The sequence below is a fragment of the Zea mays genome, chromosome 2, assembly GCF_902167145.1.
Source record: "Zea mays cultivar B73 chromosome 2, Zm-B73-REFERENCE-NAM-5.0, whole genome shotgun sequence".
NCBI lineage: Eukaryota > Viridiplantae > Streptophyta > Magnoliopsida > Poales > Poaceae > Zea > Zea mays.
Genome location: NC_050097.1, coordinates 238,684,795 through 238,755,473, shown reverse-complemented (window position 1 = coordinate 238,755,473; position 70,679 = coordinate 238,684,795). Strand labels below are relative to the sequence as shown.

Genomic DNA, 70,679 nt, shown 5'->3' with positions numbered 1-70,679 from the left:
CCGTAAGGCTAATTGAAGGTTTACTGTTGTACACGTACAGCCAGTCCGGTCCGTTGTTTTAGAAAAAAAAAACGACGATGTCTGATCAAACTTAGGGCATGTTTAGAAGCACCTAGTTTTTAAGAAATTGGTTTATAAAAACTAGGGTGGTTCCAAACATATCAGTTTATAGAAACTAGATTATCAGGTTCTTAAAAATCAAAAAGAAACCAGTTTATAAAAAACTGAGGTAGTTCTAAATACCATAAACTAGTTTTTTTATATAAACCACTTTTTAAAAACTAGACATAAAAACTGAATTCTTAAAAAACTAGATTGCTTTCAAACAAGATCTTAGAAGATGATTCCAGGCTTCCAGCTGGTTTCTGGTTTTCTATATTCCAGAAACACAACGTAGAAGTGTATTGGATTGGCTGCATATTATATTTTTGAGTTTTTTAAGCTGGTGTCTTCAGTTTTACCCTTAGGGTTAGTTTGAGAACTCCATTTCCTATGGGATTTCTATTTTTCTAAGGGAAAATAAACTAATTTTCATTGGAAAAATATAAATCCCTTGCGAAAATGTGGTTCCAAAACTAGCCCTTAGTTATGTTTTTTCTCAGTTTTGTCCTTATAGTGTTATAGAGCAGAAGGACAAAATTGAGAAAAAAACACGACTAAAGGTACAAAATGAGGACACCAGTAAAACTGAGTGCACCATCTTTTTTTAAAGAAATGAGACGTGATAATGAGCAACCCAAACGAACAGATCTGTTTAAGAATTTCAACAGTGTAGTGTAGGTACAACCGAGGGACTGTAAGTTGGGTCCATGGGCACCAAAACGTTTTGTAGCATACTGCGTATGCCATTTCCCATGATATAGCATGGAAATGAAGCTAGTTTAACAAACCTTGCTGGGTTATTCATGACGTTCTAAGATTTACATTACAAGCCCCTCAAGGTGTTCTAGGTGCATTCAGAAGAGGAGAGAGGGGGGACCTAACCTAGCACTCATGAAAAGTCATGTCCCGGTTGCCCCTTCAGCTAATCCAAGCTTGACTGCAGAAACACGCAGTCCATTGGTTGCTTGGCTGGTTTCAGTCTCGGCAGGTTCCGTAGCCTGTGTTGCTAAAGCTCCTTCACTGCCAGAAGGTTCTCCCGACTTGCTTTTCTCGCGATCTCCACTGTCCTGAACTACACAAACCTCTTCATCGTTAGCAGAAGCTTCTCCTGGCCTCCTACCTTCACAAGCCCGACTGCCCTCTTCCGTGGAGGCCTCTCCATCGTCCCCGGAAGCTTCCTTCTCCTGACTTGCATTTCTTGCGAGCCAGACTGTCCTGATATACGGAAACATCTTCGCTTGCCAGTCGGAGCGTTCCCCGACTTTCTTCTCTTGCCAGTCGCAACGTCATGATCCTCGTCGTCACCAGCACCGGGCTGGGACTGGCTTGCGCACACGCCATTCTCAGAGTCGGCTTCCTCGATTCCAGCTTCTCTTGGCCTACTCGTTGGTTGTGGATCCTGGAAAGCTGGCGTGATCGAAGAACTTCCATTAACAGCGTGTAACACCGCAATCTAACTGCGTTTTGACAGAAACCGCCACAGCCATTGCATGGTCACCAATCGAAGTGTCACTGGGTGGACAGTGGACGAGATTCGCCAGTGCCTGGTAATAGCGGAACATGGCCAACGACGGCAGTGCCGATCCCCCCTGTCACGGCAGACCTTCGCTGACTTCAGTACATGCTTGCAAAGGTTCCCCTCCATTGACCAGCCACAGTCGCACAAGGCAAACTCAGAGCATGGGTCCAGTACGGCATGGGACTTCTCCTTAGTCGTCTGGCTGACCACGCTGGCATGATTGCCTTCGATGACAACGTCGGAATCTGGAATCTGCGTTCCCTGGCTCCATGGGTTTGGGCCACTGCTCCACTCGCTCCTCCAGTAACGTGAAAAGCTGTTCTTTCCTGAGAATTCATCCAGCCAGTAGTAAGAATGGACCTTCGTACCCAACTTATCGACCAACCAATCAGCACGCCAGTAGACACTTTCATCTGCCTCATTCAGCAGCCGCAGTTTTAGCAGGTGATGGTAACTCTCTATTGCTGAAGCTACCTGTGCACTAGCCAGCGGCGTGGTATTTAAGACAGTTATCCATGCCCCTGGAAGATATTTAACAGTCAGTAGTAGAGGATCTGACAGCAACCAAGAACCCTTTGGCAAGTACAGTAAAATCCAGAGATGGAAAAGCAAAATATGATACAGGAAAGGTACATGAACTGACTGAATCTTGGAAGCCATATAGCTTTGAAGTACTCTAGAAACCCAGCACAGTCAACAAAATCTTGCAGAAAGGCTTCAAATAATCCAACACCACCACTTCCTCTGCATATAATAATAGACATTGCGTCTCCAAGGACGTTTGGCCATTGCCGAACGCTTCTCAATGTCTGAACATTTGTTAACCAAATTTTTACGCCAAGCGTGCCGGATACGCCATAAACTGATCAGCACAGGGCAATGGAAGACTTCCCCTATTAAACATGTTATGTCGTCAGGCAATGCAGCACCAGGAAAAAGTAAAATGAAGTTAAAGAAAAACTATTCACTACCTTATTGTGCGAACTTTTGCCAAGGGATCATCAATAACAATAATAAAGCCATCCAACTGCCAAGTAGGATCTTTTGTATGCGCTCGATCATAAAGAGCACCCATCCATTTATATATTTCACCATGTGCAAAACTGGGGGTTATAATCCACGCAACAGGAATTGCATTTTTGTGCTGATCGAAAACAAGGATGCTGTGTACAGGATACTGCAAAATGCTGAATGGGAATGCTACAATGAAATGAGTAAATTTTAAACTACTACTGGAACAAATATCAACAAAAGAGCCATTGACAAACCTTTAGCTTGTTTGTTCCAAACTTTGAATCAGAAGCCATTAAAGTGTGGCTGCCAAACTGAATCATTTGCTGTAGCTGCCAATCTGTCTGGATGCCCAAGACAAAGGTGTCTGTATCTGAAAAATCTTCATAGAAGAACACACAATCCTGGTTGTTTTCAACCCATAAGTCAATACTAATAGCGTCATCATCATCAAGCTCATAAACAGACCGGCGTATTTTCCTTTCCATCAGTATCCTAACATATCTATGAGTAAGAAGATCGTCTCTATTTGATGGACCTCCTTGCTTTTCAACCATTCCAGTATGCCTCTGCATTATGGTCTCCACTGGAATACCAACATAGAGCACAGACATGACTTGAAGACGCAACACATCAGATATGTATGGTGCAAACATTGCCTTTGTCCCTACAGCCATCTTGTCCATAGAACCATGGCATGGCATGTCTTTCTTATCTACATGCTTGTTATGGTTATATATCACAAGAGCCACAGAAGGTTCAACAATCAAGCGCTTCACAATAAAATGACACACACACACCCTCTTTGTATTAGGGCGGCCAGCAGGTGTTTTTCTCTTTTCTGAGATGGGCCTGCTAGGCCGTACATTACCACCCTTCCTATAATCGTCTGGACCAAAAGAACACCAATACCTGCATGGAATGATGCCATAGTGTTCAAAATTGCACTCTGAATTTTAACATCTGCCTCTGGTTGGCGATAAGGAATAAGTGTTGGACTGCTGATAGACTAAGGAGGAGAGGGCTGCAACACCCGGTTGTTTGTGTTCTTTGTGACCAAGAGCAGGAAACAGTGCAACATCTTCTGTGTACTTGCAGTTTTGCCAGGCAATTTTGGCATGCTATTCTTGTTCCCTTGTGTCTTGGGGATCTCATTCCTGCTGTTGATGAAATCTCATTTGCTGATTGGTGGAGGAAGGCGCTTAAGAAGGTGCCCAAAATCAGAAAGAAAGGCTTCAACAGTCTCATTATTTTGGGGTCTTGGTGCCTATGGCTGACTAGAAACAAAGCTGTTTTTGATGGGGTAAACCCTTCCCTGTGTTTTGTTAAAAGCTTATTTCCGAATGAGCTAAGTTGTTGGGAGAGGGCTGGGGCTAAGCAGCTAGCAAGTTTTGGTCTTCCTGTTATTATGAGTAGGGTCTAGATTGTGGTCAAGTGTTCTGTTTGCCCTACGGGCATTGTATTTTGGTCCTCTTGGACCTTTTCCTCTCTTAATATAATGACGTGCAGTCCTCCTGCGCGTTCGAGAAAATTTTAACATCTGGAACAAGGAACTGCACTAATATATTCATTTGAAGAGGTGAGACAACTAAACAACCTAAAGCATGGGATCATGTCTGATGAAAAACGCAGGTAATGCTTCAAATTGCTTACAGAATATACTCAAGTATCCCATCAACTTAATCAGCACGAGCCTATCCATAGAATCCCTCCAGCCCTCCACCATTGACCATGAGATATCTGCTGCTGAGAACTCCAATGATGGTGGGTTCTGCAACTGGAAGAGTCAAAATTTCATCCCACCTAGTCATCTGCATGCATGTACAGCGGTCAACCTCATCACAGACAAGGACAAGTAGTGGTAAAAAAAAAATTAAATAGCCAATCAATTACAATACCACCAGTACCCCCAGTTTATCGTCTATACACCCATTTTCTAGTAACTCATCATTATGCCACTTTGGAAAGACTGTAGGACTATGTAGATGATGCCAGAAACTCACCACGAAAGCACCAAAGTCTTACTAACTTTCCCCTAGACCCAACTATTCTGTCGATTGTGTGCAACTTGATTAAACTAGGGCTTCAAACAGGGCGGAGCAGAGCACATGTAATCTCGACCCCCTGCCTCGTCAGCACAAAGCACACGTTGAGAACTACTTCGTTGACGTTGATCCAGAGGCGTGAGCTAAACTCATTCAACTCACAAGTCCTCCTCCCATGTCGGCGACGTCCTATTCCAATCGCGCTCCTCAGCGCGCACACACGATGTGGCAACCTCACCGCGACGCTCACGCTCTCTGATGCCATGCCTAGTTGCAACTTTAACTCATCGCCGCGCTCTGTCTCTTCCGCTGCTGGCTCGCGCTCTCTGTGACATGCTCCTGGAAGGCCACCCACTTGTGAGTTGAATGAGTTTAGTTTTAGTGACTAGATATTAGCATTGTGATGTGAGTTTAGTTTTTAGGGGAATTTCTTTTTTCAGCCGTCCCTAATATGATGTTTCGGAGAATATTTTTTTTAGGAAGCTCTTGGGTCTGCTCTTAGACCTTGGTGGACTTGGCATCCCAAATATGCAATTAATGGAATGGGCCTTGCAGATAAGATGACTTTGGCTATAGAAAACATCTAGTATTCGTCCACCAGTCGTTTCTCAGGTCTGAGCAATATTTCAGGCTGGACCGACAGATGTAAGTGGGGTGAGCAGCGGGTTTTAAGCCCAAGTAGAGGAAAGGCTTTCTCTTTTTTTCCCTTTTTGTTTTCTTATTTCTGATTCCTTTTCCAATTCAAAATACTAATTCGATTCTGTTTGAATTTCAAATTCCAACTTGAATGCTCAAACAAAAAATACATGCATGTATGCAAATATTTTGAACATATTTATTAATTGTTTTATTGTTTTGTTAGGCAAATGTTTAAATATCTTAAAAGGTGAGGAATCGGTGTTTAAGAGATATTTTAAATTATAAATCTTTTGAAGAAACATGTACATCACTTTTATTTAATAGGGTGCATGCTCCACAAGTAGAACATAGACTTAAGATAAATCTTTAAATACCATATTGCAAAAGTGGTCTAGTTTTGTTCATAAAAATCTTAGTAACATAAATATGGATTCAGTTTATTGATTAAATCTTTTAATTATACGATATAAAAGAGGGACAATTGTGCGAGTGCCTCTGTTTTGAAATATAACGCAAATCTGGTTGCAGTTGTGAATATGGTTGTAGGTGGACTATTCGATCCGAATCCGATGTGCCCTGAGATAAAAAGGTGGAAGAATAAAAGAAAGAATAAAGCCAAATATACGTGGGTAAGTTTGTCAGATACCAGTTTAACTACTAGCGCTCGCAGTACCAGCGCTTTCCGCGTCCCAAATTACTCCTCAACAAGTTAAAAGGCACTCACACTACCATCGCTTTCCGCGTCCGCCGTTTTAACAATCGCATTGTCAGATCTACTTCGATCTCACTTCTGGTTAACTGAGGGCGTTCCTCGATCGGATCTCCTGCTCCGGCTCCGGCTCCTGCTCCAGGTACGGTCGGTGCTGCTACATTTGGATCTTGCTGCTGCTCCGTATCATCGCCGCGTACGTTGCTTGCACTGGGCTTACCTTCTGGATGAAAACCTCCTCCCATCATAAGCTCTCTGATTGCTACCTTATGACGAGGTGCTGAATGAATTAAAGGGAGCTAGGCGTCCTATAATTTGCTCATTTTGCTTGTATGTATGTATCCTGTTTTCTAATCTGGTGTATCATACACCTTGTAATGCAAAGTGTACATGTTTTTTTTTATTTGTTGCTCACGCTGAAAGGGGTCGGGTTTTATTTGTACCAGCTGAATGGATAACATGCTAGGCGACTTGTACAAGCCAGATGACGGCGACGACTTCTACAGCAAAAAATACCGCGACGAGCTAGAGAATGTGTCATTCCAACTATTAGAAGAAATTACAGATGGTTTCTCTGAGAGTCGAGAGCTCGGCCGAGGATCCTTTGGAGTGGTTTACAGGGTAAGTATGATTTTATTGGCATGCATGATCAGTTTCAATAAACGAAGTTATGTACGGTCTGACCAACACACTGGGCTGCTTCCAATCATACGCATACACATGATCTTACCGCACTGCCATAAATATAGTATCTGCATTTTTCTGGTTTTTTCAGTTATCAAAATGATAAGTAGTCACTACATACATAGAAAAGTGGAAGTTAATGTTTGTTTAGTACTGACAACATATCCTCAACAGGGATTGACTAAAAATGGTGATTACGTTGCTGTGAAGAAGCTTCATGCTAATGTCACTGATCTTAACCATAAGCAGTTTCAAAATGAGTTATATAACCTTGCAAAACTTAAGCATGAAAACATTGTACGGATTTATGGCTATTGCTATGAAATTAAGAAAACATTTATGGAGCACGATAGAAGAAAAATTCTTGTCGAAGAGCCGCGTATAGCGCTCTGCCTTGAGTATTTACACAATGGAAGCCTTCAAGATCATATTTCGGGTATGCTTCTGGGCCATCTTAACTGAGTTGTTGAAGGAAATTGATCTCTCTCTCTCTCTCTCTCTCTCTCTCTCTCTCTCTCTTTCTTTTTCTCTCTGTCTGTCTGTGTCTGTATGTGTATTTTATTAATAATCCATTTGTAATACTACTGCAGATGAGTTTTCTGGTCTTGACTGGGACACACGCTACAGGATTATGGAAGGGGTCTGTCGTGGTTTATATCATATCCATAGGAATCTAAAGAAACCTCTTTATCATTTGGACCTAAAACCTGCCAACATATTACTAAGTAAAACCATGCAACCAAAGCTTGCAGATTTTGGGTTATCTAGGATCTTTCGGAATGAAGAACTAACACGAACGACTAAAAGTCCTCTAGGAACTCTGTAAGTTGAATGCCACAGGTGACTTATCCTTTTCTCTAACAAATCAAAATTTGTGTTTCAAATTCATTGAATGTCATGCAATGCAGTGGGTACCAGCCACCAGAATACATTGAAAGAGGTGAAGTCTCAGAAAAATTCGACATATTCAGCTTAGGTGTCGTAATGATACACCTGGTTTCGGGACGTGGAGGCTTCGAAAGATATGCATGCATGCATAGTGAAGAATTTATCAATCAGGTGAGGAATGATCTTTCTCTTTAACAAGATTGATTTTTTTTTTCAATCTAACACTATCACATTTACATCTGAATAGTACAAGTCCAACTTGACAATTTGATTTCTTAGGTAAAAACAAACTGGAGGAAAAGATTTAAGCAATTACAGAGGAATTCCTTACGTAAAGTCAAAGTGTACTGCCACGAGGTAGAGACATGCACTCGGATAGCACTGAATTGTGTGGAGAAAGACACACAGAAAAGGCCTGATATAGATATGGTCATCAATAATCTAAAGGACCGTAAGACCCATAGATTCAAGGTAATTAATATTGTTATTTAGTTTTGAGTAAAACACTACTCTCTTGTAAAGGCATATATTGAGACATTTATTCAGTATATCCTTTAACTACATTTGCAAACTAGTTCTCCATTTATTTTACAATATTCTTTAGTTGGTTTTGGTTAGGAATTTTTACTTTTTAGGTTTCAAGGAAGTAATAATGAATTGCATTTCTCTCTCTCTAAATTGAATACTTCTTGTGCAGAAAATATTGTCTGATGGCTAGAAATATTAACCCAATTATTGTGGAAAAAATTCTTTTATATGCAATAAAAAGGGTCACATCTTCATACTAGAGTTTGATACTTTGATAATAGGTACACAAAACAACAATTCAGGACTAATTCCTTAAAAACTAAATTGACGATTTGGCCGAAAGCTGTTTGTTTTAGCTAGAAGCGGCTGCGTCTGTCATGTGTTGCAGCTCAACCTACAGTAACATTGCATTAAAAAATACAGCCACAGCCACAGCCATAGTTGCAGCGAACAGTTTTATTTTTGCTAATTTGTAGTTCTTTGCATACAGTAAAAATTATGTTTTTAATTCCTGTGCGCTAACCATACATGATACATCTACATTTTAAACCCATGCTGCCTTAGATAATAATTATATTGTATGTGCCTTTATGCTCACCGATGGTAGAAATGATTAATACCCTCAGTGGGCTAAATGTGATGGTATTGTGATGATGTGAACTGAGAGTACACGGGCATTCTCCAATGGTCTCCAATCCAAAAAATGTAATTTGTTTTAATTAAAGTTTGTTAAATTGCTCTTCTAATTTATAAGGAATTATAGGATGTAATGGCATAATGCCATTCTATACGGTCCATCAAGAAATGAATTTATGATTTCAAATTATTTCATCAAATCGAATTATTATTTTTTGTACAAATTGTTAGTGGAAGTATCACCTTGTCGACAATGTATGTCATAAGTGATGATAATTTGTAATCATCGAAATTTCTAATGGATTGAAAATCAATAATGTCTTGCAGAGTACTTGGACAAGTAGTTTTCGGCAGGATGGAAGAATGTATGGAAGCTATATGCCATATTCAAACAGATATTTAAACAAATTGATGTCAGGCTCTATTTGCACCGAAACAAAATTTTATCGAAGAGAAAAATTACCGAATGTTGGAGAAGAATTCATTATAGGGAGAAAAGAAGAGAAACAGAAAATAGTGGCATCTTTACTACAGAGCATGACACAACACATCACTATCCTTCCTATCTATGGCATTGGAGGAATTGGCAAGACAACCATTGCAAAGTTGATTTACTATGATACAAATTTCAATAGTTACTCTCGAGTATGGGTCTATGTTTCACCGAAATTTGACTTGAAGAAAGTTGGAAACACTGTAATTTCACAACTCTCTAGTGAGGAGAGCCAAATTAATGAAACACAAATGATACATAGTTGCCTGATGAAATTACTTTCTGGTAAAAAGGTTCTGATTGTTTTAGATGACTTGTGGGAGGATAGTTTATTTCAACTGAATAATTTGAAGGATATGCTAAGTTATGGTGATAGCATCAATGTAATAGTTATAGTAACCACACGCAGTAAACATGTTGCAGAGAATGTTAGCACTAATGTTGAGCCACACAAGATAGAACCCTTGACAGATAGCATGTGCTGGGATATAATGAAACAAAGAAGCAACTTTGAAGCTAAAAATCACAAAGAACATTTGGCACATATAGGAATGGAGATCGCTGTAAAGTGTGGAGGTGTGGCTTTGGCAGCTCAATCCCTTGGGTTCATGTTGAAGCCCATGGAATTATGTGATGAATGGATTGAAGTCAGAGACAGTGACATCTGGAATAAATCTATTTCGAAGGATGCCAATTCACCAAACCATGTGCTTGCATCCTTGATGTTAAGTTGTACCAAAATGGATCGATGCTTGATATTATGCTTTATCTACTGTGCAATCTTTCCAAAAGGTCATCATATAGTCAAAGAAGAACTAATACAACAATGGATTTCTTTGGGTTTCATCCAGCCAACAAAATTACACTCCAATATGCAGATATGTGAGAAGTATATTTTGCAGCTCATAGGATTGTCTTTCATTCAAGATACAATGTCACCAAAGGTGAGTTATTTATGCACACTACTACCAGCATTGAGTATTTAATTAATACTGCTTTTGCATAGTCATGATGTTAATAGACTTCAACTCACAATGAGCTCCTAGAATAAAATCATAGTGACCCAAAACAATGGGATGGGTTGCCATTGTTTGGATGCCATCATACCTGATGATAGAATATATGATAGTCCTAAATATTTGTGTACCATCCAAATGACTAGATTGCAAAATGCAAGGTTGTCGTGGTTTTTAAAACCGGGGGACAATAGATTTGTGTTCGGCGGGGATGCAAGCGCGGACTCAATGGTGGATCACGGGGATCCGAACAAGGAACTGAGACACTGGGGTTATATTGGTTCAGGCTTTCGTCCTAGTCCAGTGTAGTGCTGATCGTAGTATAGCTTTGAGGCGTGTTACAACAGGTGTGCTTGTGTGCGTACCAGGGCAGAGGGACTCCCTTTTTATACTTCAAGGACGTTCCTTACATGAGAGAGAGGGAGAGTTCTTTAGCTAATGGCCTTAGCTACAGTGCGTAGTGGGCCCCTCTAGGGTCAATCTTGGGGCGTGCCTGCGCGCGACATGACTCCTTCTGATAGGTATTGTGCTGCGGTGCTGTCGTATTCCTCGCACGACGTTTTGTCTCATCCATCTATCGTGCGAGTCCCTGTAGCTTGCTCTACGCCCGTGTCGCCGTACCACATGGGTCCCGTCTAATGTGTTCTCGATAAGGTTGAGGTTCGTGTACAATACGACTTCGTCTTCTATCAATGACTTCATGTCACCCTTCATCATGTGCGAGCACACGCTTAGTGTGTCGTCCTGTCCTTTCTGGTACGTGGGTGGAGACTTTGTTGTCGTGACCCCTTGGTACTTGTCAGGTATCATAATTAAGGGTACCCGGATTATGCCCCTAAGCATGGCTAACACCTGAGTACAAAGAGATCAAACCTGAAAAACGCGCTCCCCGAGGTCACGAAGGGTCGAATCACGATTCGCACGAGGCCCCGCTCTATGGCTGCTCAAAACTACGCCTCGCCTGAGCCCAGCCTCGGACGAAGGCTGCGCCCGTGTTGATTCTTGACTCGCCCGATGGGCCCCCTTTAACGGATAGTAATTTCCGCCTCGCCCGAGGGCATCTCGGATGAAGGCCAGCCTCGAAATCGGCCTCAGCCAAAAGTTCTCGAGAACTATGAAGATGTGTGCATTAAATGCAACGATACAAATATTTGCTCCATGTGACACCGCAGTCAACAGAGGACGATGGGACCGCAGTCCCATCTACTTTTATTGACTACGATGACGCACGCTCGTGAATACCGGGCACTACTCCCCCGCTCCGGCCACTGTTCTCAACAAACTCCGGATGGGACACGTGACATCTAGGCACAGTCGCAGCCTCGAGGAGAACTCCGCCTCGCCCGAAGTCGGCCCCAGCCTCGGGAGGAAACTCTGCCTCGCTCGAGCTCGGTCTCGGCCAACTGCCTTGGAATCCCGTAGGAGATCACTCCGACTACTGTTCTGACCACTCCCTACACGACTGTGTGCCTAGGCGCATATCCGGTCTCGGTCTAGGGATAAATCTCTGTGTCGCCCGAGCATGGCCTCGGCCAAACAACAGCGATAGAAGGACGCCCGACGCCACCGACCCTTCCACAAAGATCGTCGGCAACGGGATGGCTACAAAAACTACATGACTAGTGTCAAGTCCACTTTATGCCATACGGGACTGATTACCATGCACTTTTCACCATACCCATCGTTGTTTCAACAACTATGACTCAGACGTCTCGTCCACAAGATGGCCTCGGGTACGCGTCCGAGCCCCGATCATGGCCTCGGCTCTCTGTTTGGTCAAGATATGGGCTATAGGGGCCAAACATCCTCAAAGATAACAAGCCAGGATAGGGACCATTCTGGTGGCCATACTGCTACAGGGGCTCGGGCTCGCATCCTCTCCACATTACGACAACCCTGGTACTCCTGGGTTTCCTCCTTGAGGCTATAAAAGGAGGAGTCCAGGGCTTCCAAGGGAGAGATGGCAACACTTCAGCGATTGCCCTCCACGATTGATATTGGCACTTGCCTCAATCATCCGCAGAGACTTGGGATCCACTCCCTCTCAACCAGCTTGTACCCCCTACTACAAACACTTAGGTGCAAGATAATATAAGTCTCATTCCCCCTCTGCTGGAAGTAAGGCCTTCTATTGCCCGAACCAGGATAAATGTTGTGTCTTCTTCCATCACCCATCCGGACCGGGACATGTAGCACAAATTCACCAGTTGGTTAGGACCCTCGGGTCAAAACACCGATAGTACTGTACGCATGGCGTGGACATGGGTTGGCGGCAACGTGTCATGTTACAGTCATCGTGGACCAACAACGTCGTCCTAGGCTCCCTCCTTGCGGGTCTGTTTGATCTTTTGCTCCACCTCGCAGAGTTGCTCGGTCATCATCTGTGGTCGACACCTGCTTGCCACCTCTCAAAACTCGAAGTATGTAGGCTCCGAGGCAGACGATGATCTGGGTCCTAGCCTAGACTTCTCCGGGCTTCGTGATCCCGGGGCCATGCGGCATTTCTTGTCCGCATGTGACTACTACCTCTCCGACAGTTCCAACGACTACAGCTCCGACGATGAGGGTTACGACTCGACTCGGGAGTGCTTCCATATCGAGCACGAGGAACACGGAGAGGGAAACCAGCTTGGCTTGCCTCGGGAGGCCAACGCCCCAGCACCAGCACTAGCACCACACGTCGGAAATCCAAGGGAACAAGGTGCGGTTCAGATCCCCGCGGGGAGTCAGATCGCGCAGCTTGAACAACTTCGCGAACTACACGCCAAGCTTGGAGAAGAACATGAACCGTTATAGCACTACGACACGTTCTCGAGCAGGAAGCAGCAGGCCGAGCCTTCGACCGAGGGGAGAGGGCACACGCCAATTCACGCGACGTTCACCGTCGTATCATGGAAGGCGTAGGGGCCGACCCCCCTCCAGCCTTTCACAAGGCCAGCCAGAACCTCGCTGCGGCGGCAATCTTGCTTCGAACAATGCCGGAACCATCAACCACTGAAGGGCGCCGAATCCACGGCGAGATCAGGGGTCTCCTAGAGTGCGCTGCAGTCCAGTAGGCCGAGAGCTCTGCCTCGGCTTTAGGAGCCCGCCTTGGAACGCCGAGCGGGGCTCTCTCGCCAAGAGAGGGAGGCCCCAGTCCATCCTGAGCCCACAAAGGACAAAGCCCCCACGGTTCGAGATCGGCTCCTCGGCAATCACCAAAACCGTGATGTCCATGACCGCCTTGGCGAGCGGCTGCACCACAACAACCGCCGTCATGCCACGCACAGCTACCACCCTTGGCGGGGTGGACGCTACGATAATGGGGAAGATCGAAGCCCCTCGCCCGAGCCCCCAGGTCCTTAGGTCTTCAGCAGAAGCCATACGCAGGGCACCATTCCCAGCTCGGTTCCGAGCCCCGACTGTCACACCCAGATTTAAGGGCAAACCCGGGCGCGAATCAAATGTGTGCTAGGATCAAGTCTCATACATATGATGACTCATGGTACAGAAAATAATGTCACATCTTTATTATATAATAGAGTTTCTGTACAAAATAGCTAAATAATTACATCATATGACGATAACGATCCCTCGCAACCATAGTTGACTGGGAGACGACGACAAAGACCTCTCAAACTCATCACGGCATCCTTCATGCTCCTCAATTTGGCGGTACCTGTTCTTGACCTGGGAGGGGTGAGTACAGCAAGAGTGAGCTCACATATGTTCGTCGCTCAACAAGTTGTCGAGAATAATGTGCATGAGCTTGCTTATGGCGCGGGCTCATGTGAAGTGTAAGGCTTATCAACAAATGAGGGTTAAGGCTGAACATTGCTTTTAACAAGTTGGTCAAAATTTTATTAATAGTTACTAAGTACAAGTAGATATCTACCCAATTAAATAAGATATCACAATTAATAAATCCCACAATGCAATGCATATGACAGATTAAGTTTAATTCCATAAGTTACTCATGTGAGGGTCCGAGCCGCTCTTGACCGTGAGTACGACTGATATACCAGTTTTACACTCTGCAGAGGTCGCACATCTTTATCCACTAGGCGTGTTTCCCTTTTAACTAGGGTTTGCAAGACCCTTAGACACTTCCAAGGTGAATGGCTAGGGATCCACTGCGAGCCCTTTACAAAGTTCCACTAGATGAGAGAACCCGCTACGAATTCCGGGCCGAAGGCGATATAGGAATCCCTCGCCCGAAAAGCTTTACAGACAGTCCGACCGAGGACCTCCCTATACCTTCACTCCTCCACTCCTCTTGCCCCTTTCGGGAAAGGATTAAGTCACACTAGCTTTCCTAATTATTTTAGCCAAGGGCGTCCCATTTCACCCTTGTGGTAGCACTGTTTTTCCGGGTGGTCGCTTAATGTTCCAATTAACATAATAATCTTATCATGAACAATAATTAAACCAACAATAATAATGGAACATGATCATATCAAATATCACATTAATCCCAAAACCAGGTAGAGCAACATCAAGTCTACCCAATAGTTCATTTGTTTGCAAGGTGTGGAGTGAACAAAACTAGTGAAACCTATTAGGTCCCATAAAATTAAACTGAGCATGTCACAATGATTAACAATAACATTATTAGGTAAAGAAGAGTGATCAAGGGCACAACTTGTCTTATACTTGCGATAACTTTGTAGTCCAGATGTTGACACAAAAGTTGGGCATCAGGTTCCTCGTCACGTCATCTCTACTCGTAGCAATACATACAATCAAGCAAATAATGGATATGGTAACATTACACCAAAGCATAAGAACAAACTGTGTAAGAATATTCTACGCACCGCTACGAGATCGTAGGTTTGAGAACCACTAAAATCAGAGTTACAACTAAAAAGATATGGTTTTCTAAAGTTTTAGGTGCTTTAAACAATAAAACTATATTATCCTGTTTAATATAAAATTTGTGAGAAAATATATTACCAATAAACAACTAATTCAACTTTAATCTAAGTTATAACTTGATTATAGATTTTATTTTAGTTAGTTCATAATTATGGACAAATCTATCTTTGATTAGTAGGATTAATCTACTAAATATAGGTTAAAATAAATCTCTAATAAAAGTGTGTGATATGTTACAAATAATAGTGTTACCGTGTAAACAATATTATTATGAAGCTAACGCAACTGGAAAAGAGCAAAACAGAGTTACAACGAGAAAGATATGGATTTTACAATTTTCTGGAATTATTTTTATACTAGAAATTCAATTTCAGTTATTTTATATAGATTATATCCCCTAATGGATGGCGACTCAATTTGGGAGAAGATCAGAGTCTCTTTTATGAAATTCGGGACCTGACTGTAACGATCTTATAACCTGAGTGGATGGCGGGTTCAATCTGTGAAACGACAAGGGCTTTTTTAACAAAATAGCCACAGTGAAGGGTTATCCCCGAATTTCAATCGTTGGATCCTATCCGGACGACCCAGATTATATTCATCTCATGTCGAACCGATATGCGCCCACAACCCTTCGATTTCGAACCTACGACCGACCGATGACCATGCCTTACCCTTTTTTTTCGTGAACGCGCAGGAGAGCTGCGCATCATTAAATTAAGAGAAGAAAACAGTCTAAAATGGACCAAAGTACAATGCCAAAAAAGGCAGAACATGATACCACCAAACTCTTGCTGCGCATAGAACTGCAACCTTCTTCTGCGCATGAAAACAACAGGACACAAAATGAGACAAACAGCAAAAAGTGCCAGTAGGCCCCACACACACAACTGCTCTTCACTAATCACCCAGAAGATCCCTGGACCTAATAATGGCAGCACCAAGGCCCAAGGCCTCAAGACGCCTGGCACCGACAAGACTCCAACAATCTAACTCATCCAAAAAAACTCTCCTTATTCCGTTTATGGAAGGTCTGACACCATAAAAAACCGCCTTATTACGATGAAGCCATAAACACCAAGCCCCCAAGATGATGATACTGTTAAAGCCTCTTCTTTTGGATTTGTGCACTTGCTTACACACCTTCCTCCACCACTCAGCAAAAGAGGACTCATTAGAAGCAGGAGAAAGATTAGCAAGCCCCAACGAGGAAAGAATGTAGTGCCAAAATTGCCGAGCAAAAATGCAAGTGCAAAGGAGGTGTTGGATAGTCTCCGGCTCTTGATCACATAATGGACAAACCTCAGGATGATCCAACCCTCTTTTCTGCAGTCTATCAATTGTCCAACATTTATTCCTTATTGCCAACCAAAGGAAAAATTTGCATTTGGGTGGAGCCCAAGTCTTCCATAACCTCTTCCATTGTTCAAAAGTAACCGAACCTATGAAGAAAGCCTTATAACACGATTTAGAAGAGAACTGCCCAAAGGAAGAATGAATCCGCACATGTCTATCAGCCTCCCCTTAAAGCGTCCCAAAGGTGTAGGTATTGCTGCAGCCCAGACAATTTAAGAGGGGTCTCAATGTCGCTGACCCACTGCCAGTTCTCAAGAGCATGGGCCACCGTTCTGGAAGAAATAGTCTGTTTCCCAACATTAGCCACTATAGCTGGGGCAAAATCCTAGATACAAGACCCATCCAACCACCTATCTGTCCAAAATAAAGTATTAGACCCATCACCAACCAGGGTAACAACTGAAGAAGCAAAGAATCTCTTGACATGTTGCTGAATAGGAAATTTCAGCCCAAACCACGGCTTGTTAGGATCTGTTTTTTCCAACCATAATCATTTAGTTTGCAGTGCCCAACTTTGGTAATGCAGGTTAGAAATCCCAAGCCCACCAAGATTTAAAGGCCTTGTGACAATTTCCCAAGAAACAAGGCAACTACCACCATTTACCTCCTTTCCAAATAAATCCTCTTCGAATCTTGTCAATAGATTTAATCACCCCCTTGGGGACGTTCATGGCAATGAGAAGGTAGGCCGGGATGGCTGAAAGCACAAAGCGCACCATAGCTGTCCTGCCACCAAGACTAAGCAACCGAGCCTTCCAATTAGGAAGGTGGTCGGCAACTTTCTCGACCCAAACCATGAGATCATTCTTTCTGAGCTTCTTGTCTGAAATTGGCAGACCCAAATAGGTGCAAGGGAACCCTAATCTGAACCTTTTAATCACCGATCACCAGTTAGGATTGAATATCCCAAAGCGGTACGGTGAAAACCTAATCTCAGCCGTCGGCTGAGAATCTGATGGTCCCCTATCCTCCTCCCCAACACTGACGGTGCCAGACGGTGGTGGGCCCTATCCACAGTGGCGCCATCACCGGACCGCACTAGAACCCGACTCTGCGCACAACACTCCGAATAAAAGGGGCGCTTCACGTATAGCAGTTGATGGCGAACCCATGGGAGGGCAACTTACTGGTGATTGACGAGGTGCAGGGATCCATCCACGATCGGAGGCAGATCCGCGGCGGCGGAATTGCTCCAGTGAGTAATTCCCGAGGCATCACTAGCTAATCCCACCAGGAGAGACCACGGAACCCCCCGTCACTTGGTGAAGCTCCCGAGGCTAACACGGAGGCCTCGACGTTGGTCCTTGTGCGAGTTCCACGGTGAGTTGCGGCTCCGCCGTGGCTGAGTCGCACCGAGGAATCAATTTGGCGCCACCGAAGGCTCCAGCGCCCAGATGCTCCCCCGGGCACAATCCTTGCATGCACGTGATACATCCTGATTCCTTACACGACCTCCTATCGGTCGCGCAGGCGAGGGCTACGACAGCATGCTCCCTGTGCCATTCTCTCTGTTCGATGTCACCACGTGGTGCACGATAAGGACTTGGTTTTGGCGACGATGCAGGCACTGGGTTTGAGGGATCGAAGGGGTGTCCCTGCCCACCCATATATACCCGAGAGGTGGCCACATCGGCCAAGGGGATGCGTTTGTTACGGACACCGAGTTTGTTATCGGGAAAGCAGGGGGAGAAGATGGAGTTGACGAGGCGGGGCTCGCGCGTCATACACACTGGGAAAAGGAAAGAAGGCGAGGGAATAATGGGTCGGCTGGGAAGCAATTCGAGGCTGGGTCGAGTGGCTGCAGATAAGTTGGGCCGAACAATTTGCTTCTTTTTTTTTCTTTTATTTTTTATTTCGGTTTTCTTTTTCTTTCTCCTTTTTCCTATTTTGTTTTCAGTTTTCGAATCCAAATGAAATTCAAACTTCCAATTTGAGTTCAAATGCCTCAATCAAGGAAATACCCAACATGATATGCAAGATTTTATATGGGTTAAAATAAAATCTTCTATAAACCTAGGGCATTCAAAAGAAACCTTTATTTCAATCTAAAAATCCAGATATAATTTTGAGCACTCGAAATTTAATGTTTACCATTCATTTATTATCTCTAAGCAGAAAAATAATGCTTTTAAATATGAAATGCACACACACATGATTCAGAGTGTTGGGCTGTGGGGCTCATTCGGTCGGGCATTGCTATGCCGACCTTCTTGCCGTGACCGATTGATAATGTTGATCGGCATGTGATCGTATGGTGCGCTGTGGTTTAAATATGTAGGGGACATAACGTATTGCTGTTGTGGTGTGTAATAATTTGGTGCATAGTGTACAACAGTAGGTTCTGCATATGCGTATCCGGTCTGTCCGGTGGTAAATCCGAATTGCTCGGTTGTGTTCGCTATTATTGGGGCGCCACGCGGTGGTCCTGGTGCGGCCCCGGACTGTCCGACAGGGAAAGCTGGACGGTCCGCATAAGGGCCAAACTGTCCGGGCCAAAGCTTGGACGGTCCGACCGTGTCTAGGGGCACTGATCTGCCAAGCAGGGACGGCGGTGGTGGTATTTGCCCTGGATATGAGTTTATCGGCATACCATATAATGGCTGTGGTTGCGAATCCCCATTTGTTGCTGATCTATTAAACATAGATATCCTATTACTAGTTTCATATGATGGAAAATTAGGAGCAACAAATTTCTCCAACACGTGTTAATTTTCTAATTGATTCTTCTAACCCTCCAATCTGTTGTTTCATTTGATCTTGCTGCTGATCTACATAGTGTTTAATAGATTGGATGTCGTCGGGTTTACTTACGTTGGGGACTTGAAGCGAAGATAGAAGAGATGCGACATCGGTCTCTCCATGTTTGACAACCTTTTGGTGGCGATCCACCGTGTATTGTGACAAGACTGTCTCCTTCGCTTGACGCATGTAGTATTCGTATTGCTGTTGCCCCTCGGCCGTCAGACTTTCAACAGCCGGCTTGAGGATATTGTCCGGGGAGATATCAGTGTGATCTTTAGAACCGGCCATTTGAGGGCCTGATTTTCAGTAGATCTAGACACCCGTTCCCCAGCGGTGTCGCCAAAAAGTGTGTTGGCGCCGATCTGGACGCCAAACACTGGAAAGGACTGCCTGACAGTGCTCTATGTGGAGGCGCGGACGGTTCGCGGCAAAGGGCCGGACAATCCGTGACCTGGCGAAAGAGCGGCTCCTCCTCTGCGTACGTCCGGACGGTCTGCGATGGCGCATGGCACTGTTCTTAAGGCGTCGCCTAGGCGTCCAGGCGGTGGTCTAACGCCTAGGCGCCTTGCCCGCCTACCTCGCCTAGGCGTTGTCTAGGCGCCGCCTAGGCGTCCAAGCGGTGGTCCAACGCCTTGGACCGCCTTACCGCTTTAAAAATCATGGCGCAGGGGGTCTTTTTCTTCGCAGCAGACCTAGATTTCGTCTCCCGGGAGGGACCCCGTCGTGGAGGAGAGATCCTAGGGTGTGTCTTGGCGTCGGCAGGCCACCCAAGACGCCTCTAGTCGACGTAGAGCCGAAGAGAGGGGAAGATTTGAAGTAGAGGTAGGCTAAACTAGAACTACTCCTAATGCATAACGTAAAAACGATAAGTAAATTTGATTTGGTCGATTGTGAGGGGTTCAATCGGCCGTAACCCTTCATCTATATAAAGGGAGGAGGTCTGGACCCGTTACAAGTCGGTCCCCGAGTTAGCCCGCAAGTTTAGCTAACAAATCTTGCAAGAAATCTGGAACCCTAACTGATTCAGCGCACGCGCAGACAGTCCGCGCCGCTATGGTGGACCGCCCGGCCTGCCTATTTCAGGGCTCAACAATATGCTAGAAAAACTATCTGTAATGACAGTTCTTGAGAAATCAGTATATTATTTACTACTGCATATCTGCATCTCCTGAACTTTATTACTTCCCAAGAGCCATACTATGCTAAGGTAAAAATACAACTGCCACTTGAATAACTAAAATGTAAGTTTGGGTATTAGATGATTGGTAAAATACACAAATGCTAACCATGCTAAATTACTTGATAAAATCCATAAAATTGCTAATGGACACTGCTACAATGCCAAAACAATTTGTCATTACTCATAACAGATGTATGAGTTGAGAAGGCACCATGCTAATGTTTAGTTGCTAAGAGAGAAGCGTATATAACGTCTATTTAAGAGCAAAGGCCAAAAGTCCACAACTACATACCTCTATGGAAATCTCGAGTTAAAATGCAACATTCAGGGAATTTAAATAACTTTTTAGAAAATAACTTTCACTCATTAAACTTGGAGTAGTTTTCTTGTGCTCATTTAGTGTTGATGGAAAACTTAAAATACCGGGAAAGCATCTTGTGCGTCTGTGAAGGATGTTTGCTCTTTCTTGAACCGAGGAACCTAACACTAGGATCTACTTTGGTTGCAGTATTCTCAAGCATACAAAAAAGGCCTCACATTGTTCACCATGCACGATCTCGTGCATGATTTGGCAAGATTACTAACGGCTGGTGAAATTCTGGATGCTTCCAATATTGGGACTATGGATGCGAGGCATGTTGCCCGCGAGCCTGCAACTAGGTCATTATTTCATGGGTACATGCATGCTAAGTCAAACTTTCGTAGCTTCATACGTACCAATTCAAATATATACACATACCGGCGACGGCGAGAGCCAGAAGGTAGCGGACAGCAATACAAATATGCATTGCTCACTAATTGTCACAAGCCCCTAGAGGTATTGACGGATTCGCCCAATATGATAAGGGCACTGCATTTTCGGGATTGTCATGGCTCGAAAGGACTAAAAGATTATGCATTTTTGCCTGCAAAGTTGTCCCTAAAAGTTCTGGATTTAAGTGGGTGCAACATAGCCTACCTGCCAGCTTCTATCGGTGAATTGGCTGTATTGAGGTATCTCAATGCTCCAGAGATTAAAAATGAAATGCTCCCAGACTCTCTGAGCAAACTGTCAAAATTAATATACCTCAACCTAAGTGGGTCCAATATTTCAGCACTGCCTGATTCAATTGGTGATATCGAAGGTCTAATGCATCTTGATATATCAAATTGTGTGCTTTTGTGTGAGCTCCCAGAATCATTTGTGGACCTAAAAAATCTGGTATATCTAGATTTATCACATTGCCAGATCAAAATTACAGCAAGAGTTTTTAGTGGTCTCACCAATATCCAGCATTTGAATTTATCAAAAAGTCTTATTCATGGAGGTGACGGGTTGGAGGGGCTGCAGGAAGCCGTTGGTGGTCTCACCGAACTTCGGTATTTAAATCTATCAGGGTGCTTTGAAAATCTGAGGCCAGATGAGGTATTAAGTTTTGTTGACCGTATTTGTAGGCTTACAAATCTGGTGCACTTGGATTTGTCTTTCAATTTGGGTCTTGTCAGTGTGCCTGAAAGTATTGGCAGCCTCAGGAAGCTGCACACCCTGGATCTCTTGTGCTGCCGAAACCTAGTGACGCTTCCAAAATGTATGTTCAACATGGATAGCATGAAGATGTTAAATGTTACCTGCTGTCCTCATCTAGATCAGTCTACGCTCCCCCGATACAGGTATTTTACCTTGCCGTACTTTGAGGTCCATGCTGATGATGGCGAATCTACCAGCAATATTGGTTTGCTTCGGTATGTGAATCCTACTCATGAGTTGTACATAAGTGGGCTTGATAACACAATATCTGCAGAAGAGGTTGACAGTATAAACCTAAGCCAAAAACAGGGGATCCAGTCGTTGAGTCTTTCATGGACTAGAGATGCTCAGAGATCTGTGGAGGACATGGAAGTCCTGGGAAAGCTAGTGCCACCTGATACTTTAAAATGCTTTGAGCTAAGAGGTTATGATAGTATGAGCTTTCCAACATGGGTTATGGGCATCACGCTCTATCTTCCTCGCCTTACCAAGGTTGTATTGTGGGAGCTGCGTAAATGCAATAGTCTACCACCACTGGGCCAGTTACCAACACTACAAAAGCTAGTTATAGGAGGAATGGACAGCACTTTGACAGTTGATGAGGGTTTCTGCTGCGCCGGCCCGGGAGCCTTTCCTCTATTACAGGAACTTCAACTATGCCAAATGGAGAACCTGGAAGTGTGGAACACAACATACTCCTGTGGCCAGAGCAATGAGGATGTGCAGGAATTCATGTTCCCAAACCTTAGGGAACTGTTAATTCGTGATTGCCCCAAGTTGAGACTGAAACCATGCCCACCTAAAACTGTGGGATGGAAGATAGAGAACAGCGACAATGTACTGTCGTCATGGGATGAGGAGGGAGAGATCGACCTTGCAGCATTGTTCCCATCAAGGAAAGAGTTTAAGAAACTTTGGGAAGGGAAAACAAAAGTGCCAGCAGCTTGTAGCGCACAATTTGAAAAATGCAGAAAACCTGGAGCTTCCTACAATGCTTGTCCTGAACGCGTGGAGGTGAAATCGAGCAAGCTGCCTTTGGGAAAATGGAGGCTGTTCCGGCACCTCCTTCCCACCTATGATTTAAGGATCTCGTGCTGCACTTATGCGACAAGCGGCTCGTCACAAGAGATCATCCAAGGCCTCGCCTTCATCGAATCATTATGCCTAGAAGACGATGCTCAGTCTGAGCTTCCGAATTGGTTGGGTGAGCTCACTTCTCTTGAAACGTTGGAGATATCGAAGTACCCAGGGCTAGAGGCACCACTGGATGGCATGAAGCAACTCGCCCACCTCCGGAAGCTGTCGCTGATAAATTGTAGAAGCATGTCAGCACTACCGCAATGGTTGGGAGAACTCATCTCTCTCAAAGAACTGATCATCTCAGAGTGGCCAAACCTGAGCGATTTTCCGGAGAGTATGCAGCTCCTCACCTCCCTCAAGATGCTACGTTTGGAGCGGTGTCCCAGAATTACTGCCCTTCCAGGATGGCTGGGCGACCTCGCTTCTCTCAAAATACTAGTCATCAGCAATTGCAAGGGCATCGTGTCTCTGCCAGACAGCATACAGAAGATCACCAGGCTTGTACGAGTATAAATTGGGGGAGCCTGAAACATGCTATCTGCTTTGCAACTCATTTACAGGTTTTTTTTTCTCTTCATATCCATCCTTTAATGCCTATATTACCTTGTACGTTAGTATAGTGATTCCTATATTCACTTTGAATAGCAACCCGTTTTTCAATACATAAAAACAGCAATACTTTTAAACATGACCTGCAGGGTGCACTCTCTGTAGGTGCTGCAGTAGCCTGGAAGTGATGACAGACATATATGGAGGCTTTCTTCTACTGGTGTTTGCACAGCCAAGTCAGCTTATGGGGGTTTCTTCATTGGAGCCACGGTTTTTGGTCCTTCGGATCTAATCTGGAAATCGTGGGCCCCAAAGAAATGTCGTTTTTTCCCCTATGGCTGGTTGCTCTTGACAAATGTTGGAGTGCCGACCGTCTAGCCAGACGGGGTTTACAGGCAGCACCCTATGTGTTGTTTGTTTTGTGACCAAGATGAGGAAACCATCAACCATCTTCTGGTTTCTTGCTCCTTCTCTCGGCAATTTTGGTTCGTGCTGTTACAAATGGTGGGTCTTCAACGCCTATCTCCACAGCCAGACACGTCCTTCTTCCTAGAATGGTGGTCAGGTTCTGCTGCAGTGGTGGATGAGCAATTTCAGCAGGGTTTCTACTACATCATCCTGCTTGGTGCTTGGCTCCTTTGGAAGCACCGTAACCGATGTGTCTTCGATGGGATTGGGATCAAACCCGATGTGCAGCATGTGTTGTCCTTAGCCACAGAGGAAATGAGACTTTGGGGGCTAGCTGGTGCGAAGGGAATTAGGATGTTGACTTGTTGGCGAGTAATCCTCTAGCTTGATCCAGGTCATGTTTCTTTGTTCTGGTCGAGATTTGTGAGTGTGTTGTTTTTCTATTCTTTTTCTTTTTTCTTTGTAATCTGTTTTGGGGTTCTCAGTTCTCTATCCCTTTTCATCTTCTTAATACAAAGATACACAGTTGTCCTGCGTGTTTGAAAAAAAAATACTTTTAAACATAGTTAATGAACTAGTACATCAACATTCAAAATTTAGTTGATGTTCTTCAATATCTCTCATTTATTCATGTTCTAACATAATACTAATATAATTACTTTTTAACCTTTATCTACCTACGATGGATCATAGTTAACACTATTGTTTTTGGTAGTTTATAACATACATTAGCACTCTCTGTATTTCTTTAATTTTCTACATTAGTATATATTTATGATTTAAGTGTAGATTTGGGAATATATATTTCTATTTTAATAGTTACAAAGGTGTGTGGTTTGCATGCAAACTTAAATAGTTATACAGATTAGCTGTTACAAAGACAATTATAAGTAATTTAGGTTCAAAATTTTAGATATTATATTATATTATTTTTCATAATGCTACTTAGTATTTTTACTATATATTATTACTGGAAGAATTGGTTTTTTTAATGTAGATTTAAGGAGATATTTTATTTACTTTTGATAACGATGAGGTTTAGTAATTCCAGGATGGCTTGGCGACCATGCTTCTGTCAAAATACTAATCATCAACAACTGCGTGAGCAACCTGTCTCTGCCAGAAAGCATACAGAAGCTCACCAGGCTTGTACGAGTATATATTTATCTCGTTTGCCTTTTCTTTGTTTTAACCTCTCAATATTTATACATAGAAACGTTTTTAAGCCAACTTTGGACATTTAAATATAAATTGTGCATTAATGGTAATTTATTTTAGATGATTACCTTGCATGTCTTTTTATAATTGCATAGTGGATAACTTATACGAAAATCTAGTCATTTACTTTAAATCAGCTTTTATGCATAGTGGGTAATTTATATAGACTAGTCTAATACACCCGTAGCTAGGCTTGAGTCAATTCGCATTTTACTTGCCTATGCTACTTACCATGGCTTTAAGCTTTACCAAATGGACGTGAAAAGTGTCTTCCTCAATGGACCAATCAAGGAAGAGGTCTATGTTGAGCAACCTCCCGGCTTTGAAGATAGTGAGTACCCTAACCATGTATATAAACTCTCTAAGGCGCTTTATGGGCTCAAGCAAGCCTCAAGAGCATGGTATGAATGCCTAAGAGATTTCCTTATCACTAATGGCTTCAAAGTCGGAAAGGCCGATCCTACTTTATTTACTAAAACACTTGCAAATGATTTATTTGTATGCCAAATTTATGTTGATGATATTATATTTGGGTCTACTAATGAATCTACATGTGAGGAATTTAATAGGATCATGACACAAAAATTCGAGATGTCTATGATGGGAGAGTTGAAGTACTTCTTAGGATTTCAAGTGAAGCAACTCCAAGAAGGCACCTTCATTAGTCAAACGAAGTATACTCAAGACATTCTAAACAAGTTTGGGATGAAGGATGACAAGCCCATCAAGACACTCATGGGAACCAATGGACATCTCGACCTCGACACGGGAGGTAAATCCGTCGATCAAAAGGTATACCGGTCGATGATAGGCTCTTTACTCTATTTATGTGCATCTCGACCGGACATAATGCTTTCTGTATGCATGTGTGCAAGATTCCAAGCCGACCCTAAGGAAGCTCACCTTACGGTCGTAAAACGAACCTTGAGATATTTAGTTCATACTCCTAAGTTTGGGCTTTGGTACCCTCGGGGATCCACATTTGATTTGATTGGTTATTCGGATGCCGATTGGGCGGGGTGTAAAATTAATAGAAAGAGAACATCGGGGACTTGCCAGTTCTTGGGACGATCCCTGGTGTCTTGGGCTTCAAAGAAGCAAAATTCCGTAGCTCTTTCTACCGCCGAAGCCGAGTATATTGCCGCAGGCCATTGTTGCGCGCAATTACTTTAGATGAGGCAAACCCTTAGTGACTATGGTTACAAATTAACCAAAGTTCCTCTTCTATGTGATAATGAGAGTGCAATCCGTATGGCGTATAATCCCGTTGAGCATAGCCGCACTAAACACATAGCCATTCGGTATCATTTTCTAAGGGATCACCAACAAAAGGGAGATATCGAGATTGCATATATTAACACTAAGGAACAATTAGCCGATATCTTTACCAAGCCACTAGATGAACAAACATTTAACAAACTTAGGCATGAGCTAAATATTCTTGATTCTCGGAATTTCTTTTGATGTTTTGCACACATAGCTCATTCATATACCTTTGATCATGTCTCTTTTATATGCTATGACTAAATGTGTTTTCAAGTATATTTCAAAACAAGTCATAGATTGAAAGGGAATTGGAGTCTTCGGCGAAAACAAAGGCTTCCACTCCACTCCATCGAATCATTCACCCTTCGCCGTCGCTCCGAGCAACTCTCCAACTTTGGTATAATCTTCACTCATATGTTATTTATCAAAGGGGGAGAAATTAGTTATAAGGGCTTATATTTCACTCAAGTATCCGTTTTTGGCGATTCATGCCAAAGGGGGAGAAAATATTAGCCCAAAGCAAAAGGACCGCACCACCACCAATTTTTCAAAATTGAAGCTAAGAAAAAGTTTTCAAATGATGAATTTCTAAATTGATATATTATTGTATTCAAAAGGGGGAGAAAGTAGTATTTTCAAAATTGGTATCTTAAAACCCTCTTGAACACTAAGAGGAGGATTTTATTGAGGGTGAGTTTTGTTTAGTCAAAGGAAAAAAACATTTGAAACAGGGGGAGAAAATTTCAAATCTTAAAAAATGCTTCTCAAAATCTTATTCATTTATCTTTGACTATTTACAAAAGGACTTTGAAAAGAATTTACAAAAGAATTTGCAAAAACAAAACATGTGGTGCAAGTGTGGTCCAAAATGTTAAAGATAAAGAAACAATCCATGCATATCCTATGAGAATTTATATTGGCTCAATTCTAAGTAACCTTTGCACTTACAATTATGCAAACTAGTTCAATTATGCACTTCTATATTTGCTTTGGTTTGTGTTGGCATCAATCACCAAAAAGGGGGAGATTGAAAAAGAATTAGGCTTACACCTATTTCCTAATTGATTTTGGTGGTTGAATTGCCCAACACAAATAATTGGACTAACTAGTTTGCTCTAGTCTATAAGTTCTACAGGTGCCAAAGGTTCACAATAAGCCAATAAAAAGACCAAGAAATGGTTCAAACAAAGAAAGCAAAAGACATCCCAAAAGGCACCCTGGTCTAGCGCACCGGACTTTCCGGTGCACCAGGGCACTCGAGGCTGAACTTGCCACCTTCGGGAAAATGGGAGGTCGCTCCGCTATAATTTACCGGACTGTCCGGTGAAGCACCGGATAGTGTCCGGTGTGCCAGCGGAGCAACGGCTACTTCGCGCGCAACGGTCGACTGCAACACATTAAATGCGCGCCTGCGCTCGCAGAGGACAGATGACGCACAATTGGCGCACCGGACAGGTCTACAGGACCTGTCCGGTGCACCACCGGACAGCCCAGAGGCCCCACAAGTCAGAGCTCCAACGGTCGAACCCCAACGGTCTGCTGACGTGGCTGGCGCACCAAACAGTGTCCGGTGGCGCACCGGACTGTCCGGTGCGCCATGCGACAGCAGCCTTCCAACGACCATATTTTGGTGGTTGGAGGCTATAAATACCCCAACCACCCCACATTCAATGGCATCAAAGTTTTCCATCTTCAACACATTACAAGAGCTATAGCATTCAATTCTAGACACAACCAGAGAGATCAAATCCTCTCCCAAGTCCGAAATCACTCCAAATCAAATAGTGACTAGAGAGAGTGACATTTGTGTTCATTTGAGCTCTTGCGCTTGGATTGCTTCTTTTCTTTCTCATTCTTCTTGTGATCAAACTCATTTGTAATCGAGGCAAGAGACACCAATTGTGTGGTGGTCCTTGCGGGAACTTTGTGTTCCGATTGATTGAGAAGAGAAGCTCACTCGGTCTAAGTGACCGTTTGAGAGAGGGAAAGGGTTGAAAGAGACCTGGTCTTTGTGACCACCTCAACGGGGAGTAGGTTTGCAAGAACCGAACCTCGGTAAAACAAATCATCGTGTCTCGCTCTTTATTTGCTCACGATTTGTTTTGCGCCCTTTCTCTCGGACTCGTTTATATTTCTAACGCTAATCCGGCTTGTAGTTGTGCTTAAGTTTATAAATTTCAGATTTGCTCTATTCACCCTCCCTCTAGGCGACTTTCACAAATACATGGTTATCTCCCACTAATCCTCGCATCCTCCCCCTAATCCTCGCCTCCTCCCCCTAATCCCCCACCTAGCCTATAAATAGAGGGGCAAGGGCCTCCTCTCAAGCCACCCCAAGCCATTTCATGGCAACTCTCTTTCCCCCCACACACGTCCACTCCATCTCCCACACAAGCACACACTAGCACAAGGATCGTTCGGTCGTTCTTCGATCGTTCATCCACACGTTCTTAGTTTGTTCGTTCATTCGTCCTATTGTTCGATCGTTCATGGTTCGTTCGTCCGTTCGTTCGTCTAAATAATCTTTGTTCAGTCGTTATGTTGCCGAAATTCCGATCGTTCGTTCGTCCGATCATTCGATCGTTCGTCCGTTCATTCATAGTTCCTATTCATCGTTCATCGTTCGTTCATAGTCCCTATTCATCGTTCGTCCGTCCGTTCGTCCAAATAATCTTTGTTCAATCGTTATGCTGCTGAAATTCCGATCGTTCATTCGTCCGTTCGTTCATAGTTCCTATTCATCGTTCATCGTTCGTTCATAGTTCCTATTCATTGTTCATCATTCGTTAATAGTCACTATTCATCGTTCATCGTTCGTTCATATGAACTATTCACCATTACTATCCACCATTACTATTTATTGTTACTATTCGTCATCATTACTATTTATCGTTACTATTCATCATTGTTACTATTCACCGTTACTGTTCATCATCATTACTATTCGTCGATCGTCCAATCACCCCAAATTTCAACTGCTCATCCATCATGCTGTCTAGTTCACCTAAGACCTGCCAGACCAATATTTCAGTCATACGAACTCCGGTGACTGTGATTTTCCTTCCAGTAAGAACTTCCCATCTGGTCACCCATCCCAGATTTCTCCAAGTTGAGCACGCTTAACTTTGGGATTCTTTGAGCCAGGTTTTCAAACTCAGATTCCAATAATCCTTGTTTCTGAATTCTTATCAAATTATTCCCTATCCAACCATGTCATCCCTTAAGCATGGTTCATATTCCAGAAAACTCTCAAAATACTCTTGTCCCATATTCTGCCTGTAATTTCCCTGTTCAGACTAAGTCAGACGATTCACTTGTCACTATTCTCACCAACAGTGAACCCTACTGTACTACACCACATACACCCAGCTATAAATACACTCAGCTACCCTCTCCCTCTCCACACACTCAACACCCTTAGCTAAGGCAAACACCCCCACCCACTCAGTTACTTCGCTCCGTCGGCTACGCGCATAGTGTCGCTTCGCCTCCAATCCACCCTCCTGGTAAGCACCTCCGCTCCACCACCAGTAATATCACAACACCACATGACACAGATTCTGCTCAAGACTCTACCCATCCATATATCGTCATTCTGACCATTATACTAAAAATTTGATGATATACTTACTGGTTTGTATGTTTGCTTGTTCATATTGTATAGTTATCGGAGCGTTCGTGTCGTCTCATGAAGGCCAGATCTGCAAGTCTACGCTAGACGGTGGAGCCAGAAGCCAGTTCTGCGAGCTCTCACCCTTTCGCCGGTTAAGCAACGACAAGCTCACTCGATCCCTTTGATGCATAAATTACCTATGTTTTTTCAACCACAACCCTCAGCCTGTTATTTTATGTATGATATGATTTTGAGACAAGTTATTATGACCATCCAGCCTCAGAACTTTGCCGCAATTAATCTTTATACTCCTTGACATATTTGTTACAAATGATTTGAGAAAAAGATGTGCAAGGAAGTCGAGTAGCTGTTTTTGAAAATGAAAACCAGTGGGAAACTGCTGAGATACCTGGATGGTTTAGTCCAGGGATTTTGTTCTATATTGACAAACTTCCTGCTCCTTTGGGAGAGGATGTGCTTTGAAAAATATAAAATGTTTTACAAAATAACCCTGCATCAAATATTGCTCTTTCTGCAAAATATCCTGAGCTCCACATATTCCATGCATTATATTTGATTTCCTCATTCCGTGGGTGAAGGTGGGCTGCTGAGTACGTAAGTACTCACCCTTGTTTATTTGTTGTTTTTTGGAGAAGGAGATCGCTGATCGGGTAAGAGTTACGCCTGTTCCCAACCTTGCATGTGGCTGTTGGACCGCTGATTTGCTTCACTGCATATATTAGGCTGCTTCAGCCCCACTCTGATGATATGTCCCGAGTTGTGGACCAACTCTTAAAGTTGATCGCCACCTTTATAGGTTTGTCTCGTTTAAACAGATTTGGAATCATCTGATGTATAAATGTGTCTATTAGCCTACTGGGACTAGTAATTGTATCACATTTGAGTCCCAGAGGATTGGGGCGCTTCAGTGGAGTATTGCCTCAATGCTATTGAGTCCCTCTTTCAACGCCATTGACTCGGTGGCCTGACTTGCGCTTCTGGCCCCTCTCTAGATTGGCTTTATGCTCCACCTTTAATTTACCTTACCCTTCTAAGATGAGGATATATTTTATCACACTTTCTCGCTCATGGCATATTTGTCGGCCACCTAGAAGGGGAAGATAGAGTTGTTGGATCCTTACAAATGAGATTCTAGGAGAGATCTCAATCCCTGATACCCTTGTGGAACACGTAGATGATAGTCTCCTTAAACATGCTTGACATGTCAACCTTCATGTTGCGCCATCTCTTAATATAGTTGCATAGAGTTTCATCTCCTTCTACATGACTTGTTTGAGATCATATTGTGTTTTCTCATGTTCATAGGTCATGCGGAAGTTATTGACAAATAAACGCTTTAGCTCCTCCCATGAATCAACAGAGTTGGCTAGGAGGCCAAACAACCACTTCCTGATATTGGACCCTAGAAACATTAGCAATTAATTCGCTATGATTGAGGTGTCTCCTCTATCTATTGCGATGGAGAGTAGATAAACTCCAAGACACTTGGTTCTTTTGTCTTCTCGCCACCTAGTCGTTGTTATTGCCACCATGGTTAGAAGATTGACTAGTCTAGTACCCAGAGTCTGCCTGAACATGAATTGATCTCCCGAGTAGTAGGAGTCTAAGTTTAAGTTTGAGCCAGGGTCAGAATCCGAGTTGGAGCGAGGTACGAGTTCAGGCTATTATCGATGTAGAATTTGAGAAAAAAGTGTAGATTGGCCTTGTAGACGCCTAGGTGAAGGACACCTAAATTATCGGGGCATCTGGGGCAACAAGCCTAAGGTTCTTGATCATGTCAACGACAAATCTGAAGGTCCTAAAGAAGATCTCTTCTTGCGCAAAACCCATGGTTTCCCTCATATCTACCATGACCAGTACGATATCCCCTACCTGGCATGCAAACTATTGAGAAATATTTGACAGTGAATTTATGGGGTGGATCACAAGATTGAGAACTGAAGGTGTATGCACAGAAGACTCGAGGATTTAGATAGCGTCCTATGTATGGTAGTGTCTATTGCTTATGCAATATGTCCTCTTGGACGCCTCAACCCTCCTTTCATAATCCAAATAGCGGGATGATTACATGAAGGTTGGCTGACCGATCACTAGATAAAAATATGGATCGATCCAGCCGAGTCTATCCCTAAATACAAGGATGCTTATCTCTATCTTTAGATGGAGATTATCCATATTAACTGGGTTCTACCATATTTACAGTGATATCGATGTTTGTTAGAAAATTAGGCATTATTAGTTTTAATTTAATCTAGAAGAACAACGTGATATATGTGATGACATGTATGTGTATGTGTGTACCACTACTGGCATAAGTAGTAAACATAAATGAAACATGCACAAGTATGGAAATTTAAAAGTACCCTGCGACATCAGTGTCTCCATTCACATGAGACATCTCGTGTGTATGTTCGATGTAGTCATACAAATTCGATGCAGACAGGTGTACACAGTGCAGTCCCTCGAACGGCGCTGGCGGCAAAGAACCGAAACAGCGCTAGTTGAGCGGATGAAGCGAGCAGTCACGAGTACGCTCCCCGAAAACCTGATCGCTCGCAAACCCGTGCAAGTGTACCTCAGCGGACGACGATATTGGAGGACTGCTCTCCCACTCTCTCTATGCTCGCAGAAGGTGGGACGAGAATGTGCTGATTGCAACGCGTCTGAGAGATTGTTCGTCTAACTGGAAGAGTGTCCTCCTCCTCAATTCTTATAAACAGTCAGAGGGAGGGGAGAAGGGCAACAGACAGTAATGGTCGCGCCATTTAGAACTAGAAACCGACGAGTAACTCACGAACCACGGGCCCGGCTGACGGCGACGCGCGCGCGTGTGACAATCCTTCATCCTTTTCTTAACTTCTCAATAGATGCACCAATGGTCCACCTATTTAAGTTGATTGATTTATCCCTTGAACTTCTAAGATGATACTTAATTATTAGTACACCATAGCATTAAAGTGGACCATAGCATTAATGCCAAGCCCACATTAATCCAACAATGTTATCTTCTAAACCAATATGATCACGCGGCCTTATCTACCCTTAACAAATAAAGCTCCTCTATAAGAGCGGGTTTGGTGACGAGAGAATTGGAGGGATTCAAGAGGATTCTTTACACATGAACCACCTTCAATTCATTTGTCACCAAACCAGCCCTAACACGTTCGTAGTAAGTATATATCTTTAACAATATTATAATTTATACGTAGTTTATCTGTCTCTATCATCTTCCAATTTTTAGATTAAACTAGTTGGTGCATGCAACTAAACGTGTATAAATACGAGCAATTGCACGTACATATATCACCAAAATATTGTTACAATTATAGACAAAGGTATGTGTTTTTTAAAAAGTAAAGCAGGACTATATGAGCCCGCCCAGCGCTATGCATGGCATGCAACAGGCACGCGATTCATAACAGAAAATCAAGGGCTGAGAGAATCTTGAGATGCAATCACGTGCAGCAGGCAACCGACAAGAGAGAATCTAGGAGATGCAATCGGCTGCACCTACCGTATCCTACCGTACCGCGGCCGTGGTGTCCGTGTCTCCCCCTCCCCCTCACTATATATACGGCCGCGTGCCGCATCGTGGATCGTGGTTGCCCGCGTGCGAGAGTCGCCAGCCTACCGCCCTACCCCCGACTGCCGACCCCGCCTGCCCGCGGCACCGCGAAGACGAGCTGCCATCCTAGCAGATGGGAACGACGGAGGACAAGGCGTCCAACCTGGACGCCGTGCTCAAGGAGGCCGTCGATCTGGTACGCGCGAGCGCGACTCTCTGGCGGCCCCTCTCGCGGTTGCTTTGCTTTGCTTTCTCCGGCTTTCGTGCCGCCGCCGCCGAGCGCTGAAGCTCTGCTCGTGCATCCCTCCCTCGTTTCGCGGATTTCAGTTTCGTTTTCGTTTGCGGGGGTGGGGTGGAGGATGGGGTTTTAGTACCTACCACTCGCTCTTCTTCCCGTTTGTGCGAGGTGGGGATGGGGTTTTAGTTTTGTGATTTCTATTTCTCTTTTCCCCCGTTCCCGCCTGCTTTGTGTGCGCGCGCGTGGTTTTCTGCCGCTTCCACGTACCAATTTTCGATCTTCACGGACGCCGGTCTCCCCACCCCGGTCTTGTCCCTGCGCAGGAAAACATAGCGATCCAGGAGGTGTTCGAGAGCCTCCGATGCAGCCCGCAGGGTCTCTCCACGGAGCAGGCCGAGCAGCGCCTCGCCATCTTCGGGCCCAACAAGCTGGAAGAGAAGCAGGTGAAGGAATCCGCCGCCTTGCCTTTCATGCGTTCCTGTTCCTGCTGCTCCGTCTCGCAGAGGTCATCGGGAAGCTTATGTGTGGCTGTGGGTATGTCTGTCTGTCTGCAGGAGAGCAAATTCCTCAAATTTTTGGGCTTCATGTGGAACCCGCTGTCCTGGGTCATGGAGGCGGCCGCCATCATGGCCATCGCGCTCGCCAATGGGGGAGTAAGTACTGAACTTTCACACCGTGTAGACACGGCATAGCATAGGCGTTCTGGAACAAGCCGGGCTTCAGAGGTTTTGATGTGTGTTTCCGTTGATTTCTTTTTTTTTTTTAGAACAAGCCGCCCGACTGGCAGGACTTCGTGGGGATTATCACTCTACTCATCATCAACTCCACTATTAGCTTCATTGAGGAGAACAATGCCGGCAATGCCGCGGCCGCCCTCATGGCGCGCCTCGCCCCCAAGGCCAAGGTATCCTGTCCTGTCTGCTGTGTGGTTGCATCGCTGCGCTGTTACTGATTCCGGTTTTGCCGTGGTAAAGGTTCTCAGGAACGGCCGGTGGGCCGAGGAGGAATCGGCTATCCTTGTGCCAGGAGACATCATCAGTGTGAAGCTTGGGGACATCATTCCAGCTGACGCTCGTCTGCTTGAAGGGGATCCACTGAAAATTGACCAGGTAATGCAAAGTTGAAGCTGCTCCTCTCTATGTGGATTTTTTGGTCGGCATTAAATTGTGCTTCTCCTAAACTTTTGAGTTGGCCGCAGTCTGCACTCACCGGCGAGTCGCTTCCGGTCACCAAAGGCCCTGGCGATGGAGTGTACTCTGGCTCCACTTGCAAACAGGGCGAGATCGAGGCCGTTGTCATTGCCACCGGTGTGCACACATTCTTCGGCAAGGCAGCACATCTTGTCGATTCAACAAACCAAGTTGGTCATTTCCAGAAGGCAAGCTTCTGACCCTGCTTTGCAGAAGTTTCTTTGTTTATTTGAAAATTTATGAAGTGGCGATAATGTGTTATTTCACTATCCAGGTTCTCACCGCCATAGGAAACTTTTGCATCTGTTCAATTGCTGTGGGAATGCTCGTGGAGATCATTGTTATGTACCCTATCCAACACAGGGCTTACCGATCAGGGATTGACAATCTGTTGGTGCTTCTGATCGGAGGAATTCCGATTGCCATGCCCACTGTCCTTTCTGTGACTATGGCAATCGGGGCTCATCGCTTGGCTCAACAGGTATGCACTTGTACAATGGGGAAAGTTTTGATCTTTGTTTCTCATGTGATCTCATATAAGACTTTTGCATGATGGTTTAGGGAGCAATTACTAAGAGAATGACAGCAATTGAAGAATTGGCTGGCATGGACATTCTGTGCAGCGACAAGACTGGGACATTAACCTTGAACAAGTTGACTGTAGACAAAAGTCTTGTAGAGGTACGCTGTTTTTACTAGAAGTTTAATAGAATTTCTTTGTACGGATCATCGTTGCCATCATAGCATGATTGTTAACTGAATCAGGTTTTCCAAAGAGGGGTTGACCAAGATACTGTAATTCTGATGGCTGCCAGAGCTTCTCGTACGGAAAATCAGGATGCCATAGATGCCACAATAGTTGGTATGCTGGCTGATCCAAAGGAGGTACTGGGCATTCCTCAGGAATTTGTGATCTGCAGGCTGATGCTAATTTTACTTCTATTCTAACTTTCTGTTTTTTTTTAACAAAAGGCTCGTGCTGGTGTCCAAGAGATCCATTTTCTGCCATTTAATCCAACCGACAAAAGAACTGCTTTAACCTACCTTGATGGCGAGGGAAGAATGCATCGTGTTAGTAAGGGAGCACCAGAGCAGGTACTGTTTTCCTTGCTAAGCACATATTGAGAACTCTACATTGTGGCATGGATTTCAGTTATTAACAGTGGAAGTTGAACAGATCCTTCATCTTGCCCACAACAAGACGGATATTGAAACAAGGGTCAGAGCTGTGATTGACAATTTTGCTGAACGTGGTCTGCGAGCACTTGGTGTAGCTTACCAGGTGTGTGATCCCTTGACATGTAATATTGATAAAACTGCATGTCTATTGTACTTGACTAGACAACTTTATGTACAGGAAGTGCCAGATGGTAGGAAAGAGAGTCCTGGAGGACCATGGGAGTTCATGGGCCTCTTGCCACTTTTTGATCCCCCTCGCAAAGATAGCGCAGACACTATCAGTAAGGCACTCGATCTTGGTGTCAATGTCAAGATGATTACAGGTTTGTAATATTCCTTGGTAGCTTGTTGATAATAATAGTAATATGTTTGCAGATTTGGCTAGTGCTACTGAAATGCAAATGTTGTACTGTAATACTGACTCGACTTTCCCCCCTCTCAGGCGATCAGCTTGCTATTGGGAAGGAAACTGCACGTCGTTTGGGAATGGGTACTAATATGTACCCTTCATCTGCTTTACTCGAACAGAATAAGGATGAGTCAATTGCTTCTTTGCCAATTGATGAATTGATTGAGACTGCTGATGGCTTTGCTGGAGTCTTTCCAGGTAGAACTTTGCAGAATACCTGTTTTTTTTAATTATATTCGTGTGTCTAAACCTTGACTTGTATCTCTAACTCATAATCGCTTCATAGAACACAAGTATGAGATCGTGAAGCGCTTGCAAGCAAGAAAACATATTTGCGGTATGACCGGGGATGGTGTAAACGACGCTCCAGCTCTGAAGAAGGCCGATATTGGTATTGCAGTGGCAGACTCCACCGACGCAGCTCGTAGTGCTTCTGACATCGTCCTAACCGAAGTAGGCCTTAGTGTGATTATCAGTGCCGTGCTGACGAGCCGTGCGATTTTTCAAAGAATGAAGAACTACACGGTGTGTCAATTCAGCAGTTCCTTTTCAGCCTGTAAGAGCATTCCATTCCTGTGTCCAGTATTTTCAAAGTTTGTTTTTTTGCTTGCAGATCTACGCTGTATCAATCACCATCCGTATCGTGGTATGTACTTCTACTTAATATTTAGAAAATAATAATGCTCGGTTGACTGATTGGACAACTGAACCCTAGATACTTTGTTGTATAACAGCTTGGTTTCATGCTTCTTGCGCTGATTTGGAAGTTTGACTTCCCACCATTTATGGTCCTGATCATCGCCATCCTCAATGATGGTAAGTTGGTCTTTAATTTGCTCTGTCCATATTCACGCACCTTTAATTAGTCACCTAACAGCTTCAACCTCTGGGCATGAACAGGAACCATTATGACTATCTCCAAGGACAGAGTGAAGCCATCTCCGCAGCCTGACAGTTGGAAGCTAGCTGAGATTTTTGCGACTGGAGTAGTTCTCGGTACTTACTTGGCCATGATGACTGTCATCTTCTTCTGGGCTGCGTACAAGACCGACTTCTTCCCGGTATGGAGTCCCAACAGCTTGTTTGAAGTTTTTTTTGGAGCAGCTTGTTAAGCATCTTTAAAGTTTTGGGGAGGATGATTCAGTGCGTTCATTCATCCTTTGTCATGGCTGTTGTTTTGCAGCGACTGTTCCATGTCGAAAGCCTTGCCCACGACGATTTCCAGATGCTTGCCTCTGCGGTATACCTTCAAGTCAGCACGATCAGTCAGGCCCTTATCTTCGTGACGCGGTCTCGCAGCTGGTCCTTTGTGGAGCGTCCTGGGTTCTTGCTGGTGTCTGCTTTCTTGGTGGCGCAGCTGGTGAGTCGGCTCGATCCTGGTCCATGACTTGCTGCCATGTTGTGTTCCGTAGCCTGCTCACGTTTGCCATGCTTGCAGATCGCTACTCTGATTGCTGTGTATGCCAACTGGGCGTTTGCTGCGATCAAGGGCATCGGATGGGGCTGGGCCGGCGTCATCTGGCTGTACAACATCGTCTGCTACCTCCCGCTGGACATCATCAAGTTCCTCATCCGGTACGCGCTGAGCGGGAGAGCGTGGAACCTCGTCCTTGAGCAGAGGGTAAGAACACCGAGAATGCATGGTTGTTTTGAGTTTTTGAAGGTTCGGTTTTGTAACCATCTGTTTTTGCTGGCATATATACTCAGATCGCATTCACAAGCAAGAAGAACTTCGGTGCCGAGGAACGGGAACGCAGATGGGCGCATGCTCAGAGGTCTCTCCACGGGCTGGAGCTCCAGCCGCCGGAGGCAGCGTCCATGTTCGAGAACAAGACGAGCTTCAGTGAAGTGAACCAGCTCGCTGAAGAGGCCAGAAGGAGAGCGGAGATGGCGAGGTCCGACTGTTGTTTGTCGAGCATCTCCACTGAACGCGGCGACCAGACTTTGCACTGCCCTGTCTGATTAATAGGGGAAGATGAGGATGGAGTCGGTGGTGAAGGAGAAGGCGGAGTATAGAGGCGGCTTCTTTTTACTGTATATATTATATATACTAGGCAGCAATATAGAAACTTATATATATATATATATATATATATATATATATATATATATATATATATATATATATATATAAAATATTATTTTTTATGATGTTGGTGTGGTGATCCAGTGTTTCGTTTATATGGACTAATTTTTAATACATCTATTTTAGTCTCTTTTAGTCCCTAAATTGCAAAGTACATAGACTAAAATAAAGATAACACCACTTTTAGTCATTTAGAGATTAAAATAGAGAAACAAAGGGAGTGTTTGAATGCACTAGAATTAATAGTTAGCAGCTAAAATTAGTTTAAGACATGCAAACACTCTAACTAATAGTTTAACTATTAATTACTTTTAGTAAATTAGTTAATAGTTGGCTAGCTATTTATTAGCTAGCTAATTTCACTACCAATTTTTAGCCAACTAACTATTAGATCTAATGCATTCAAACACCACCTAAAAACTAGTCCCTAGAAAACAAACACTCTCTTAGTAGATGATGACGATGATATAACACATTTTTTACTTAGACCCTATTTTGGATCGAGGGACTAATCTTTAGTCTTTGCTTTTTAGTTCTGTTTAGTCTTTTTGCAAATAAAATGATTAAGGTAGGGACTAATTGACTTTAGTCTTTACTCCCTCAAAGGATAGCAAAGGGACTAAAGCAGATTTATTCTTATCACTGTCCTTCATTTATTGCTCTCTCTCTCTCTCTTCGCCAACAGTGACTCTATTTCATAAAGTCATCAAACGATTATATGGCTCGGTCTCTCGGATCCTAAATATAGTACCTCATATAGTGGAGTCGTAACCTAGTTTCTTATTGATGTCGGGAAAACAGGTGACAAAAGAGTCATTTCCACGTCAACAAAGACAAGTTTTAATTTAGATATAATAGAGTAAATATGCAGGTATTGCAGGCTCATACTTCCACAGTTCTTATATTTACATAAAAATTGTGTTAATTACATCTCCGTTAAGAAAACCCCTCAATAAGTGTTCCAACATAAGTACATAAAAAATAAAAATTACATCATGGGGCTAGCCTATTACAAACTACAAAAGAAAACAAAAGTCTTCAACTTGTGTAGTTGTGGGTGGTTGCATGCGTTTGTCTGAACTTGGCAAGTATGACGTGATTTCACTGTTGGCGAGCTAACAAATACCTCTTGCACGGTTATTTGTTAGCTCGATCATCTCTCTACCGAATCATAATATGCATGTATTTAAATTCATGCACACTCTTGTGTGTATATTGATATTTGTTGAAGCATAGCATGCCGCTAAATTTTAATAACTCAGCATACGACCTTTGTCTAATTATTTGAGTATACGTGTCTTTTGGGACACTATATACACCTTATCATGGATGTATGAGAAGGAATAATTCACTTTGATATTTATCACTTTATTTGACAACGTATTATATCCCATATGCATATAATTTATTATTTTTTTATAGATAAAATTTTATAGCCTTATTGAATAATGCGAAAGCATGAATCGACAACTTTTATTATTTATGGGTACACATGTTTATATTGGGTAGATATGTTGTAGCGTCACACTAAATTACCCATGCACAATTAATTTATTAAGATCAACATATATGCTCATGGCATGGTATTTGACCACGATTTACATGTACGCTGCTATTTAATTTAAGTTAATTGGCTTTAACTTTTATTTGCGAGATGTTAACTCGCTATAGATGCAATAATTAATTTATTTATGGCGCGCGACATTTGAAGGCCCTTTTGTTGTGTATGGATGAGTAGTGTGAAAATGATGACGAATGAACAAAGCTTATTTCACTAAGCTAAGATCACATCGATTATTATGACATTTTTGTTTATTTTACTCCGGACGCCACAACAAGTAGTCAACTAGCCTAGATGATCACATCATAACATTAATTGTGTGTATTTCATTATAATGACAAGTTTTGGCAAATTACGACATGCGTGGATTTTGACGTATTCACTAAATTAGTACTTTTTATTTATTTATCTTGTGTAGATGGTTTGACCATAATGTCGCACAAGCAAGACGACGGACTAATAGAGCATGCATATTAGTTTACGTTTCTGCAAAGAGCTAGTTAAAATTATCATACGCATGAATTATGCATTTTTTGCTTTGTTTATTATGGATCAGTACCATAAACTAACCAAACGCCCTTAGGAAAATCTCCCAACGGGCGTTGCCGTCCACACAACCACGCTGGCCGGTGCCCACCATATCCTCTCCTCTCCCAGTCCCCATTCGCTAACCAAAACCTTTCCCAACTCCCCGCACCCCGGCGCGCACCATGAGCCGCGCCACGCCACGCCACTCCTCCTCGCCCTCGCACCATGCCCCCACTCCCCGCGCCAGCCTCCTCCATCCCCTCCGCCCCGCCGCGGGGCGCCGCCACCGACGCCGCCCGCTCCTCCGTCAACCTCCTCCGCTCCCTCGCGCGCGCGCGGCGCGCGGACCTGTCCCACCGCGCGCTGCTCCTCTTCCGCACGCTGCACGCCTCCCCGTCCCCGCCGCCGCCGCGCTACTCCCTGCCGGCCGCGCTCTCCGCGGCCGCCTTCCTCGCCGCGCTCCCGGAGGGCCGCCAGCTCCACGCGCTCGCCGCCAAGCTCGCCCTCGCGCCCGCGCACACCGTCGTCGCCAACTCCCTCGTCCACTTCTACGCCTCCTGCGGCCGCCCGGGCGCCGCGCTCGCCGTCTTCCGCCGCGTCCCGGACCGGTCGCTCGTGTCGTGGAACACCGCCGTTGACGCGCTCGCGGGTAACGGGGACCACCTCGCCGCGCTCGACCTGTTCCGGGAGATGCAGCGCGACAGGCCCGACCTCGCGCCCGACGCCTACACCGTGCAGAGCGTGCTCGGCGCCTGCGCGGCCACCGGCGCGCTCTCGCTCGGGCTCTACGCGCACGCGCTGCTGCTCCGGGAGCTCGGCGGCGCCTCGGCGGTGTCGCGCGACGTGCTCATCAACAACTCGCTCGTTGACCTCTACGGAAAGTGCGGCGCGGTGGAGCTCGCGCGCCAGGTGTTCGACCGGATGTCCGAGCGGGACCTCGCGTCCTGGAACGCCATGGTACTCGCGCTCGCCAACCACGGCCGCGTCCAGGACTCGCTCGATCTGTTCGATCGGATGACGAGGGTGGAGGGCCTGGTGCCAAATGCCATCACGTTCGTCGCGGTGCTCAGTGCCTGCAACCACGGTGGACTGGTCGACGAAGGGAGGAGGTACTTTGCTGCCATGGTCAGTGAGCACGGGATCAGGCCGAGGATCGAGCACTACGGGTGCATGGTGGACATCCTTGCACGGGCGGGGTTCATCGAGGAGGCCCTCGATGTTGTGGCCGGGATGAACTGCCGTCCTGATTCCATCATCTGGAGGAGCCTCCTTGACGCGTGCTGCAAGAGGAATGCTGGGCTGGAGCTCAGTGAGGCTATGGCCAAGCTGGCGCTTGATGTCCCTGACGACGCTGTGAGTGGCGTCTACGTCCTTCTCTCGAGGGTTTACGCGTCCGCGCAGCGGTGGAACGATGTGGGCATGATCCGGCAATTGATGAGCCAAGAGGGTTTCAAGAAGGAGCCAGGGTTCAGCTCCATTGAAATGGATGGATCAGTGCACCAGTTTGTCGCGGGTGACACTTCGCATCCTCAGTCGGAAGAGATATACGTGAAGCTGGATGAGATCCAACAGAGGCTCACATCTGCTGGATACAAGCCGGACTTGTCGGAGGCACCTATGGTCGCCGACATTGACCGCACCAAAGGCGCCACCCTGCGTTTGCACAGCGAACGGCTAGCCATATCATTTGGCCTACTCAATGCAACACCTGGGGCACCCATTCGGATCCTGAAGAACCTTAGAGTGTGCAAAGACTGCCACACCATCAGCAAGCTCATATCGAAGCTATACAATGTTGAAATCATTGTGAGGGATCGGATTCGGTTTCATCACTTCAAGGATGGATCATGTTCTTGTAAAGATTACTGGTGATCCTTGAACTTGAGCCATGATGACCTGCAATTTGGAGAGATCCTGCTCATGTTCTATTAGAAGCGCCTCTGCTGGCATCCAAGAGGGAGCTTAATGCATTTTAAGTGCTGATGGTTACAGCGACCTTCAACTTTAAGCCGGGAGAAAAGTGGCTGGTGGTTGTTTAGCAAGTTGTGAATTATAGATGGTTGTCCACCATGTGACTGATTATAGAAGCTCATTTGAGCGTTTTTTTTCTTGATCTAACACAGTAACTCATACACAATGTATTCATGTGGAATAATTCTTTACCTACATTGCAATTTGAATTCTTGGCAATCCAAGAATCGCCATCACCTGTACCAGGGATTCAAGAATTTTTCCAACAACAGGTTTTACTTGTTGCCCCAACATTTTTTTTTTTTTTTGCAATCTGTTGCAACGTTAGAGTCCTGAGCAGATCAGTGTCCCCGATTTGGTGTGTGATAAGAGTGTTAGAAAACAGAAACCTATACTAATCCATCTACTACCTCGATGATGATAGAGTCCTAATCTAACTGAGGGGTAATTGTGGGTTATACCTTCGTGGTCGGAGTTGATGGCGGGTTGGCGACCGTCACCAAGTCGGGAGTCCATGCACCACCTCCTTGTTATGTCAAGCAGCATGTTTAAATTTAAATATATGTCGTACCCAAGCAAGCTAACAAGCAGATTTTTTATCTACACATTGGTTTATGTGTTATGTTCACACATTGGTTTATGTGGATAAAGTTGTACTGATGTGGATAAGTGTCCATGTAAGGCCTTGTTCGGTTACATGGGATATAATCCCACCATGGATTTAATCCGGGTATGGATTGGGTGAATCCATATCTCACACTCAATCTCATGGTGGGATTAAATCCATCAACAAATCCATGTGACTTTCAAAGCTAGTTATTCTTTTGATCCATGGATTCTAATGTAAACTTGTGCAATATCTCATGGATTTGTTCCATACCTAATGGGCTATGGATAGAATCCATGTCTTCCATAGTTTAAAAATTTCCCAAACCTTTGGGTTATATTTCATGATGGGTTTAACCGAATAAAAAAAAGTAGTCATGGATTATTTTGGGGCATGGATTGAGGCATGGATTTAATTCCAATCCATGCTAATCCAGAGCGGGATTGGTGTAAACGAACAAAGCCTAAATGGATGTAGTGAGTAGTGGGGATTTTTTATCTACATTTTCAATTGTAGTTCCTAGTTTCCCACATGTGCTTGCAGATTATTGTTTTTTTGGTTCCTATTTTTTTCTCTCTAATTGAGCATCTCCATATCTGAATGAGTTTACTTTGTTCTAACATAGAAACATAAATTTCCTCCTCTTTTTAGGCAGCATGAACTGCAAGTGTGGAAAGAAACATCCATTCTCATGCATTTACCCAAGGAACCAATGCCCTGATGAGATAGTTTTTCTCATAAATGACTTATGTGTTATGCTTCCTTGTGCATTAACATTTTATTGAATAATTTATGTGACGTCACAACGCACGAGCATTGTACCGGTGGTATATAAAAGGAGGGGTCGGTGGTCTCGTTAGAGAGAACGGCGGAACGAACTACGAGACACTCGATAGAGCAACAAAGAAAAACTTTAGAGAAGTAAGACACCACACATAGAGGCTTGGGATCTCTCCCTCTCTTGCCCCATTTTTTGGTCCCAAATTTTAGAAAATCCTATGTTTTTTAAGGAAAAAACGTTTTAGAAATCGGTCATATGCCGCAGGTCTTACGCTGCTGTGAACAGTTTAGGCAAAGGACCATCAAATTATCAAAATAGATTGCGAAAAAACCCTACTAGTATATACTAGATGATAAAGAGGAGTGGTTGCGCCGGCCGGCAACAATTTAAACAGTGATGACCGGATGTTAGGCACCCATACGATGATCACACTTCTGAATTTTATCACTGACAGCAGCTATTTCGGTTTGAGTGGTGACGTGACGTGACGCGCGTAGAGAAAAAGAGGGCAAAAGCAGCTCCACTTGCATGCTGCCTTGGCGGGCCCCAAAGGCACGCGCGCACTGTAACACGCAGTCTAGTTGGACACTTGGACGGTGGCACCAATAGCAACGGGCGGTGGCGGCGGTCAAGGATTTAGATAATTTTATCTTTAGTTTAACCTTTATCTAAAAAATTTACAGTAAATATTCAACAATATATATACATATGTGTAAATCTACTACTATTTCAGAAGTAGATATCCACAATAATATTGTATTTACTATAATAGAGAATAAACCAAATTTCGCAAATTTAGATATCAATATCTACCCTACGGAGAGACAATGCCCAAGTCATTAGTGGCTTCATTCACATGAGTTAACATTGTGAGCGGTGGACTACAATTGATGTAGATAGATGTTCGTATTATTGTCCCTCGCACGTCCACCAACACTGAGATCTTCAACGAGAAACCACAACACCGCTCTCTAACATGATGTGTTTAGCGGTCAATGGTCCAAGAGGCCTCATCTTGCAACTCTCTGTGTGCACGTAAAGGATGATTGAGACAGGAATGCTCTCTATCTCAACTCCGCTAAGAAGTGAGGGTTTTTTCTCTTCTTATATTTGTTACGGCTCGTGTACTATAAGCAGTAAATAATGGCAGGAGTTTTGGGCAGATGAAAAGATGAAGTAGTTGTCATATTGTGTGTCCATTACTTCTTCCGTTAGAGACCCATTACACCTTCATCAGTCGACTCGTTCTCTCCTCCTTTAAATGATCCAGGTGTCAAATACACTAGCACACCAGTCACAAACATGGTAATAGCTACGATATGCACTACACTATGACCCTTAAATTCCTGGACGACCTCGAAGCCCCCAAATAGGCCCAATAATGATATCCAAATGGATGTCACGACACAACACAAATAGGCACAGACACGACAGACACAACTAGTTAATCGTGTCATGTTGTGTTGCCTGTCGTGTCTGGGCTCAGACCCATACATGTCCCAGGTAGGTCAGTCAAGACACAATAGTCAAACATTAAGCATTAACTGCTTTATCATTAAAATTAATAAGCCTAAATCATGGCATCTTCGACCTTACTATTGTCAGATCTCACACAGTACATGCACTACTTTTCTAAATGTTGTCGACGACATCATGTTATTGGGAGGAGAGGGACCAAAGAGAGAATGAACTAGACATAAGCAGTTACCAAGAGGGGAGCGTTTGGAATAGGAGAGGAAGGGAAGGAAAGTTATAGTGGTGAGGCAAGCATTTGGAGGAAAGGGAGGTGTTGGCATTGAATTGATTTCGAATCACACACCAGCTAGGGCTAGATCATCTGGACCACCACGAATCGAAGAAGACAACAATGATTTCAAACTTACATGGTTAACAACGAAGATGTTTACAATTAAACCACCAAAAGGTAACCAATTATGCTTCGTGATTAAGAACCACTAGTTTCTGATCAAACTAGCAAAGGAATCATTGGAGCTCTTGTTTGAGAAGGAACCCAATTGGAGTATGAACATTGATGGGTTGCCCTAGGTTGACCGTCAAGCCCTACGATCCATCCTTGGTCTTAGATGAAGGGATGCACACAACATGATGTGGGTTGGAAAAGGTTAGGGAAAAGGAGTAGTAGATGTAAAATAAAATCGACATGCTCCAAAGGAGAATCTTGATAGGCATGCTCCAAAGGAGAATCCTTAGTCAAGTTCCTGAGAGCACCGAGAGGGGGGTGAATAGGTGATCCTATAAAATTTGCTCTAAACAACAAAAACTTGGTTTATAAAATGTGTTAGTGAAAACCAAGTTAGGATGAGAAGAGAGAAGAAAAGAGAACTCTTCACTTGATTGCTCCTTTAAGATGAGTATTAAACTTAGAAGCATTATTGCAAGTGAGTATGAGAACTTAAGAAGACAATAATCACAATAAGTAAAATGAACAAGAGACATAGCGATTTTTACTGTGGTTCGGCCAATGCCTACTCCACGTTGTGGTGACCTCCTTTGGTCAAGGGTTACATTCAACCCCTCTCAAGTGATCCAAAGATCAACTTGAGTGCCACAATTGTCTTCCTCATATTAATATCCCTTTGTGAGGAATCTTTACAAATTGGAGTCTCTCACACCTTACACAAATGATCATAATCAAATCCGGAGTAAGGAGGGTAGTTGAATACACACACAAGAGCACAACACAACAACGACACACACAAATGTGAAGAAGAGAATGCAACAACAAAATGACAGAGTAACAACTCAAGAAATGTGCTCAAATCTCTCTAGAGACGTAATTTTGGAGTTTTCCAAGAGTTTGGAGGAGTTGGGATCAATTTCGGACTATCCTAGTGTTGGGGGCCTTCGGCTTCCGAAGGTCCTCAAAAACGTGATTTGACAATGTTTCTGGAGTATAATACATGAGCAGGTACCTTCGGACAAGTCAAAATTGCTGTATGAAGAAACACAAAGAGAACGAAGGATGGAACAGAGCCGAAGCTGTGCGCAAGGAAGCTTCGGCATGATGGCAGAAAAGAGGAAACCGACTTAAAGAGGAAAAGACTATCTAGACCCCGATAGATTACTATAGAGTTATTATCAAAAGCAAAGGGCCTGGATGTAATTTTACATGGGCTGCGACCCGGACCTATAAATAGGTGAACAGTACTCCCGTACTGTTCACGCTGACTTGGCATTCGTTTTTTGCGTCACGCTTGTACTTTTACCTTCTTTCAAGTGAAAGGTACATTTGTAACCCAATATCATTTCTATTTTTCCATAGCAATGAAATAGAAATGAGTTGATAATAATATATAACTGTTTATGTTATCTTTTATATCCCATGCAATTCCTTCTTCATTATGATAACTAATGTTTATGAAGGTATGTCCTTCATAACCTTCGTCCGAAAATCATTATATCCCAAGTGAAATAATGCTTCAAAGGACGAAGGACTTTAACGTTTAACATTTTTTGTGTTGCCTTGTTCTTAACTCTTAGCATTTGAGAACAAGTCCCCAACATTGGCGCCCACCTCCGGTGAACTCACTTCCACTTTTTGAGTTTCGAACACCTTCGGCAAGTCTTCTCTCCTTCGTCAACCCTCACAATAGACAAATCCCGAAAATATCTACCTCTCATATTGGCAAGATGGCTTTGTTTAATGGTTGATTTTCCAAAAACTGCATGGCTTGGCCGCCAGGGTCGATCTTCCGAGTCTTCCCCCCACTTTCGGCATCATAACTGTCACTATCACCAATATCTTCAGATAAACCTTCCAAAATTTCCCTTGTAATCTTTTCTGTATTTGTCTTTGATATTGATTCAAGAAAGCCAAGATTTTTCTCCTCAAGAAGGCTCAGCTTTGTTTCAGCAACAACTTTCTTATCTTCAGACATCTTCGGAAATGCTAAAAACCGCTTTTAAAGCTGAAGCTTAAAAAACTTACAAATTAAGCAAGTCTTGTTGCGCAGGAGCTAAAAGCTGAGTAAGCAAGAGCAGATGGCAAAGAAAGCGTACCAAATGACATTGTGGTGTGCTCTTATTTATACATCTGGAGCATTGAGAACAGGAGGGCCCCGCTTGACATTGACTGTTGCTATTCTAGCAAGAGGAAGGTGTTTTTTTGGACCTTCGGCTTAGGGACTTCGTCCATATCGCAATCTGAATTTATTATCCTAACAAATTAATATTGCGAGGGGCTACTGTTGGGGGCCTTCGGCTTTCGAAGGTCCTCATAAACGTGATTTGATAATTTTTCTGGAGTATAATACATGAGCAGGTACCTTCGGACACGAACCCTTCGGACAAGTCAAAATTGCTGTATAAAGAAACACAAAGAGAACGAAGGATGGAACAGAGTCGAAGCTGTGCGCAAGGAAGCTTCGGCATGATGGCAGAAAAGAGGAAACCGACTTAAAGAGGAAAAGACTATCTAGACCCCGATAGATTACTATAGAGTTATTATCAAAAGCAAAGGGCCTGGATGTAATTTTACATGGGCTGCGACCCATGCCTATAAATAGGTGAACAGTACTCCCGTACTGTTCACGCTGACTTGGCATTCGTTTTTTGCGTCACGCTTGTACTTTTACCTTCTTTCAAGTCAAAGGTACATTTGTAACCCGATATCATTTCTATTTTTCCATAGCAATGAAATAGAAATGAGTTGATAATAATACATAACTGTTTATGTTATCTTTTATATCCCATGCAATTCCTTCTTCATTATGATAACTAATGTTTATGAAGGTATGTCCTTCATAACCTTCATCCGAAAATCATTATATCCCAAGTGAAATAATGCTTCAAAGGACGAAGGACTTTAACGTTTAACATTTTTTGTGTTGCCTTGTTCTTAACTCTTAGAATTTGAGAACAAGTCCCCAACACCTAGATTCAAACAAGTGAAAGTCGAAAGTTCTGACATGGGGTTGCAAGTTCCAGCCTTGCGAAAGTTGCAACTTCCGAGAGGGGGTCAAAACTTTCGATAAGGTGACACCTTTCAAAGGGCATAATTCCTTTACCTAAAAATTGAATTAGACATTTCATATATGTTTTTGAACATCTTGATTAGAGAAACACAATGATGAAGTCCATTCTACATTTGGCAACTTCACAAAATGGATAATTGTGGTTGTCAACAAGAGGTCAGGGGAAGAGATAGATGTTGGGGGTGAGGATGATAGAAGCGGTGCATAATGAATGAGAGGGGAACATTGAGTGCTTATGGGATTTAGAATTGGAGTGGGAGAGAACAAGAGTCGTGTGAAACACGGTCGAGGGGGGTTTGGAGTTGTCTTATAGGGTTTGTGAGTTTTGGAATGAGATCTTTACGTGTTACTAGAGTAGCATGTCTTTTTTGGTGCCGACCTCCTTATCAAGTCATTCTCGTGCTAGAACCTACTGTCGAGGTCCATGCCCAAGCATGACACAGGGCTATGCGCTAGGTTAGCATAGTAACAAATCTTAGCGGGTTGTGTCATGCTTGATCATGCTTTAGCATATCATGCCTTGTGCTCCTTTTAGGGTTCGACTGTTTTAGATATGTATATAACTGAAAAATGAGAAGTCAAGTATTGAGGATAAAATTTAAATACTAATGCTAACTATCTTGGGATGAATGGAGTGATTAATATGGATATTAATTAATTATACACACCTACTGCTAAGCTCTAAAGTTGAGATGATAGGTCTTGAAACACAAGAACTTTAGTTTTCTTCCAGAGATGATTATTATGTATTTTTGCATTAAAATTGCTGCTTTAGTTCGCAGCAACTCCTATAGACACAATCAACAATTCATGGTCCAAGAATTGAAACCTGCTAAATCAAACTAAAAACTTGACAAAACTTGATTTATTTTGACATAAAGACAATTAGAGAATTGATAATTGTTTCTATAGCGCGATAAAAGGATAAAAAATGGCATGTTATGGCACAAAGATAAATGATAAATCATAAAAGTAACCATTTATATGTTGTAGTAGCTAGCGATACCAGGAGTGTTGCCCTTAAATCATTCTAAAATTCAAACACATGATAGGTGCAAGAATTTTGTCTAGGCTACGAGCTTTTTCACTGCAAACACTACAGAAGTTGTAGTGTAGGTGCTAAAATGATCGAGTCACGATTCGGAGGAAGGTAAGAAAACCTCGAGCAACAGGTTTCATATACTAATTTAAAAGATTGCAAGTTGTCTCAAATCTCCAAACTTTCTGTTCTTCGTGTATATAAAATTAAACATTACTGTGGGTTGCCATTGCACGGTCCCTTGCGGCCGCATTTGCCTCCACCGCAGCCCTGGCCTCTGCTTCCGCCCATGCCTTGGCCTGTGCTTCTGCTCTTGCCTTAGCCTCTGCCTCGGCCTTCGCCTTCTCCACCGCTCTCTTCTTCAGCTCATCGATCAGTATCTGGAGGCACGGGGAAGGCTCGCCGGAGCCAGCGCGCCTGGCCGCCATGAGGCACTCGGCGACGTCGGCCGGCGTGAGGTTCTCCTCCCGTAGTACCTCCCCGACGGCGGCGAACAGGTCGTCGTGGTCGTCGATGTCCAGGTAGTTCTTGGCGAGCGTCTGGAACGCCTCGAACCTGCAGTAGGACATCTCGATGTGCATGTCCATCCTGCCGCGCCGGATCAGCGCCGGGTCCAGCCTCTCGACGTGGTTGGTGGTGAAGACGACGATCCGCTCGCCCGTGCACGCCGACCAGAGCCCGTCGATGAAGTTGAGCAGGCCGGACAGGGTCACCGAGTCGCGCGGCCTGTCGTCGGCGTCGCCGCCGCCGTTGGCCCGGCGCCGCGGCCTGCCGGCGCGGTCGCCGGTGACGTCGAGCGTGCAGTCGATGTCCTCGATGACGATGATGGACTTGCTGGTGGTGTCGATGAGGAGCTTGCGGAGGTCGCTGTTGGTGTGCACCACGGTGAGCTCCACGTCGTAGATGTCGTAGTCGAGGTAGTTGGCCATGGCGGCGACCATGGTGGACTTGCCCGTGCCCGGCGGGCCGTACAGCAGGTACCCGCGCTTCCACGGCTTGCCGGCGCGCCGGTAGAACTCCCTGCTGTTCCGGAACGTGTCGAGGTCGTGGATGATGTCCCTCTTCTTGGCCCGGTCCATGGCCAGCGTGTCGAACGTCGTCGGGTGGTCGAAGTCGATGTAGCTCCACGACTTGTACTCGTAGCTGCTGCTTGGACGGACGGACGGACGGCAGCAAAGCAATTAGATCGACGGCGGTCAGGTCAGGTGAACTGTAATGGATGGAACAGACAAGTAGCGTAGTGATAGATCTGTTACTAGGAGTCGCGTGACTTGCTGTTGGTGTAGAGCCTCCGGCGGCGGTTGCTGAAGAGGATCTCGCGGCCCTGGCGGCGGACGTGGGGCAGGTACTCGTCGACGACGAGCGCGCGGTGGCTCAGGTGGAAGGTGAGCCGCTGGAAGCGCCGGTCGCCCTTGCGCTGGCCCTGCACGTCCCTGGCGACCACGGAGGACCACCAGAGCGGGACGCCGCGGAACTCGTCGGCCACGTCCTGGCCGTCGCGCATGCTGACGACGAGGCCGTTGCCCTCCCGGGCGCCCTCGGCGCGGAGCTCGCGCGCGTCCTGCTCGCGCGCGGCGCCGCTCAGGTACGCCTTCACCTCCTCGTAGGTGCTGTCGTTGTCGGAGACGGGGCCGTAGCGCGAGTAGCGCACCTCGCCGCCGGGCTCCGAGATGTCGATGGTCACGTAGGGGTCCACGACGTTGAGCAGGCGGCGGGAGCGCCGGCGGAGGAACAGGTTGAAGTAGGTCCGGAACAGCCGCCGCGGCGCGTAGGTGGCCACCAGCGACACCACCGGCGCCAGGATCAGCCACGCCGAGCCGAAGTTGGTGGTGAACAGGGCCGCGAACGGGCCCAGGTTGGCCAGCGCCCACCGCCGCCACTGCGCCACCGCTCTTTTGCCCGGCTCCGCCATCTCACAAAGCTATACGGGCGGCGGTTGATGTGGTGCGTGCCAATACGAGCGGGGAGAAGACAGAAGAGCAATAAATACTGGGTGGCGCGAACAAATACTTTGGAACGAAGGAACTTTAAAGAAATTATACAGGATTTTTATAAAAAAAATCAGCTTGTTTTTTTATAGAAAATATAGGAACAGAAGAAGAAGAAAAAAGTCCGCTTTTACGAAGGAAGCCTTGCTGTTCGTTCTTACACCTCACACAGTCACACTCACGCAAATCCCAGTTGATTTGCTGCCGCGCACAAACACTTCATCAGTCAAACAAACTAGCAACCGATCCACAGTTCTGCGAGTGCCTTCTTTTTTTGTATTCAAAAGACAAAAAAGAAAGCGAGGGGTTAGTTGTTTGGACGAAATGGACGTGTGTTGAAAATGGACCGTGGGAATGTGTCGAGGAACAGTTGGCCGGAGCCCCGTTAACACTATGCTGAATAGTGCGGATCCGATTGTGCAAAAGTTACTCGATCCAAAGCGCAGTTTGTTGACAAGTCAAACATCCTATGTGGATCCGATCCGACATATCTAGCTTCGGCTCCGTGGCGAGAAAGCACAAAACATGCTTCTTCTTCTTTTTTTTCCCCATTTGGCGTTTAGTTGAGCACACTAGAAAGGAGAAAAATCAACGTTGCTACGGTCTGTACCAAAATAGGTTTCAAATTTGACTAGACTATATATATATATATAATAATGTTAGTGTTTATATATTGTAAATATATTTTTATAAAATTACAATATGTAATTACAATATGTAATTCATAAAACGCTTTGTACAAATTAGAAATAAAAATTGGATTTTTAAAAATTAGGTTACTTCCAAACATGAACTTTTGGCCTTAGTAGAAGACAATATTATGATGGCGAGTTAGTTAAATTAGAATTGCGTTCTAGAACATATAATTGTCTCAAAAGGTCCAATATACATACACTATTGGACCTTTTGAGTAAGACTGAATAAGATCTTATGCAAATTAATAGTTTTCGTATGTAAGATAGAAAACTGATATTGACACTCTAAAGAAGCATCTCCCAATTGATTTACCTAAGAACAAGTTTTCGCTTTAAATCATTGCAATTTTTTCCCTCTTCTCCTTTTTTGAGTTAGAATAAAAAGAAAATTTTAAAATAAAGCAATTTGGCATCTTTGGCATAATCTATATTTTCGCGAAATGGATCATAATAAAATAGATTTTAAGTATCTAGAGAAGATTCATTTGGAAGTAACTATTTCCTGGCCCACACTTTTGGTGACACAGGCACCGACACAGATGTTTTCAGGAGCTGGTGCACTACCTGTTGATATGTAATCGGACGGCGCATGGAGATTTGAATGACGTGGATAGCGTAGCGTGGCTGCTTTGTCCCGGCGTTTAATATATAGAAAAGAATAGAATAGAAAGAAAGAATTGTTAGTTTGACCGAAGTACACACGGTCATAGAGAGAAAAGTCTCTAGGTTTGTTTCTTATAGTATAAGAACACAACACCCATAACAGGAAAATGAAGGGGATGACAAATTGGTTAATTTTTGTCGGCGGGCCACAATATAATATGGCTATTTTTATCGTTTAATCTGCAATAGCCAAATATCGACAAAAATTACTTATTCCCAATCGATGAAAATGAAATATTTTTTATAGGTAATGCCTAATTTTTGCGGGCCTTTGGCTTACGAAAATTTACTAGAGGGGTTACCGTTGTAACCGTCCATACCTATACAAGCTAGAACATAGTACGTGCATACAGAAGATATGTTATATATACGCTCCGCTAGAATAGCTGACATAATCATTGATTAAACCTTGGAGAGACGTAAATTTGTTGGATGGTACAAATTAAAACCTTGGAGACGCATCTATCTCACAATTAACAGTAACAGACATACTAGAACAGCTTTCTCGAATATACATCCGAGAGCTACAAATTATTCAGATGGTCGTATATCAGATGCATGTAGATTCCATTAATTGCAACATATTTAATAGTAAACTTTAAATAACCAAACTTTAATCCTAATTAATTCAAACAAAGCCTAATACTCTACACATACGTCTTCATGTGGTCACACGGCGGCTTCATTTCCACGGAGGCAAAAAAAGGTGGGTTGCATTGCTCGTCGCATCGCTGTCCAGTCCAGCAAGTCGTCGGCGTCGTCGGCGTCGTCGTCGTTGGCGTCGTCGGAAGCAAATATAAATAAATGGGCATGCATGAAAACTACCCACACCCTTCCTTTTATTTTGTTTGGCTGATGTGAAGCTTTCCACTCACCTGAAAGCGACGGTCTCGGGGGCAAAGATGTTCCTTTCATTTCATGTGTGGACGGTCCCTGGACGCACGTAGACTTCAGCGTTGATTTCTATCACTGTGGTCGTCTAGGTCAACCACAACATATATCAGTCCACGTACATCAGATCAGATCTACATGGACAGTCACTAACCACTCATATTTTCTAACAGTGTTTAGCAGATTTTTTATTTTATTCTATATGTGCGTCTGAAAGGGGAGATGAACTAACAGCAAAGAGAAATTAGTTTGACCTTAGGGTTGAGGATGAGTTCCGATGGTTGGATTTAGATTTGGATTAGAAAGCTAATAGAAAACATTGAAAGAAGAAAATATTTTCGCTTGAGAATGGGGATACAAAAGTAGTAGAAGGACATGCTAATCTCAAAAGTTTCATCACTGATTTTTACAAGAGGGTTCATTTGGTGACCTAGAAGAAAATTCCTTCACTTTAGATGAATTCAATAACTTAGATATTTTCTAGGTCTCTAGCTGGGAGAATAATTTTCTCACATGTAATTTTACAGAAGGTGGAATTAAAGAGGCCATATTTTCAATGGAGCACGATAAAGCCTACGACCATATGAATTCGCTACTGGAGTAGATTGAGGGGGATTGAAGAAGATTAAATCCCTTTCTAGTCAAAATTGAATATAAAGGGATTCAATCCCTCTCATTCCCCTCCGGTTTGAGTGGAACCGAACATGCCCTAAAGGGAACCTGGTATAAATGATTCACGATCTATACCACAGAAAGACTTAGTAACTTGAAAGGAAAACATCTATCATCCAGAGATCACCTAGTTTTGTTTAATTTGGTTCTTACTATCGAGGGGAGTGCTCAAGAACCCATTAATTTATACAGATTCCTTATATAGAGATGTGAAACCTCTTAAGGGCAAAGCAGTTATTTACCTACATAACCCTAACTAGAGTTACTTAACAGTTTTGTGTATAAAAGATAGACCCCGACACCCAGGGGTGACGGCAGGGGGCATAGAGGGGCAATGTCCCCCTAATGCTTACCCTAATTCTATAGGGACTGTTAGTTTCTTTAGCCAATTCTCATGTAAACCATGCAAAAAATGCTTCTAACAACCCCTTAGGGCCCGTTCGGTTGTTATGGAATGGAGTACCGGAACTGTTTCAAGCCGGATTGCTTCTCTAATTTGTATAAGTTTTGATCAACAGGAACAATTCTTGGTGCGTTCCTACAGAAACGAACAGGCCCTTAATCTAATTTAGTCCCCATCTCAGATTCTGGCTTCGGCCCTAGAGAGCTTTCCCTGCCGACGCCACAAAACCCTAACCGAAGAGTTTTCATTTGACGCCAGAAGACTACCCAAATTTTCTACACCTCCGTCCCTTTCGCGCCATCACCGGTTAACCCATCGTTCCCTGCGCCACCACCACCGTCGTCTTCCTCTCTTTACGCGGTCGTCCTCTCCATCATCCTCGTCTTCCCCATACGTTGTGAAGAACTCAAATCCAGTTACGTACAGCAACGTATATATGCCAAACAATCGGATCCAGTTATGTACACCAGAAGAAGAAAAAAAGGCATATGTATTATCACACCACATGAAGAGAACAAAATAAACACCACTGCATGCATAATAATTCAGAGCAAGTCAGCAAAATCTCCAGATTGAAAAAAAAAAGACAAATGGCTAAAAACCGGATCAAACAAAAATAAAAACACGCACACACACACACAGGCTAATGTATAATACAGCATCCCTTTGGTTGGTATACATGCTCACCCGTATACAGCGGACATCTCTTTCCAGCTTCTGTTGGAACATGGCTTGACTTCTAAAATATGTGCCGCAACAATTACTACTACATCTCATTTCAAAACTCCAAAAGGCCTCACCACGCGCGTACGAACCAAAACTAGAACATGACCACCACCCCCGCAAAAACCAAAAAACAAAACAAAAACAAAACCTTCACGAAATGTTTCTGTATATCCATCCGCGCTCCTTTCCTCTAGCTAGCCTAGCAGCTTCCACCTCTAGCATGTCGGTGTTCGCAAACCACGCCGCTGGGTTAGCTACACAAAAACTAACCTGTGTATTAACCTGACAATCACCGACCGATTCACAGCCGTGTGCGCCGGGATTGCCTGGCTGAATGGGTGTTTCTTTCTTCTACTACCCCCAAGTGTAATACTCGCCGCCCCCTAGGAACTGATGCCTGCAAAAAGGAGCCATCGTGTCATTGTTAGAACTAGAACTTTGATTCGTCCTCAATTTCTGTCCCGCGGCAAAATAAATCCATTTCTAAAACATAAACAAACGAAGAAGAAAAATCATATGTATACACAGTTCAACATCGATCTGGTACCAGAAAAAAAATGAGTACTGCTACTACTACATAGGAAGAGTTCGTGTTCAGGATAATGAAGTTGGTGGCACTCTGACTAGACAGATGCTCCATGCATGAAGATCCTGCTCGGCCGATTTAAAATCTATATCATACGTTTCTAGGACACCAGCTGAGCAGACGACTGAAATCTCAGTGAAAAATTCTACTGAGATAATCTTTCTAAACCAAAAAAAAAAAAAAAATTGGTGTTCTGGCAGTATGCTGTCTGGTGTATCAACTCTGCTGGCCAATATTGGCCAAGTATTTAACAACTGCAGCGAAATTCTCGTTCCAAGATGGAGCAATCACATTTCGTATTACACCCATAATGGGTTCGTAGTACCAACCAGATGATCTATTCACGAAAATGGACTGCCCGTCCTAATTAGAATCTAGTATATCTTACATCCCTAGAACACAAGTTGAGAAAGATATCTTTTCAAGAGAAATAAAGACCTCCTAGCATGAAGCTTCCTTGTGCATTATTCACTATGCTTTCAGTTCAGTTTTAGTCTGGTATAATAATAGCTAGCCATAGCAAAAATTCTCATTTTGAATTGCAACTGGTTGACTTTTTTTAAAAGATATCTACAGGCTCTATTAGACTTCATGTTATTAGTTTATAGACAGAATTGGCATAATGACAGAATGTAAAAAAATAATCAACAACAGGACAGAATCTCCAGAAATCTAATCGATTAGACGCAGGAAAATGTGAATGCTATCAGCCATTCATAGTAGCTTTTCAGCGTTAATTTTCAGAAACTCTGCTCTAGTTCGAATACAAAGGTGAAATAGCATGTACTGACTTGTCTAAACATTGTTTTCATTATTTCGATTAGTATTGGTACCCTTTCGAGTACGACAAAGAGATGATTTCCCATCAATTTCTGCATCTTGATAAACAAGTACATACAATAGACAAACCACTGCCTCTATTGTACAATATAACAACAATGCTGGGAATTTTACTGTTGTCAAGAAAAAAATGCTTCAGCACTTAGAATAATGGATTTAATAAACCCACTGGTGGAACTACTTATGCTTTGAACCCGTGATCTGATGACTCAATGGAACTACTTATGCTTAACTGATAAAAGGAAAAAGATACAGTAAGAATCTCACAAAAAGATGGAAAAAATGATGAGATGACTCTTATTCCAGGAATCCTAGTCATCGCTAACCAATGTCCTCTATGTCATTAAGGTATGTGTTTAAACTTGAGAAAAAGAAACTTGAAATACTAAACAACATCCATTATAAGACATTCAGTAGCTAAGGTGTTTTCCATTTCATTGTGCATAAAACAACGAAAAGAAAGAAATGGAACATATGTCCAGAACTTAGAAACCAGGAACTAGGAACTTGGTCACGTTCCTCGTTCCGGGAACGTGGAAACAATCATGTTCCCATAGTGTTAAATCCTAGTTTTAGTAGCGTACCGCATACCACGTTCCCGTTCCTCAATCCCATCGATCCAGGAACCTTGTTACTAAGGTCCAGAAAGCAATATAATGGTTGGCTTTGTGGTGTTTTAGTCTAATGTGAATAAGATTCTCCTTAATTTTTTAATCAGCACTTCCATATTGTTGCTAACTTGCTCTGCATAGACATTTGTAAGTATATAAACTTTCAGCTTGGGTAACTAGACAAACTAGTAAAAACTATCGTAAATCAGCTATAAATTGGTGCAAAAAGTTGAGTGGCTCGTTACAAGTATTGATAACTAGTTTTATAATTTTTCATAGTACCTAGTTACAAGTATTGATAACTGTAAGAATATTGTTAGCACGACAAGTGTTGTGGTTTTGCTTGATGCAGAGCTCTACTGGGTTAGAAGAAAACAGTAATCAGGAACACATCCTACAAAGTTCTAGATTATGTGTACCAAAGTTGTAAGATTAAGACTTAAGTGTATTTGTAGCAAAAATATTTGACACACAGTATGCTAAACTACATTAACAACAAGTAAAATTTGCATGTCTGCATAAAGTAGTTACAATAAAAAAAGGACAGACTCTGTGCCAGAAGCTCCCACATGAGTGAGATCTAGGGAAGCGATAAACTGAGGCAAGCCTTCAAGCTACTTCAAATCCATGATCTGGTGACTCAGTGAGACAGCTCTCACCACTACACCAGACATGCCCTTCATAAATGAGTTATGATATGAAAGTTTAAAGCTAAGGAAACCATATTATGCCATGATAGATTCTACAAAAGCAGAGGCATTTCCCTTATCTCAAATCCAAGTTTTGTCAACCTTCCTGATGACTATTTTACTTCTTCAAACAGCACGAAAGCAAATGTAAAAAATGTAATAGCATAGGAAACAAGAGCACAAAAGTTTCAATTTTTTGGACCATGGTGCAAACTCCTAATGATTAATTGATGATGTAATAAGGTGCAACATATTTGAGTAAAACCATTCACTCTCGTCTAAAAAAGAATCAACCTTCATGTTAAATACATGATGCTGTTAAGAAAAGCTGATGGTACGACCCTCTTTTTCATAATCTTTTAATCTGTTTGCAACTCGTTTGACGCGATTCTCGCTTTTCCACAATCTTTTGCGCTCGATTTTCTAGGTTGCGGCTTCATTGAGGACACGGGATATGTGCTAGAATCAGAATTCTTCAAAACACAAGTGAAACCTCTATTCTCCAAAACGTCCTCCAAAACCACCGCTCTAAGATGCACAAACAAATAGGCCCACTACCTAATAATTCGAAGGGCAAACCTGGTGCTATGGTGAGAGTTGTCTCACTAAGTCACTAGGTCACGGGTTCAAAGCAGTCTCTCTGCATTTGCGGGAGGAGTCTTGCCTAGGTTTATCCATTTTCCCCAGACCCCACTCATGTGGGAACCTCCGGCAGTGGGTCTCTTTTTTTTCAAACGACACAGGAGAGCTCGTGTCATTTTATTAAGAAGAAAAGAGGGGGAAGACATGAATGTTAGCTCTCGAATAGGTTACAAGGAGGGCAGCCGCGCCACCAAAGTCCAAAGCTACAACCAAAGCCACCTAGGACCTAGGAACTAAGACCCTAGGCTATGCTGGCGAAGCAACAACTCCTGCAGGGCAGCAACTCCAGCCGAGCACCACAACACACACTCGGAGGACACAGCCTGCATAAGCTTTTGGGTGCAGGGACTAGCGCCCTCAAAAACACGCAGATTGCGATGCTTCCGAAGCTCCCAAGCTACTAGAATGATCAGGGATAAGGCCTTTCTTCAAATCTTTATCGACACCCTTGATGGCCCGGCACCACCAGTTAGAAAACTGAGAGCAGTCCGGCTGCGGGGCCGAAGGGAGGAGCCCCAATCTGTTAAAAATCGAAGTCCATACTTCACGAGCAAACACACAGGACGTCAAGATGTGTTGGATGTTCTCGTCTGTTTGGTTTAGGGTTTAGGCTTTGCAAATGCGGAAAATTTCTTCGTTTCCGCGGGGTCAGGCTCACGTGGTGCGGGGGGAAAAGGCGCAGAGCGTGCGAGCGGGCAGCTGTGCAGGTTGACGAGCGCATGCCCGCAGGCAACCAAACATAGGCTCTCCTAGGCATGAGAGAGAAAACAAGCAACCAAACACATCCTATTTGCACACGTTCAGCATGGCTACCAGGAGCCTGGCTGCTTGGAGCAGTGCAGGCTAGGTTGGGAATACAACCAATCGGGCCCTAAATCTTTAGGTATATCACATCCTTTCAAGTCCCCTTTTATTGCCTCTTTCCATGTCAACTTCAGTCTTCCCCTTCCTCTCTTCTCATTACAATTGCGCCTTAGGATCCCCCCACGCACTGGCGCCTCTCGATGTCTCTGTTAGACATGTCCAAACCATCTCAATCGATGTTGAATAAGCTTTTCTTCAATTGGTGCTACTCCTAACCTATCACGATTGTTCCAAATTCGATCTCTTCTTTTATGGCCACAAATTTAACGCAACATATGCATTTCGGCAGCAGTTATCAGTTGAACATGTCGTCTTTTTGTAGACCAACTTTTTGCACCATAAAAAACAGATCTAATCACCATCCTATAAAACTTGATTTTTAGCTTCGGTGGTATCCTTTTGCCATATAGAAACCCAGATGTTTGACGCCACTTCATTCACCCAGCTCTGATCCTATGGCTAACATCTTCATCAATATCCTTGTCTCTTTGATTCTATGGCAAGGTCTCATGTCAAAATTAAATTATCTAGCAAAGCTAGCTCAATTTTAGGAATTAACAATTTATGGTACTATGGTAGTACGACCCATCTTATTCTATACCAGCGTGATGCACTATGCTGCTTTTACACCTAAGACAGGAAGTCAAATCATAGAGGAGAATCGACAAAAATACTAGCTGCAGTCATATATATGTAGAAAGCTTCTACCCGCTCGTCCTGGAGCAGTGGAGCACCCCTCCATGAGCGTCAACTGGCCATGACTGGCAGGTAGCGTCCAGCTCAGGAATGGAGCCAGATTATTCAGTTCCGAGCACTCTGGTAATCATGTCGCTGGAAGTCCACTTCCAGTCGAATATCCTATCCCAATATCCCCAAATAAAGGGCAAGAAGCTTGCACAGTGCTTCTTGTACAGTTAAAGCGCACAATGCAACACTAAGTGCAAGGGCCAATATATCGGTGACTTAAAATAGTTTGATTTTCTCCTGCGCTTTCGAAAAAAAAATAGTTTGATTACAATTCAGTTCTACAAGTCTACTATTAACCTTCTTTCCGTAAGTTGTAACTCAACTGAAGAAAGCACAAAAATGCTTAGAAAATACAAATAAATCAAATACTCGACTTGAATACATGGAAACAATAGAATGACCCATTCACTATGCTGCAAAGTAGCAATCAAACTGTGAAGATGCACATGTCACGGTCATACACAGTGACAAAGCTAATGCTGAAAGCAAGAAGGGGCCAAACGGATCACAAGAACTTACTGCTGTGGGCAAGCATGGCATCATGAGCTGCCAGATAGCTAGCAAGCTTGCATGCAGCTGGCATCTAGTCAGTTAAGGTCTAATGATAAGCAGGAACAGACAAAACAGCTATGCATGAAGCTATGCGAGCAGACTGCATGGAAATATGCATGCACTTGTGGCGATCCTTAGAACTTGACGCATGGCAAGGGAGGAGGGGGCAGGGCCCTCTATGGTCCCAATGTAGCTCCACCAGTGTTCATATGAGAACGAGTCTACTAAGTGTTTTTATAAATGTACAGATTATCATCCATTGTCAAGTTCTATATATGTCATAGGAGTACAGGACATCAAAACTACATGCTTTCTTGTTTTATTTTGTCATGGGAGAGCATCACTACATCTGCCAGCCAATACATAACAAAACTCAAGGTTTAATTAGCATGGACTAAGCAAATGTGTTACAGGTCCAGTACTCCAAATTACTTAAATTATAAATGGAATTAGAGGAGCCCACAACAAAGGCAGTGCCATGAAACTTGTATACAGATTGAATAGATGCAATGCTTTCCTAAACCAAAGAGGAGACATGCTTCACTTTTTCCCCCGACCATTGAAGTAATTAACACATTTAGAACATACTTCCTTTTACAGAAAGGACAATGTATGTGCAATTAATAGTTTCAGAGAAAAATGCTGAAATCGAAACTGACCTCTGCTTGGCTGATTGTTGTTAACAGGGTAGTTGCCCATGTGACTTGCTGACATGTATCATTTAATAGTCGGATCAACATTTCCAATATCATGAACAAAAGAAGGCATGTCAACCTCAGATGATGCGAACCTCCAGGCTGTGCCACCATAAATAGAGCTGCTCCCATATGTATCTCGATTGTTTACTTCATATGTATTGCCTGCTGCAGAAAAAGGCTCACCAATTGTACCAGTTGAGTTGTTCCTGCCATAGCTACCAGAAGGCAAACCAAAGTTATTATCTCCAGTTCCACGACCAAGGTTCCCTGACCCAAGGCTTGAAATGTTGTCCATCCCATGAGCAGAAGGAAGACCTCCCCAATTGTCACTGGGAAGACTGACTTGGCCCCCATTCCTAGGTGAAGCAAAAGCACTCATATTTGTAGGATTGCTCGGGTAGTTTAGACTCCCATTACCCCAAACATTCCTAGACATGGAACTCAACATTGATCCCGGAACATCATTAAGGCCAAGGTACCCAATAGGGCTACCCAATCTGTTCGAACTTGCATTGAAGTACGAACCCATTTGCCTCCCGTTGGAGTTGCTGATGAAACCAGAGCTTGCACCAAATGTTCCGCCCAACCCACCTTCAACATTCATGCCCATCCCATACCCTGGTCCAAAAGAAGAGAACCCATTTCGTGCACCTGAAATCAAGCCATACCTTCCATCCACCCTGATGCCGTAACCTCCTATGGGGTTCGGATTGTAACCCTGGTTGAAGCCATTGAGGAAGCTATGAACCCTGTTCATAGCATAGTTCTGCCCCACTCCCACAGGTGAGCGTGCGGCAGGTCCAGGCGACTGCTCCTTTGGAACAGCCCTCTTGACCTCAACCATTTTACCATTGAGCTCATGGAAGCTCTTGTGCAGGGCTTTGTCCACGGCGTCTTCTGAATCGTAGGTGATGAATCCAAAGCCCCTCGGCCTCTGCGTGTTGTGGTCGTACATCACAACCACATCAGTGATGACGCCAAACTGCTCAAAGTACCTTCTGAAGTCAGCCTCCGTGACGTTCGAGGGCAGGCCTCCAACAAAGATCTTCCTGGTGCGTCCCGGTCCAGGTGACCCTATGCTGCTGGCGTTGCTCTTGGTCACAATACTGTGGTCGTCCCTGGGAACAGCCTTCTTTGCTTCCACCTAAATCCAAACGCACGATTCAGCTGTCAGGGTAAACAAAAAAAAGGAAGGAGCTTTACAACAGAATTGGCCCTGAAACACAAAATTACCATTCGTCCGTCGATCATATGTTTTTCCGTAGTGACGCGCTCGGCGACAGCAGCATCGGCGAAGACCACAAAGCCGAACCCGCGGGCACGCCCCGTGCTGCGGTCCCGCATGATGACGGCCTCGGTGACCTCGCCGAAGCGGCCGAAGTACTCGCGGAGGCGGTCCTCGCTCGTCTCCCACGAGATGCCGCCGACAAAGAGCTTCCCGTGGTCGGCGGCCTCCATCACTCCCGCCTCCCCTCCTCTCCCCACTGCAACCACCACAGACGCACGTCACTGCGTCAGCCAGGCAACGCCGAACGAGAAACGAAGCGGCGGGTTGTCCACATTCCCGCCGCGCGCGGCTGGATCCTAGCCGAGCGCGACGCGGCGATCGCGGAATTACGCGCGGGGCGGGCGAGATCCGTACCAGATCCGGCTGGCCCCGGCGCGATCCGGCGGACCGGCGCCGATCGTGGCAGAGCCCCGTACGAAGAGCAGGAGGGGGGTCGGGACGCTTACCGGTCGGCCCGCGGCGGCGGCGAGGAGGGATCCGTCAGCAATCGGAGGACGCTCGCTGGATGAAGAGGCGGAGCAGAGGAGGAGGAAGCGTGGTGCGGCGGAGGAATTATTGAATTCGGAGAGGAGAATGGTCTGGTTTACATGTTGGGGAGTGGCGGAGGGATGAATCTCTTCTTCTTTTACATGTTCCATATCCGTACAAAGCTAGCCTTCGTACACACAGAACCACAGGCGCTCGCTCCGCACCAAACACGCCCATAATGGGCCGGACGGCCTTTGCTTCTCGGACACGGGCCGGGCTCCGATCCTCCCCAACTTGTCCTCCTGGGCATCACTGATCTCATAGTTATCACGGGCCAGGTCGCGCTCCCTCGTTTATCATACTCTCTATGTCACTCTTTATTACACTCCATATTTTAAATTTCACCTCATGAATGTCCTCAAAACACTAATTCAACAACTATCTTTTATCTTGTTTCATATGTTACGGGACTAATGCCAAAGGTAGGCTTTAGCTGCGCGGACACGAAGACAATAGCTTCGGACAGATATTATACACGCATAACTAACGAAGCGATGCAAGATCACGAGAAGTCTTCAAAACTTGTTCATTGAGATAGCAGGAGAAAAAGACAACATTACCGTCAATATTTTTGATAGCTTAAATGTATAGGGCGCTCCGAGTCCGCGGGTCACCCGGGACGTCCCCAGACGACGTAGAGTCGCCTGGAAATTAAGACATCAACTCGTGGAAGAGATCTTTACTTAAAGAGATGATATGGGTGGATCTTGCCCCTCAAGAAGGGCGAGATCCTAGGGTCGTTTTGGGGTCGGTAGGCCACCTAAGATGGAATGATAAAGAAAGGTTCAGGGTTTAGGGTTTATCTTCATCATCATCACTTGTGGATCATCCCCAGCCCCATTACCTTTCGCTAGAAGAAAGTGATGGTGATGAAGATAATCAGCCATCAACATCATCCTCCGAGGACGAAGAAATAATCCGACGCGTCGAAAAGGTAATGGGGATGATCCACAAGATTAATCTAAAGGGTGTGCCCATGCAGGTCGAGGATCTTCTCTTTAACATTGACAGAAAAAACAAATAAAGAGAGTATGCTTCACATGCGGGGAGAAGGGCCACTTCAGAAACAGTTGTCCAAATATGGTCGAACTCACAAAGGGGAGGAGCAAAGGTAAGGCGCTTATAAGTGAAAGGCAAATGTGCCCTTGGGGCATTTCTATAAATGTTTTGATGATTAGATTCCCAACACATTGTTTTGGATGATATGTGCTAAGTGTTAAAGAGATGCAAATCAAGAATCAAGGTATGACTCTAGCCTTAGTGAATAGTTTTTGGTACTAACATATTCCTCTAAGTGCTAGGAACCTTATCAAATCAAATGAGATTGGATTGGAGAAGTTTGGCTAAGTTCAACCAGACTTGCACCAGCCTGCGATGCACCGGACACTATCAGGCTAGCGTGCTTGATGAACTTGCTGCTCTCAGGAAAAGTTGGGGGAGTCGCGACTATAATTCACCGGACTGTCTGGTGTGCCACCGGACTATCCGGTGAGCCAGCTGCGCCCGCGCCAACGGCCGGAAGCGCAATCAGCGGGCGACGCGTGGCCCGCGCCAACGGTCACCAGGCCGCACCGGACTGTCCGGTGTGCCAAGGGGTCGTGGCTGCAACGGTCGGCTTCACCAGAAAAGGAAGGACGTCGTGCACTGTTCACTGACCGGTGGTGCATCGGACTGTCCGGTGCGCCCATGGACAGAAGGCAACTATTGCCTTCCAATTGGAGCTCCAACGGCTCCTATCTGCCTTGGGGATATAAAAGGGACCCCTAAGCGCATGGAACTGTACATCAAGCACCTCTTGAACATCCTAAGACGCCTAGACTCCGCAACACACATTCGATTCTTTGTGTTTGAGATTTGAGCACTTGTCTGAGCTGTGAACTTGATGCACTGTGTTGTGTGCTCGTTTCTCGACTTGTGTGCGTGTCGTTGCTGCGACTCTAGCTCTTGTGTGTGTTTCTATTCCCTCCCTTACTCTTGTGGTTTAAGTGTGATCAATCTTGTAAGGGTGAGAGGCTCCAACTTGTGGAGATTCTTCACAAAGGGAAAACTTGAGAAAAGGAAGAAAATCGTGGTATTCAAATTTGATCTTTGTATCACTTGAGAGGGATTGAGTGCAATCATTGGCCGAAGGAGGTCACCACAACGTGGAGTAGGCATTGGTCGAACCATGGGATAAAATCACAGCGTCTCTTGTGCGACTTTTTATTGTGATTGCTTTCTTCCTTAGAGTTCTCACTTAATCACTTGTGCTATTGTTCCTAAGTTCAAATACACATTCTAAAGGAATAATCGAGTGAAGAGTTCTCTCCCTCTCTATTCATAACACCTTGGTTTGACTTCACTAACATTTTATAAACCAAGTTTGTGTTGTTTAGTCTTGATTTTTATAGGATCACCTATTCACCCCCCCCCCTCTAGGTGCTCTCAACAAGCGTCAAAACTTGGGGTGAGTCTTCAAACGAAGATGAACCTCCAAGGACGCACAACCACTCCTCATCACGCTCATCATAGTCATCATGCAAGTGCCTTATGGCAAGAGGTAAAATGAGTATTCCATCCTCTAGTGATTATAACAGTAGTGATGATGAAGGTGAGGGAAAGCCCTCCATAGATGAGCTTGCGGAAGCCGTAAAAAAATTTCAGGATATATGCACTAAACAAAAGGCTCAAATTAAAACTTTGAAAAATAAGTTGATTAACTCTCAAAATGATTATAAATGTTTGCTAGAAAATTTTGAAACATTTGCAAATTTGAATTGTGAGCTATCAACTAAATATGAGCAATTAGAGTCTAGTGCTCCATCCTCAGCTACCGATGATTGCCTTATTAAAAAGAATGAAAAACTTAAGGCTAACTTAGTTAGCTCTCAAGAAGCCATTGAAAACATGCAAGGGAAAATAGAAATTCTTAGCATAGATAATAATGAGCTAACTACTAAGCTAGAAAACATTGGTAGCGCCCCACGAGTATCTTTGGTTGAAATGCCTGAAATTATTAAAAAAGATGCTTCTACTTATTGTTTTGATTTAATTGATAGTTCTAACCCCTGCAATCAAGTTCTTGTTAAGAATATTGTTATAGAAACATGTTTGGATGAGATTGCAATGGAGAATGAGCAATTAAAGCAAGAGGTGGTTCGCCTTGGCAAGGCCTTATATGACAAGAAAGGCAAAGCCAAACAAATCCAACCTCCTCAAGATAACACCACTGCGGGAGTGAACAAGCCTGTGGGGGAGAAACTATGATTTGTAGGCAATGCCACAAGTCTTACCAATGCAAGGCGAAAACCGGGGATAAGCAAAGGCAAAAGCTCAAGCAAAAGCCAACAAGCAAATTCTCCAACACCTACATCAACAAGGTGGACAAAAAGGTTGCTACACCATATTTAATAAAGAAGAAAAAGAATGGAAAGGTGATAGTGAAAGTGCATTCATCCCTTTTGTGAGTTTTGGTGATTTGGATAACAACACATTTAAAGGTCTAACGAGTTTGCTAAGTGTTGAATAGGAAATTCAATATGATGAACATACTTGAATAGTGTATAATGATCAGTGAATAAAGATTCAACACGAGGTTAAATAACCAATGAGACAATGCAAATGGATATAATATGATCTCTATATTGGTTTGAATCTATGGACAAGACCTGAGAAATCACTACATACATATGATCATAATAGAGGATGAAGTGATTAAGAGGATTGGTCAAGCCAAAGTAAATAAGATATGAGGAATCGTGAATTGGCTTGACCATATTACTATCAGTCCATATATGCTCCTATGAGAATCAAACTAGAGCTTGATTGATCTTAATAGTTATATCTAGAAGACATTCAAGTAAGGTTCACAATATTGAAGAAATGATTCTCTCAATGGATGCTCAATATGATGTGACTCAAGAATGGCTTGATAGGGTGAAGATAGCAAGGAAAGGGCTTCGAGGAACTAACCGAAGGTGAAGGCCAAGCGACGGCTTGTAGACCGAGGTACCATGGCTAAGGTGAAGAAGAGAGTACTTGCACTAAGTCGATGAACTAATCAGCTATGAAGAGTTATAACATGTTGATGCATCAGTAAGGTGACTTGAAGCCATGATTTGATCTCATATATGGTGATATGGTACAAGTCATAGGGTTTGATTTGTGTTTGCTTCAAAAGGTGAGACAAAGATGTTTGTGATCCTTATGAAGCAACGCCATGGAGAAATCACACATGAGACACCAATGACTCAAGGAGTTTACTTAATTAATTTTATTTAATTTGAGTATAGGAATCGTCGTACTATAAAGGGGGATCCAAAAAGAAGGTTGGTGTTTTGCCAAAGCTCAAGCCTCTATATTCAAAAGCTAATTTTTGAAAACCAAAAATCTCTTTAAAATTCTATGGTTGACCGTGGTTAGGTTTGAGAAACCTAGAGTGTTCTTGTTGAAAAGCAGCTGAACTTCTTAAACTGTAGTTGAGCTGAACTTCAGCTGAGCTGAGCTTCTTCAGCTGCAGCTGAGCTTTTCAGTTGAGTTGACCTTCAGCTGAGTTGAGCTTTCTCAACTCCAGTTGAACTTCAACTTCAACTGGGGTCCAGGCAGGTTCGACCGGGGTCCAGGGCAAGTTCAACCGAGGTCCAGAGAGGTTCAACCGGTGTCCAGGGAAAGTTCAGCCGGGGTTTTTTCCCCGGACCTCACTGGTCAAAACCGGTTGAACCGGTCCTAGGGGAGGTTCAACCGGTGTCAGGGTCACCTGACCGGTCTGACCTCCTGACTGGCAGACTGACTGCCAGTCTGACCCCCAGGTGGTTGAACCGGCCCTAGGGGCAGTTCAACCGGTGTCAGGACCTGTTTTTGCAGTCTGACTGGCCGACTGGCTGTCAGCCTGCCCCAGGCGGTTGAACCGGTCTTAGGGGCGATTCAACCGGTCCTCCACAGCCAAAATCAGCCCAACGGCTAGTTTTGAAGCCCCACCTATATATACTCACTCCTACCTCTCTCCCCACACAAGAGCACGACCCAAACTCCATTTCTAACTTGAAGAACACCTCCCACTCTCTCTCACACATCTCTTGCCTCTCCCATTTCAAATCTTTGGAGAAAAATCTTTGAGTGAGTTTGAGAGCTACAGTTTTTGTGCTTCATCTCCAAATCTCTCTTTCTCTTCTTCATTTGAGCTTTGGTACTACATCGAGTTCTTTGTGGATTCATTACTCTTGGAGCTTCTAGCTCCTAGACGACTAGGTGTCTCTTGTGAGTCTCCAAATCTCGTGGAAGACCACAAGAAAGTTTGTATTACCCGCTCGTTTGAGCAAAGATTAGTGTGTGAGCTTGACCTTTGTGGTCGGCAAAGGGAGGATTAGGGTTGAAATAGACCCGGCTCTTTGTGGGCGCCTCAATGAGGAAGTAGGGCACCTTGGTGGTGTGACCGAACCTCGGGATAAATCTTGTGTCTCTTGTGTTCTTGCTCATTGTGTTTGTTTGTGTTCTTCGTTCTCTCACCATTCCATGAAAGATTTGTTTATATATTTTTGGTGTGTGGATTTTGAGAAGTGCCCTTCTCAGATCTACTACTTTGAACCTTGTGGATCATTTAGAACATATTATTTCTAAAGTTAACTGGGTGAATTTCGAGATCAATTCAGTTTTACCCAGTTTGCTTCTAGTTTTTGTTGAAAACGTTTTAACTTGCCTATTCACCCCCCCCCCTTAGGCAACTTTCAGATAGCAATCAAGGCCAACAAGCAAGCCAACAGAGGAAAAGGGACAAACGTATCTGGGTGCCAAAGGAAATTATTTCAATCATAAAAAGCACCAAAAAGGTTTGGATCCCAAGAGGGAAGTAAGAAGTCCGAAGGACGGCGGGGAATTTGGAGACTTGACAAAATTAGGATGTATATCGTTTATCATGGGATGCATCATATTGGTTCAAGTCTATTACCAAGTGGGTTAGTAAATACTTTGGACCTAAATTCCCCACCCATGACTAAGGTAACTAGATTTATTATATTCCCTTTTTAGATACGTGTTTTCTTGTATCTAGTTGTTACCTTGCATGCCTAGTTTTACATGTGATATTTACTTTTGATATTAACTACACGCATACTAGGACAATCATATGGTAGGATTGCTCATTTTCAATTCATACTCTTGAGCAAGCCTACATGGTTTAAAATGTTTAGTTAAGCACGACACATAGCTTATTCATCATTCCTAAGAAAATGATACATCAATTGGTATTTTCATATGACATATATTACAATCAATATACTACAAGCGGTATAATACTTCAATTGGTATCATTTAACTTACATGTGCCAAAGCTCAGGTTATAGATAATTTGCCCCTCTTGATATCAAAATCAAGTGCATGTCTCTTACAAGTATTCAAAACTTGTATGCA

At 43.9% G+C, this 70,679-nt stretch overlaps 6 protein-coding genes and 1 pseudogene across 14 annotated transcripts; 4 read left to right on the top strand and 3 right to left on the bottom strand.

Annotated features, from left to right (window-relative positions):
* Positions 1-728: 728 nt before the first annotated feature.
* Positions 729-4,942, bottom strand: LOC103648230 (uncharacterized; annotated as a pseudogene).
* Positions 4,943-5,946: 1,004 nt separating this feature from the next.
* On the top strand, positions 5,947-28,495 carry LOC103648229 (uncharacterized). 9 transcript variants are annotated; one of them, XM_008672716.3, is made up of 9 exons: positions 5,947-6,167; positions 6,472-6,646; positions 6,884-7,145; positions 7,300-7,531; positions 7,618-7,768; positions 7,877-8,068; positions 9,089-10,198; positions 20,911-23,549; positions 23,704-24,562. In XM_008672716.3, the coding sequence occupies exons 2-8, from the start codon at positions 6,476-6,478 to the stop codon at positions 23,500-23,502; spliced, it is 4,710 nt and encodes a 1,569-aa protein (XP_008670938.1). In that variant the 5' UTR covers positions 5,947-6,167; positions 6,472-6,475; the 3' UTR covers positions 23,503-23,549; positions 23,704-24,562. The 9 variants fall into 9 exon arrangements, with proteins under 9 accessions (XP_008670938.1, XP_008670939.1, XP_008670942.1 ...); XM_008672717.3 differs by having other exon boundaries at positions 23,688-24,562; XM_008672718.3 differs by having other exon boundaries at positions 5,966-6,359.
* On the top strand, positions 25,809-28,486 carry LOC109944105 (secreted RxLR effector protein 161). Its single transcript, XM_020548733.1, has one exon. It carries the CDS (start codon positions 25,870-25,872, stop codon positions 26,335-26,337), a length of 468 nt encoding a protein of 155 aa, XP_020404322.1. The 5' UTR covers positions 25,809-25,869; the 3' UTR covers positions 26,338-28,486.
* Positions 28,496-33,762: 5,267 nt separating the features above from the next.
* On the top strand, positions 33,763-38,726 carry LOC542303 (membrane H(+)-ATPase 1). The gene is given in 20 exon segments (NM_001111890.1): positions 33,763-33,825; positions 34,191-34,310; positions 34,422-34,520; positions 34,634-34,771; positions 34,842-34,976; positions 35,066-35,245; positions 35,332-35,538; positions 35,619-35,738; positions 35,823-35,942; positions 36,030-36,152; positions 36,235-36,339; positions 36,415-36,559; positions 36,679-36,843; positions 36,932-37,170; positions 37,259-37,291; positions 37,380-37,461; positions 37,546-37,706; positions 37,829-38,005; positions 38,084-38,266; positions 38,353-38,726. Coding segments are annotated over 20 exon segments (2,850 nt in total). The 3' UTR covers positions 38,608-38,726.
* A 2,237-nt stretch (positions 38,727-40,963) lies between these two features.
* On the top strand, positions 40,964-43,082 carry LOC103648228 (pentatricopeptide repeat-containing protein At1g59720, chloroplastic/mitochondrial). Its single transcript, XM_008672715.3, has one exon. It carries the CDS (start codon positions 41,046-41,048, stop codon positions 42,690-42,692), a length of 1,647 nt encoding a protein of 548 aa, XP_008670937.1. The 5' UTR covers positions 40,964-41,045; the 3' UTR covers positions 42,693-43,082.
* Positions 43,083-50,130: 7,048 nt separating this feature from the next.
* LOC103648227 (AAA-ATPase ASD mitochondrial) lies at positions 50,131-52,432 on the bottom strand. The gene is made up of 2 exons (XM_008672713.4): positions 51,469-52,432; positions 50,131-51,358 (listed from the first exon to the last, which is right to left on the bottom strand). The coding sequence occupies exons 1-2, from the start codon at positions 52,122-52,124 to the stop codon at positions 50,419-50,421; spliced, it is 1,596 nt and encodes a 531-aa protein (XP_008670935.1). The 5' UTR covers positions 52,125-52,432; the 3' UTR covers positions 50,131-50,418.
* Positions 52,433-56,120: 3,688 nt separating this feature from the next.
* On the bottom strand, positions 56,121-64,354 carry LOC100273889 (uncharacterized). Its single transcript, NM_001360486.1, has 4 exons — positions 64,214-64,354; positions 63,713-63,963; positions 62,441-63,623; positions 56,121-56,647 (listed from the first exon to the last, which is right to left on the bottom strand). Exons 2-3 carry the CDS (start codon positions 63,935-63,937, stop codon positions 62,499-62,501), a joined length of 1,350 nt encoding a protein of 449 aa, NP_001347415.1. The 5' UTR covers positions 63,938-63,963; positions 64,214-64,354; the 3' UTR covers positions 56,121-56,647; positions 62,441-62,498.
* Between the last annotated feature and the right edge of the window lie 6,325 nt (positions 64,355-70,679).

Excerpts from the sequence above, each read along its gene's own strand:
- LOC103648228 (XM_008672715.3), top strand. The coding sequence starts at position 41,046 with ATGCCCCCACTCCCCGCGCCAGCCTCCTCCATCCCCTCCGCCCCGCCG.
- LOC109944105 (XM_020548733.1), top strand. The coding sequence starts at position 25,870 with ATGAAGGATGACAAGCCCATCAAGACACTCATGGGAACCAATGGACAT.
- LOC103648227 (XM_008672713.4), bottom strand. The coding sequence starts at position 52,124 with ATGGCGGAGCCGGGCAAAAGAGCGGTGGCGCAGTGGCGGCGGTGGGCG. Across the intron at positions 51,359-51,468 it reads AGCAAGTCACGCGACTCCTA|CAGCTACGAGTACAAGTCGT; the intron begins GTAACAGATCTA and ends CCGTCCAAGCAG.
- LOC100273889 (NM_001360486.1), bottom strand. The coding sequence starts at position 63,937 with ATGGAGGCCGCCGACCACGGGAAGCTCTTTGTCGGCGGCATCTCGTGG. Across the intron at positions 63,624-63,712 it reads ATATGATCGACGGACGAATG|GTGGAAGCAAAGAAGGCTGT; the intron begins GTAATTTTGTGT and ends GTTTGGATTTAG.
- LOC103648229 (XM_008672716.3), top strand. The coding sequence starts at position 6,476 with ATGGATAACATGCTAGGCGACTTGTACAAGCCAGATGACGGCGACGAC. Across the intron at positions 7,532-7,617 it reads AAAAGTCCTCTAGGAACTCT|TGGGTACCAGCCACCAGAAT; the intron begins GTAAGTTGAATG and ends CATGCAATGCAG. Across the intron at positions 10,199-20,910 it reads AAGATACAATGTCACCAAAG|TATTCTCAAGCATACAAAAA; the intron begins GTGAGTTATTTA and ends CTTTGGTTGCAG.